The following is a 72,089-nucleotide window of genomic DNA, read 5'->3' as shown; positions in this document are numbered from 1 at the left end:
TATAATATGAAAAATTGTAATAATTAAAACTAAAAATGTAACTAAAATATTTTTTTTATAAATAAAGAATTTTAATAATTTAAAATTAATTGAAAAAATAAAATTATAACACCTTAAAATACATTTTTATCTGTAAAATAAAATTAAAAATTATATAAAAGTAAAAAGTATCACATAAATATATGTTCATTTATGTTAGTTTAAATTTTTCAGTTATCTCAACAAATAATTTTACCAAACAATTGTCGTTTAATAAGTTAACTTATAACAACTTTCAACTATTAGTTTTCAACTAATTTTTTAGTTTAATTTTTCAACTAGTTTTGCCAAATATTTGTCTAAATAAACTAACTTAAAAGCTTTCAATTATAACATTTATCTTTTCAGTTAGTTTTATAACATAATTTTATAATTTAATAAGCTAGTTTAATAATTTCTCAAATTTGAACTAGTTTGTTAGTTAATTTGTGGAATATAGTTTTAGACCAACAAAAGCTTCATTCAAAAAATCTTTCGTAAATTAATGCAGAAAGAACCATTTAATTTAATAGGTTTGAATACAATAGTACAATATCAAAGTTTAACTTTACACCACGATTTATATTTTTGGCAAGTCTAACACAAGAGTGTACCTACTGGGGAGAGACAGAAAACAAATTAAAAAAAAAAGTTCAAAGCTGGCATGGCTGACCAGACCACACCGACCCTCCATGCCTTGCACATATTAACAACCATAGAACTTTTTTATAAAGTCAATTTAATTAAAAGTCAACTATTTCCTTCACCACATACATATACATCATCCCTTCATATAATATTCATCGTTCTTATACATTCTCCACCCATCAAGAACTAACACAACCATTCTCTCAAGATTTCTTCCTCTTATACAATAGGAAATGCAGCAGTGACTTCATGCTTTCATCCAAAGAATTCGTTGTTATCGTCATCATCGAAACTTATATTTTGGGATGGCACAATGAGATCTCTCAAGGGTAAGCACATTGCTCGTGAGATCACGTTTGAGTTCCCAAACAAGGTAGTTTGCCATGCAGATTCTTTCTTCATGGACACACCATTCCTGCTTTAGCCTTAGAGGATGAACTCATGCTTTAACAGTGTTTATATTGCCTCAAAAGGAACAACACTAAGTGAGGCAGAGCAAGAACAGAGCAATCATGCTTTAACAGTGGCCATTGCCTCAGCAGTAGTTGCTGAAGCTGTTGTTACTGCTGCTCATGCTGCTGCTGAGGTTGTTCACCTCACTGGGCAACGCAAGGAAAACTCAGAAGAATCTCAACCTGTTCAAACTGCATTTCGAGGTTACCTGGTGGGTTTGTCCAACCCATTCTCTTTGATTTGTGTCACCTTAAGACCACTTTGCATAATCTTTACATTCACTGCTAAATTCCTCACTCGTGGATTTCTTACAGCATTCAGTGTTTTAAAAAATTCAACTCAAAGAGAGTAAAAGAAATAACAAAAATTGGCAAAAAAAAAATAGAGAGAGAGAGAGAGCAAGTACTAACAACAATAGAAATTAGTAAGTGGAAGAAAAAACCAAAGTCAACTTACTCTATTCTTTGTCATTTGTTTTCTCTTGATCAGTGACTGATATGTTAGGATATGGGACGTGGTTATGCCTTTTCTCTATGGAAGGATATGGTAGAAATGTATGATAGAAATGATGGGAGTAGGAAGAGGATGGGTTTTCAGATAATTGACACCTTAACTTGAATTGTGCTTATTAGCTTCTTTACTTACATTACATGGCTTGCTATAACTTATGCATTTATATAGGTTACATAGGTGATTTCTACACACTTCTATACTACTTAGTCCTAGAGTCTTCTAGACTCATCTATCATCTACCATCCATCTCTATAATGTTCTAGGTGCTTCTATGACTTTAGATAATAAGATATTTTTTTACATCCATCAAGAAGTTTCTACACACTACAACATCTCCATAGGTGTAGAACTCTCTAGATAATGGACCACCAATTATACATCTACACTTTTCTAGATTAATCTTCAACACTCCCCCTTAATCTAGAAAAGTCTTGAACTCCAAGCATGTATTTGAATTTGATGAACTTCTCTATTGCAATTGGCTTGGTGAAGATGTCTGCTAATTGTTCTTCAGTCTTGCAGAACTCCATTTTGATTTCTCCACATTCCACGAGCTCTCTGATGCAGTGGTATCCAATCTCAATGTGCTTTGTATAGCTGTGGAATACTAGATTCTTAGTCATTGCAATAGCTGACATATTATCACAATGAATAACTGTTGGAGTCTTGGAGTCTTGTTGTACTTCTTGCAGAATTTTTCTGAGCCATGTCGCTTCACACGCAGCGCTTGTTGCAGCCATGTATTCTGCTTCTACTGATGATAGAGCAATTGTCATTTGCTTCTTTGACGCCCATGATATTTCTTTGTTGCCTTGAAGAAACACATATCCACTTGTGCTTTTTCTATCATCTGTGCTTCCTGCCCAGTCGCTATCTGTATAACCTGTCAAGTTAAAGTCTCTATCTGCCTCGTACAAAATGGCAAAATCCTTTGTGCCTTTGACATATCTTAGGATTATCTTGGTTGCTGCAAAGTGTGCTTTGCTTGGGTTACTCATGAATCTAGACACGATGCTAACTGCATGTACGATGTTTGGCCTTGAGTTGGTTAAGTAGATTAGCGAATCGACTAGGCTTCTATAAACTGTTGCATCAACTTTGTTTTGCCCATCATCTTTTGAAAGCTTCTCGTTCATCGCCATAGGTGTGGCAAGTGGTTTGCAATCTTGCATATTGAACTTCTTCAATAAGTCATCCGCATATTTTTCTTGCGAGATAAATATTTGTCCAGGTCTTTGCTTGACTTGCATGTCGGGAAGATATCTCATGAGTCCAAGATCGGTCATTTCATACTCTTGCATCATAGCCTTTTTGAATTCTTCAATCATCTGTGAGTTGTTGCCGGTGTAGATTAAATCATCTATGTATAGGCACAAAATCAATGAATGATTACCTTGCATCTTCACATATAGTGACAGCTCACTTGGACTTTTGAGGAATCTATGCTCGACGAGGTATTTGTCTATTTTGCTGTTCCATGCTCGGGGAGCTTTTTTGAGACCATAAAGTGCCTTTTTCAAGTGATATACTTTGTCTTCTTATCCTTGAACTTTGTATCCTTGTGGTTGCTCCACGTAGACTTCTTCTTCAATCTCTCCATTCAAGAAAGCTGATTTTACATCTAGTTGGTAGACTTGTAGCTTCAACTGTGCAGTTAAGGCTAGTACAATTCTGATTGTTTCCATGTGCACAACGGGAGAAAATGTCTCCTTGAAATCAACTCCTGGCAGTTGTGAATAGCCTTTAGCGACAAGTCGTGCTTTGTGTTTCTGGATTGTTCCATCCTCATTATATTTAATTTTGTAAACCCATTTCAGGCCAATGATCTCCTTGTCTTCTGGTTTTTGCATGAGCTCCCATGTATGATTTTTCTCTATCATTTTGATTTCCTCGTCCATGGCTTTTCTCCAAACTTCTTCTGTTGATGCTTCCTCAAACTTTTGAGGTTCATAGGCAAAAAATCCAACATTTGTGTATTTTGGATTCGGTTTGTGTGGCCTTCCTGATCTTCGAAGTTGTTGTTGTGGGACTTCTTCTACTTCTTCTTGCTGGTGCTGTTGGTCATGTTGTGTTGGTGATGGTGGCAGTGTGCACGGGCTTGGATTGGTTACTTCTTGCGTCTCATTGACTTCAGTACTCCATTACCAGCTTGCTCCTTCGTTAAAGATGACATATCTTGAAATGATCAGCTGCTTTGAATCTAGTTTGAATAATCGGTAACCTTTAGATTGGTCACTATAGACGACAAAGATACACTTTTCTCCTTTTTCATCGAGCTTTTCTCGGTTCTCCTTTGGAATGTGCGAATAGGCAACACATCCAAAAACTTTAAAATGATCAACTGTTGGTTTTCTATTGAACCATGCTTCATATGGCGTCATATTTAAGACTGCTTTAGTTGGAGAACGGTTGAGGATGTATACTACTGTGCTAACAGCTTCCGCCCATAGATTCTTTGGCAAGTTCTTGTGTTGTAGCATTGATTGAGCCATTTCCACAATGGTTCTGTTTTTCCTTTCAGCGGCACCATTATGTTGTGGAGTGTGACGAACAGTCAGCTCCTTCTTGATGCCATGATCATTGCAAAAATTGATGAATATGTGCCCATTGAATTCTCCCCCGCGATCTGTTCTCAAGATTTTGAGGGAATACCCACTTTGCTTTTCCACTAGGGCCTTGAACTCCTTGAAGCAAGAGAATGCATCGGATTTTTTTTGGATGAAGTACACCCACATCATTCAAGTGTAGTCATCAACGAAGAGGAGAAAATATCTTCTTCCACCAAAGCAGGGGGTACTTGATGGTCCCCAGATATTAGCATGCACCAATTGAAGTAGAGCTTTAGCTCTCCAAGATGTTTTTGGAAATGGTAACCTATGCATCTTGCCATAAATGCAACCTTCACAAACTTTAAGGTTAGATGAAATAAAAGGAAGCCTAAGCACCATATTTTTTTGTTTTAATAATTTGAGGCCATTAAAGTTTAGATGACCATATCTCAAGTTCCACAGTATGGACTCATCCATATTCTCACATTTCAATTCATTGTTTTGCCCAAATGGCATAAATAGAGGAAATACTTTATTAGGAGCCATTTTGATAGAAATAATTTGGCCCTTTCTTTTATCAATGATATTACATTTATCATCATCAAAGATGACTTTATAATTTTTATGAATAAGTTGACCAACACTTAGAAGATTTTGAGTAAGACCTGGCACATAAAAAACATCATGGATATATTTTTGGCTACCATTTTGAGTTTTAACAGCAATGGTGCATTTTCCTTCAACTGTTTGAACATTTCCATCACAAGTGTAACTTTGGATTTTATTGTCTCATCTAGTTGCACAAAGCAACTTTTGTTTTTTGTCATGTGGTTTGAACAACCACTATCAACATACCATACATCCCTTGATTCTTGAGAAGATAAAGCAGAGTACAAAGTATGATCAAGGGATTCTTTATTTTCTAGAAAATTTGCTTCTTCTTTTTGTCGGTAAAAACAATCTTTTTCATAGTGTAGGTGCCTTTTGCACCTTTTGCATTTGTACCGACAATCATTTGTATCATGATTATTTTTCTTGCATAATTTGCAATAGGAGCTTGAAGCATTATTACTCCATTTCTTTCAGCTCCTTTTACCACGATTAGTAAATGCTCCTCCTCTTTTTTTGAGGAAATTTACTGTGGTTATTTTTCTTATCTCCATCATTTTTAGAGATATTAATTTTAGATTGGAATGCTTGCTTTAGTGGCTGCTCAAATCTTTTCATTCTAGCTTCATGAGCTTCTAAAGAGCCCATTAATTATACTAGAGTGAGTTTAGATAAATCTTTTGATTCTTCTATGGCAACCACAATATGATCATATTTTACGAGAAGACTTCTTAATATTTTTAGTATTATTTTGTTGTCTTCAATCGTGTCCCCGTAACTTTTAATTTGATTGAAGATATTAGAGACACGAAAGAAGAAAGATTATATAGATTCATCTTCCCGCATTATTAATGTATCAAAATCCTTCCACAAAGATTGAAGTTTAATAGAAATTACCTTGTCCGTGCCTTTAAATTCATTTTTCAGAGTCTCACACGCCTCCTTTGCATTTTTTGCTTGCATGATTCTTGGAAAGATATCTCTACTAACTCCTTGTTGGATGAATAACAGAGCCTTAGCATCATGTTGCTTGTTTTGCTTGTACTCATTTTTCTTTGATGCTGTCCACATAGCCAATTCTTCTTGGCTTTCTGGGACTGGATAGCCATTCTCTATAACATCCCACAAGTCTTGTGAGATGAATAGAGTTTGAATTTGGATGCTCCAATAATCATATGCTTCCCCATTAAATATGGGAACTAAGGTTTGGTTATAGTTGAAGGTTGGTGGGCTAGGTGATGTAGCAAAGGCCATAGGATCAACACTACTCTGATGCCACTGTTAGGATATGGGATGTGGTTATGCCTTTTCTCTGTGAAAGGATAAGGTAGAAATGTATGATAGGAATGATGGGAGTAGGAAGAGGATGAGTTTTCAGAAAATTGACACCTTAACTTGAATGATGCTTATTAGCTTCTTTACTTATATTACATGGTTTGCTACAACTTATGCCTTTATATAGGTTACATAGGTGATTTCTAACACACTTCTATACTACTTAGTCCTAGAGTCTTCTAGACTCATCTGTCATCTACCATCCATCTCTATAATATTCTAAGTGCATCCTATGACTTTAGATAATAAGATATTTTTCTACATCCATCAAGAAGTTTCTACACACTACAACATCTCCATAGGTATAGAACTCTCTAGATAATGGACCACCAATTATACATCTACACTTTTCTAGATTAATCTTCAACATGATATAAGACATTATAGGCAAGGAAGGCTTTGAGGCTCACCCAAAATGGAGTGTCAGCTAATATAATGCTAGATACAACGATGAGAGGATATATATGGAGCATACAGGATGAAGAATTTTCTGCACTAAGCTTGGAAACGATGAAAACAAGCCCGAAAAGAGGAGCTAGGGAGGAACTACTGATTTGTGCAAGAGATGCTAGGTTTGTATAATCCAAAAAGGGATTTCAACTTACAACTAAGTAAATTTAGGGTTTAAACAAACACAAACTCACAATGTCAACAAATTGATATTATCATAAACACCAGGCATGCATCAATGAAACCTATTTTATCGAGGACAACACGAACAACAAACTTGCGGCTGAAAACAATATTGATACTTACTGCACATCGGTCGGAGTGAAGACCAAGCTTGCGGTTGGCTGTCGAGACTTAGATAGACAATGACAAGGTTGCGGCTGCCACAATTCCAAGCTCACGACGGAGTGAAGGAGTGAGGTACGACCAAGCTTCTCCTCTGCATTCGGAGGTTTCCAGAATATGTCAAGAGAAGTTGAATGAACGTACCAGTAGCAACGAAAGTGAAAAATCACGAATTAAAATATGAAAATTTCAACGATGGTACTGGGTATAAACCGTAGTAATCTTGTAACATACAAAGGCGGTTTTTATAAAAGGCGGTTTTATAACATTCACATCAAAGGCGGTTTTATAAAAACCGTCGTAAATGCCTTCATAAAGTTGATTAAAATTTCAAAAATGCCACTGCGTGGTTTACTACATCGGTTTTCTAATAACCGATGTAGATTTAACGATGTAGATTGTTTATTTTGTAGTAGTGTCATTCAAGGTGAATCGTATTTTGTTCTCCCCATTGATTGCTTCACATGCAAAACCCTTTCTGTGTCATCCCTCATGTCCTTTGGATCACACCCTAACAAGTCCACAATCAAATTTGGGGAGTGCGCTTTTGAGTACTTGAAAGGTTCCAATAAAGGGTGTTGATGAAGGTCATGCCAAAGTTCATTGCATGGCTCATCAATAGAGGTAGAAGACCAAGTTTCCCCAACAACAATTATAGCTTCCTATGCAGCACTTCGGAGTTAAAAAAACACTATCAAATGCTTGTAAAGTCTAAGGACCAGGTTTGGTTACCTAAGCTTGAAACCATTTCGGAATACAAAGTTAAGTTTTCACCAAGGTAGATTTATAGGTTTAGAAAGGAAAGAAAAGGAGAAGGTAGAGATTGTGTCCACTAGATAGTTTTCACGTATTAAAGTAGAGGCCTATTCACTTGAAATTTGTGCACTCATACGGCACTCATGTATATATCAATTAATTACGGCCCCATAGTTTGTTTGTTTGTTTGTTTTTTTTTTTTTTATAAAAGGTTGGGTAAATTGGATTTTAGGATTTATTAGGATTAAGACAAACCTCTTAAGATTTAATAAATGTTTATAGATGTATTCATCAATTATCTATTAACAAGATTTTTACGGTAACGAAAATCAAACTCACATTCTTATGATATGAGTTTGATTCTTACTAATTGAATCAGCATGTAATTTATTGGCTCCAACCCGTGGTTCTAGCTGTTCATAATTTTGAGGAAGTGGTATAATGAAAGTTCTTTGGGAAGTAGTCAAAATCGATGTACTTCTCGAAAGACTAATTCCTCCGGGCCCCCGCCCCCAATTTAGAATCAGAACACTGGTTTTGTTGTTGATCCCGTACATGCACTAAATTATGTGTCATCCTAGGCAAGTGACTTGTTGCTTATATGCGAAAGATATACTATAGCAACAGAAGATTGATTATTATATAGGATATAGCTGAAAACAAATAAAAAGAATGTGTAGCCATAGAAAAATTAAGGTTAATTTTACATTTGATCTCCCATAGTTTACATGTGTTGCAACATAGTTACATAGTATTGTAAAATGTGTAAGAAACAAGAAGTTATTTCCAAGAACGCTTCAACCTAGAAAACAGAAGCTTCAAATTAACAACACCTGAAATACAATCCCCAATCGCTGAGAGCGTCAACACTGCCTGAAATATTAGCACTTCTAGTGATGCTTTTTTATTAATGGGTACGAAACTTGAACTTGTAATCATGCAAATGGCCCAAGAAATACAAGATCCATATCGATCTACAATTGTCAAAGGAGTCCCTATTTACTAAAAAAAATATATTTCCGACAGCTGAAATCCGTCGGTAATTAAAAAAAAAAGTATTCGTTTTCTTATTATCTTTTAAATAAATCATGATATTATTATTTTTCTTATTTTATACTTTTCATTTATTTCAATAACTAGTTTTAACAAATATTTCTAATTTAATAAAATAATTTTTCAGCTTAAGAGTATTAGCTAACTTTTAACTTTCAGTTAATTTTTCAATTTTTAATTAATATTTTTAGTTTTTAAATTTCTAATTAATTTTTTTAACTAATTTTGCCCAACATAAAATAAGTATTTAAATTAATTAACAAAGTAAGAACCACTCACTTGTCAAGAAATAATTAAACAAATTAATATTACTTCGTTCTTCTAAAAAGTTCTAACCCTCTAATATTTTTCTATTTTGCAAGTTCAAGTGACATTCCCATGGACACGCTACGAAGGCACGCAAGGAAAATTATGCTTCCAAAAACTTCTTGGTTCTCATTGATATTTTTCAGTTGCACTGAGTGGAATTTGATACACCCTAGAACTTCTTATCATGTGTCATGCACACACAAAAGAAAATCCCTTTTAAATATAACTTCAGTAATTGTTCTCCTTCCCTAATAATCTATTACTTGCATTTTATCTCTTATTGATTTAAACTAGGTAAAATTGTACAATGTTTCTATCAGAAATCGTGCCTTTTCGGCCTGAAAACAATTTTGAAACCACTGGCAGTATTCATAGTTTACCTCTAACCTAGGGAATGCAAAGGCCCTTTCAGAACTAATTAGAAAATTACCTTTTTTGTGTGTGTGCAAAACAATCAAATTTCAAATGTTGGAACTTCAGACTCAAAACCATGTGTAGCCTGGTATAATAGTCGAGGCCCTATACCTCTTTTCACCTTTAAATATGCAATACATCTCTCAACCTCAGATTTCACTTGTAAATATAACTTTGATTTCGGTCTGTCGTCTCCCAGTTCTTGTTTCCTCCCTGTCAAAAATATCTCATTAATTTTAAGAAGGAAAAATTATTTTTAACAACATTTTTCAAGGACATTTCGAGATGTAAATAACTAAATATGCATTTAGCATACCTTCTGTTTCCAATGGTTTTCCAAAATAATAGTAGAACCGGCCAGGAACTTTAGGCAAAATCAAAGGCATATGTACTAGTTGATTTGCCACCTCACCACCAGCATCACTCATGGATTTCAAATATTTAAGGGATATATAATAATGTATATGCATACTTATTAGAAGATGGAAAAGAATGACAACAAAGATGTATATTTCATGATTTGGTAAGAATAAAAGAAAAACCACACCAAACAAGATACCTTAACTACATAGCCTCATTTGTGAGGCTTTCTATTTCCGACCTAAAGTAAGGAATCTTCACCAAGTCATCATAATCAAAAACTACCTGAAAGACCAATGCGATGATGTGTTATGTTAAATCCATGTCCAAGGCATCCACAGATCAAGGGAAAATGAAATTCAAAGATGGACATTTTCATGCATGTTGGCACAAGAGATTTACGAAAAACAGAAAATCTTAAAATGCTCTCAAAAGAGACTGTCCAACACTCACAAAGTTCTCGAAAAAGAGAAACTTGAAATCTGATATTCATACATTCATACATAGGGTGTAGCTGTTTTGATACCAATATATCTTACAAAAGTCAAGACCGAAGTTACTTCTACCAGTCCACTTAATTGCTCTTCTACCAGTCCACATAATACTTGTACTTTAGTCTTAAAGACTTTACCACTGCAATAAGCATAGAATAAATACACAATCAGAATATATAATATAGGACATCAGAAAATTTCAGTAGCATTAACAATGCATTAAGTTAACAAGAGTGTTCTGTTACTTGTAGAGCTATAGCTACTAGCTAACCTAAGATCGATACAAAATATGGAAATGTCAGTTTCTAAATATTTAATTAGAACCATTGAATAATTAAAATAACGATAGCATTTGCTGCCACACGTACACATACACACATATAGAGAGATAGAGAGTTTACTTTTGACCTAATATCAATGTTAAAAAAAAAATTCCAATCATGTGCTATCACTTTATGTAAATAACTTGAGTTGACTATGCTAACAACTACCTACAAAGTCAAAATCCTTTAATGATGGGGTAACACTATGGATGACAGTGAAAAAAAATGCACTTCACTCACAGTGAGGCAAAAATTAAATCCTAAAGTTCATAGAGAGAAGTTTGTAAATAAAGGTAGTTTACGTGAATTATGCTTTCCATAAAAACAATTGGCCATTCTTTGCCTGATACAAGTATTTTCAGGCCGTAATAGATTTGTGAAGCAAAAGGATTGGTTCAGAAAGGACCAAAACTTACTTCACCAAGGTCATCTTCTCCAACTACACCAAAAGGTATAATTTTGGCTCCAAATCTTGCTACCATCCTTACAAACTCCGATTGTTCATGCCAAAATAATTTGTTTTCTTCACCCTGAAAATTATTAAAATGTTGAAATTTTTAACTACTTTGGTGTATTTCAAAGCACAAATACAAAGACAGACAGATAAAGTCGGCCTAAAAAATAACCAAGCCCAAAAAACATTTCATACTAAGTGGTGTTTCATTTAGCTTACTTTTGAATATTAATCACATCCATCCCCTTTGGAGCTTCCTGGGAGAGCTTTTGAAGAAAGAGATTATATCTCATCAAAAGTGTTTCCAAACAGGCAATGAATGTGAGAATGATACAATGTGCATTTGCTTTCATTTTTTATGCCTGATTTTTTAAAACCTGAAACATACCCCAACATCTTATATGTCTACACTCGGTGTTCCACCTCAGAACTCTGCATGCGTCATACGACATTAGTGATAACACATGTAAAATATTGTTGTATCATGTCAAATATTTGCCCAAAATGCTAACCACCAACCACCTCAGCTAACTAAATCCAAGTCCTCCTTTATTCATTATGGAATAAACTACGCGAGGGGCATTTCTCTCTCTAATTTCTCTAATCCCAACAATGGGAATGAGGAAACATGAGTTTCGAAGGTGGTGTCCAAATTTCAGGACAATCCAATGATTAATGAGTTTGAGATCATAATTTTATTAGGACAGATGTAGATGTATGCGAGAAAAAAAAAGGATTTTGTGAGAGGAAGAAGGAAGAACGAATGAGCGTATAGATGTATCGTAATTAGAAAAATTGACCTAGTATGTTTCTATTTATAGTTAGGGTATTCTGAATATATTATTTACTCTTTTTTCTTTATTTTATTATTTTATAAAAAGAACTTTATTTTACTCTTTCATAAAATAAATAACCAATTAAAATATTCTTTATTTTTTAAAATATCATTTTATTCTATCTATTTTCTAATATTATGAAACTCTTATTTTAATTAAAAAAAATTCTTTCATTTATTTAATTTTTAAAAACTCAATTAATTTTTAAATAAAACTCATTGTAAACTCTTTTTAAACATTCTATCTATTTTCTAATATTATGAAACTCTTTTTATTTATTTTAGGAAAAATAGAATGTTACATGGGTTTGGACTCCATGATTCGAGTAACACTTACAAGGTGGTGATAGTGACTCCAGATGCTAAATTACAGAATTTTGAGGTGAGAGTTCACAACATGGTGATACTTGTTGGAGAAATGTTTTGCCATGCCCTACTTTTCACACATTGGGACCCACTGATGGACAGTTTGCGAGTGGCTATATCAAGTGGTTAGCTCTCCGTTCGAGTTATCATTATCAGTTGGAAACTGTTACCATTGACCAATAGTAATTTTTTCATATGATCTAAGGAAGTAGACCTACAAATATTTGTTGATGCCTTCTGTTCTTTTTGAACTTCCTTTTGAAGTGCCTTATCTTCGGGTTTTGAAGGGTTGTTTGAGTCTTGCTCGTGATTACAAGAGAACGCATTTTGTTGTTTGGCTAATGAAGGAGTTTGGAGTTGAAAAATCTTGGACCCAGTTGCTAAATGTAAGTTATGAGCATATTAAAATCGAAGATCCTTATATGCAGCAATGAGACTTCCAATCTAGCTATCTTATTCAGACTCCACTTTGAAAAGCCGAAGATCCTTTGCTAGATCCGAGCCAAATCTCATTTCCAAAACTTAAGCAACTCTAGCATGAGGAACTTTGTTGATCTTCCATGTTTCAGTTGCCAATATAGAGCCAGATCTTTGTCCGAATATGGCTAAAATGCCCATTTCATGGTCATTGATTTCTGCCACATTTTACTTGAAAAACTCTCCGTCAGAGGTCAGAGTTACCTGTTTCACCTTCTGCATTTAGGACCCTGTGGTGACTGTGGAGCCGAAGCATGCATGAAAAATTGACCTCCTTGTGGTTAGTTAGTTGGACCTGCCTTTTGGCCTCCAGCTCGGGTCTAAGGTCTTGCAATCAAAACACATCATCTTAGGCCGACGAAGTTCCATTCACTAGGAAGGCAAGAACATGCTTTGTTGACGCGCTCAAACTGCATGGCTTATTTTTGCACCTTCATTTTAGGCATAGGATAATGTAGTTCACTTTTCTCTGAGCAAGGCTCTTCCAAACTAGTAACGTGTCATTGAGAATTGAAAACTTTCCATACAAATTGATAACTCTTGGAGGTATTCTTTAACTTAACACTATCTTTCGTACTCTCATTGTTTCAGAAATCAGTCCTGCTAGGTTCTGCTTCTTTCAAGCCTTTGGGTGACTTTGGAAAATATTTTCTCTAAATATATTTTAATGCACAATGTAATTTGGATGGTTGTTCCGTTGCAAATTCTTAGTAAATATTTGTTTTATAATTTAAAATTTATAAAAACATGTTACTCATTAATTCTGCTTTTATAAAATAAATTATTTGTTTTAAAATTTGTTACGTAAAATTAAATTTCCTATCTTTTCTAAAACTTTTGCTTTAGTGGACCAATGCAGTTTGTTACATGTTTGTTTTGATCTACACGGTGGGTTCCAACGATCACGTAGTTTTACTTTGAGATTTCTTGTTCTTGCATAATGGCATCTATGCCTATATATATATATATATCTCTTCCTCTCTATAAAATAGACACAAGCAGACTCTAAATTTTTCCTTTTCCTTTCTTATGAAAAAAATTATTTTTGAGAGTAAGAGCATTGGTGTTCAGAAGGTTCATAGATCCTTTCGCTGCACACGATCGGAACCAACGACTTGTCGTATCTTGGAGAGGAGTGCAATGAGATTTTCCTATCAGTGCAATGGGGGTGTTTTCTCTCTCAGGATAGCGTTTGCGCACATCAACCCAGGCTAATAAAAAATTTCTTCCTTTAATTATTTTCCTTTGTGCTTATTGTATAATATATTGCATTATTGATTTATGTTTTGTCAACTGAAGTTATTTTGCTACTGTTGTTCTGTTATTTAGTTTAAGGCTTTACATTTTCTTCTCATTTATTTTATTTTATTTTATTTTATTTTTCTAACACAAATTATCATATAATAGGTGATAATCTTGTAGAAATAAATGTCTGGTGAACTGAAACATCTTAGTAGCTAGAGGAAAATAAAACAAAAGCGATTCCCTTAGTAGTGGTGAGCGAAATGGGAGCAGCCTAAATCGTGAAAACGAGATTGTGGGAGAGTTATACAAGTGTCGTGCTACTAGGCGAAGCAGCAGAGAATGTTGCATCCTAGATGGAAAGAGTCCAATAGTCGAAAGCATCACTAGCTTACGCTCTGACTCGAGTAGCATGGTGCATGTGGAATCCCGTGTGAATCAGCAAGGACCACCTTGCAAGGCTAAATACTCCTAGGTAACCGATAGTGAAGTAGTACCGTGAGGGAAGGGTGAAAGGAACCCCCATCGTTGTAACCCCCATTTTGAGTCAATGTCTGCCCAGGTTTTTCTTGGAAGTTTGGTAAAGCCTATATCTTGTAAGGCTTGGAGTGTTTCTATGGGGAAGGCATAATCAGCCTTTGTTTGTTTTGAAGTTGAAGGTTTTGGTGGTTCCTGAGTGAATGACTCAGGTTTGATTGAGATTATTTGGGTCGATGACTCTTCTATCTTGGGTTTTTGGGTGGATGACCCAGCCTGGGTTGGTGACCCAGATGTTGAGGAAGAACTCTTTTTGACAGTTGGCTTAAGTAGAGCCAGCTTAAAACCTTTTCCAGTGCTCCGTCCTCTTCTTTGGGAGGTGTCTGATGCCTTAGGTGGCATGGGAATTTTTCTGAAAGAATTCACGAGTGAGATGATCAGGTAGAGAGTTTGATGCGCCCTTGATATATTCTATGTCAAAATAAAAAACACTTAAAATTGCTTGCCATCTTGCAAAAATTTGTTTGGAGGCAAGATTTTTGACATCCTTTTGTAAAATGTCCTTGGCTGATTTACAATCAACCCGGATTAAAAACTTTTGATTCAATAAATTGGATTGAAATTTGGATATGCACAAAACAATTGCTAAAACTTCTTTTTTAACAGTTGAATATTTTAATTGTGCAGAATTGTAATGCTTTGATGTATATGCAATGACATGTTCTTGGGTATGGACTCTTTGTTTGAGAATACCACCATACCAATGTCGGATGCATCTGTTTCAATGATTTTGAATGCCTGTGGAATTGGGAGATACAAACATTTTGTGGATTGGACTTTAAGTTTAATGTCTTTGACAACTTGAGTATGAATGTCAGACCAAGAAGGTGGATTTTTCTTCAACCTATCATGTAATGGTTTGACAATATTGTTTAAATATGGTACAAATTCTCTTACATAATTCAGACAACCAAGGAATCTTTGTAACTGGGTTTTGTCTAAAATTTGGTTGGGGAATTTGCTGCCAAATTCTATTGATCTGTTTATTGGTATGATTGTACCCTGGTGTATGTTGTGACCAAGGAATCGAATTTTTGTTTGAAAAAGATTGATTTTTGATTTGGAGAATGCAAGGCCATTTTGTTTGACTATATGGATAAAGGTCCGCAGATGCTTAAATTGTTGGTCAATGTTTTGAGAGAAAATTAAAACATCATCTATGTAGACAATGACAAATTTTGAATAAGGATTAAAAATATCATTCATGAGTTTTTGGAATTCTGAAGGAGCGTTCTTTAGACCAAATGACATAGCATTCCATTCATATTGCCCGAAAGGTACTATGAATGCAGTTTTGTGCCTATCAAATTCTTGTATTTGGATTTGCCAGAATCCTGATTTCATATCAAAATCGGAAAATATTTTTACATAATTTAATCTGTTGAGTAAATCTTTCTTTTTTGGAATAGGATACCTAATCCATTGTAAGACTTGATTTAGTGGTTTATAATTTATCACCAAACGAGGTGTACCCCGTTCAAGTTCCGCTTATTTGTTGACATAGAAAGCAGCGCAAGACCATGGGCTTTTGCTCTTCCAAATTAAACCTTTATCAAGAAAATCCTTAATTTCTTTCTGACAATATTGAAGTAGTTCTTCATTCATTTGAACTGGTCTAGCTTTTGTGAGAATTTATTTTTCCCTAAATTCTTTCTCATAAGGGAGGTCAACTATGTGTTTTTTCCGGTTCCAAAATGCATAGGGTAAGTCGGAACAAATGGTTGATTGAATATGTTATAACAGAGATTGGATTTTTTTCTTTTAATTGGGGTTTTTCCAATTGTATTTGAATGTTATTAAAAGAAACTTCTTCTTTTAAGAAATTGATTTGACTAATCTTCTTTTCTATGAAATTTATATTTCTTGAAATAGGTTTACTAGAAAAATTAAATGTAATTTTTCTTCCTAGATGTGTAGTGGTTATTCATTCCCCTGATATCTGAAGGGGGAATAGGGCTCTAATGAAAGGTGTACCTAGGATAACTTTATTCTTTAGGTTTTTTACTAGAAGGAAGTTTGTGTTAATCCTAAGACCCTAATTTTCTATAATTGCACTTGATAACTTGTAGTTAATTTTTAATTTTGAGCCATTTGATGTACTCAATTTTTCTGATGTTTTCTCAAAGAATTTTGTTGGAACTAATCCTTCCAAAATACAGTTTGAATTAGCTCTGGTGTCAAATAGGGCCATTGTATCTAAGACAAAATCATTTATAATCATTCTAATATTGATATAAAATTTTTGGATTTTAATCTTGTTGATTAATCCCATAAACATTTCATCTTGATTTTGTTTTTCTACCTCCTTTTCTTCATTCTCTAAATCATTGTTTTCCTCAAGATGAGATAGGATAATTTGATGAATTTCTTGCTGTTGTCGAAGTTCTTTAACTTCTTGTTTTAGATTTTAATCTCTGTTTGAAGATCTTGAATTGTGGTTGGTTTTGCTGAAGTATTTTCTAATCTTTTGAGGATATTACTAACATCAAACTTATTATTTGTAATGAAATCTTTTGGCCTGGGTTTGGTTTCCAAGGATTTTCTTACTTTATCCAGGAAAACCTTCTTTTCTTGAGGGTCTGGTATGGAATTGATTGCCTCGAACAAAAGGTCTTGTTCTCTTGTTAGAGTATTGATTTCTTGTGTATCTTCATCATCCGTAGATGATGGTTGGTCATCCTGTTGAATTAGATTGAGATTTTCTTCAGAGGATACATCTCCTGTGTCTTCCTCTGAGGTTTCAATAAGTAGATTATTAATCTACTCTTCGATGGTTGGATCTAGGTTAAGGTTTCTTAATTTCTTCTTTATCCTGCAGTATTTGCTAATATGCCTTGTTTTCCACAGTTGTAACATGCTATTTTGGGTTTTATTTTTAGTCTTGGAATATCAACATCTTTGGTAGTTAAGAGTTTGTGCGAGTTCCTCCTTGGAAATCTCTTCTTGTTGAAGGTTTTATTTCCATGAGGTTCTTTGCTAGGATTCTGTTTCTTCTTTTGCTTTGGACAAGCAGGTAATCCAAAAATTTTCACAGAAAGATCCTAAATCTCTCTTAGTTTGAGCCTTCTCTTTGGCTAATTGTCTTTGGATTTTGCCATCTTGGCAAATTTTTAAGGCTACTTTCTGGACATACGAAATTAATTGGCTATAACTCAAACTCTCATATGGAATGTCTCCATTGACGGATTGGCTTCGGATTTTATCTCTAACTTTGTCTCCTAATGATCTTGGAAGACCAGCTAGAAATTTTTCTTTCCTGAAAGGTTGTTGACTATCTTCTCTGGTGTAAACTCTAGTTAGGAAGGTATCTCTATACCATCTAAAGTCTGCTAAAGTTCTACACTTAAGATTTGATAATAGTTCTACTGACCTATCTTTCCAGAGTGATGGGTCATCAATAAAATGCTGGGCTATTGTAAAAATAAGGGTATTAACAGCGTCATGAATCTCCTTCTTATCATTAGTGAGATAATTATCCCACCATCCCTTTAATTGGCCAGAAAATCCTGCAACTAGGATATCTATGATTGTTTCCTCCGAACACTCATGGGATGTCTGGTATGCCGTGGCTACCATGGTCATGTGTTGGAGTGTATTCATAATATTGCATTTTGTTTGGGCATCTATATTCCATTCATAGAAATTATTTGCACTAAAGCTTTTAAAATTACTTTCGCCTCTTCCTTCTAATAGGAGGTCAGTGGCGATTGGTCGTTGATAATTAAGTTTAGAGGGTGTTTTCCAATGTTTGGAATTTATTGGATTAATGTCTTTTCCAGATATTGAGCCTTCTTCAGATGTTTGTTCTGAGTTTTGGTCACTATCTTCATTAATAACATTAATTAATTTGGAGGTATTTCTTGTTCTCATTTTGGATGATTCCTCCGAAGGTTGAGGTGTTTTAGGGGTGAACTTAAGTAAACTATCAATTTTATTTAATAATTCACTATTGTTGTCACCTACCCCTTCTGTAAGGGATTTGTGTTTTCTTAGTTTCCTAATCTTTTGTTTTTCTTTTTCACTAACCTTAAATGGTTTGAATAAGGGTTTTTCTATCAGGATATTTGATGGAGATTCTTCATGAGTTCTCTGTTTAGAAGATGCCTTTGCTTTAATGGACTCCCCTAATACCTGAAGATATTTGTTTCTGTAATTAGCCTGTTCCATTAGGCTTTTGATGTCTTTGGAGGTGACTTCTTCATTGATATCTTTTGTTTTAAAAGGTGTGGTCATGACAGGTTTATCATTACTGTCTTTGACCTTTGGCAGTTGGTATTGTGTTATTGGGGTAAATCCGATTGGATTAACTCACCATCTTTGATCTGCCAATTGGTAATGACATTGGTTGTTGGATCACCTATGATGTCTTGTATCCAAGGGTAATCTAGGTTTTCTCTGATGGTATACGCATGAAACCAATCAAAGAAAAGGATGTTAACTTTGATTCTTTTGACAAATTCATAAAATTTGTCTTGGATTTGTTTTCTTTTTGAACCCTTAAAGTGTTGAAAAAATCATCTCCTTTAAGGTTCATTCTCTGGAGAATAAAAGTCTTTTCTAAGGGTATCCTTATCAATGCTAAATCTGTCGGATAACATCATAAGGTTCATGCATAGAGGAATATGTTGGAGATTGGATCGAATTTTGGTCGTCCTCTTGTTCTTGTTGGTATGTAGTTTTAGGTATACTAGAAGTTGTAGCTAATCCTTGAAGGTTTATATTAGGAAATTGGTTTTGTGACTCAGATCTAGCTAACCCTATTGGAATTGATTGGGTTCTTACCAAAAAAGACCTTATTGCCGATTCGTATTCGGATCTTGAGGCTTCTATCGTAGATGAGAAAGAATTTCTCCTATTGAAGGTTATTTCTACCTTATCGGAGTTATCTTGCTTGATTTGTTCTATGATCGGAGCGGGTCTGGGGACTGACGGTGTGACCTTGTCCATGACCCATTTTTCAGGAAGAGTTACCTCGTCCCATTTTATGGTTCTTGGGAGAGAAACATTGGCCTTCGTCATATCAATGATAAACAAAGTTGTCTCTCCTTTTTGTGGTTTTAGAAGGACCCTTGACGCACAAGTATTCATGACCTTGTACTAGATCCTATATATTAATGCTTCTGAGATTGATCCTTCTTTTATGTCAAGTCCATGAAAGTGGATGTTTAAGAACAGAGAGTCAAGAATGTTCCTATCCATCAGACTCACCATTTTGTTTGGGTAACAATTGAAATAAAATGGCCCTTGTCCTAGACTAGTTTCTATTGTTCCTATTAAGGAATCTTCAAATTTGTTGTGCCTAATATCTCTAAGACACATTAAGACTGCGACATCTATGCCCATGTCTATTAACGGTTTGATGGTTACATGGACACATCCTATGTGTAGGTATTTGTATTTTCTGCTATGTTCATAAATTAAGTTTTTTGAGAGTAAATGGAATTCTTCCCCTATGTCTTGTCCTAGAGGAATATTATTTTCTACAGTCTTAATTACATAATCAAAACTATGTTTATCTTTGATTGTCTCAGGAACATATAGTGTGTCCTGAGGGATTTCTGGAATACTCCAGTCATCCATATTTTGATTTATTTCTTCGAATTGGACTTTCTCATCGAATAGATTATGTTTTGGGGTGACCTCGTGGGTTTGATTGTCTTGCTCATTGAGAAAATTTAAGTTTCTTGGACTTATTGTTTGACGATGATGAGGATGAGTTGGAACGAAAAGAACTGTGGGAAAATGAACGTAGTAGACGTGACATGATAATATCATCCTCTAGTATCTTTGCCTTCATTTGGTTCCATAAAAATATTTCCATAGGGTTATATGTTACTAAGCTTCTTGGATCTGGAAAATAAAATTAACTCTTTTTTTAAAAAAAAGATCAATACGATTTGAACATTACTCTTATAACCACCAGTATATTATGTTTGAATATTTTATTTGAATAATACACCTAAGCTTTATTGCCCATACTCATCCACGGGTCTTACTGTTACAGTACCATTCAACTAAAATATTAGACTGTTAATGTACTTCCAAGAATACTGTTCAAACACATACCATGTAAATTAAAAGTATTGTACAAAAACATTTATTGTACACTCCAGATCCATGAAATTAGTTAACATATATCCTCACAGACAATATTCATATTTCCCCATCGGCGAGTAGTATGTACATTTTTTAAAAAAGAAAACTATCTATTTACTACACCAAATAATTTTGCTTACATATAAAGCTAATTTTCATGTATTTTACTAATTTTAGTAATATATATTGATGAAAAGGGGAGAGGGACGAAATTAACTAAGAAACTCACTAGTCACCACTTCCTTTTTTTTCCCACATTCTTCAAGAATGGCCTGAACGAGTTGAGGAAGACCAAACAATGATATCAAGAAAGGATCAAGAACGGCCATTGGGCTTCACCTTCACGTGGTAATTCTATTATTTCCTTTCTATTGATCTTTTCTTATTGAGTTAATTATCTTCTTTAAAATCCTTGATATGCGCTGTATTATTGCGTGCGTAGCTAGTTAATTTTTTATTTTTTTTTCCATTCCATTGATCTAAACTACATTTTCTTGGTTGATATAAATGTGAGACTGTTTAATTTGTTTTCATGCTTGATGCTGCATGATGCACCGTCACAACACAACACAAATTATTCTATACAATTCATTACTATAGTTAGGATTGTTTGATTAGAGCAAATTTCTTGGAATTGATTTTTATCATTATTATTATTATTATTATTATTATTATTATTATGTGTTTCTAGTTAATATATTTTAGTTCAAGAATTATAATTAAAGATAAACATTATTTTAGTAATAAACAATATATTGGTTAGAATTATTAAATTGAGAATCTGCAATAGATTTGAAATAGGAAAGGCTTCTAAATACTTTATACTGATGTTATTTTAGATATATAATTTAGTTTCCAATATTTGGTAAATTCAGAGTATCTTCTTAGCTAACCTTAACTTGTTTATTTTTATTTTTCTTTAATTGGTACTAAAACTAGTTACTTTTGTAAAAAAATTTAAGGGTTTTCTAGATTATCAGTTATAAGAAACCAACAGGATCTTGAAACCTATGATTCTTACAAATAATAAATAAATCAATGATGCGTATCTTTCTCCATAATAAGACTTCTCTTTGATGTACTTTGATTTCTTGACAGAGGAGAGAAATAAGATTTCACTCCCTTGACTAATCTTTCTGTCTCTCTACGTTTGTGATGACCAGAGATTAGAGAACACTTTTACCTCTAAAAACTTCTCCTATTTAACTCAATTACAATTTAGTCATTAATTATTAATTATTTATTTATTAGTCCCTACATAAGTCACATGCCTCTCACATGAGACACTAATTCTAACATTCTCCCACTTTGCTCATGTGACATTACTAAACATTATGAACTAAATAAATAAATAGATTAAACTAACATAATGTGCATTAAAAATGACTAAATTGTTCTATACATTGGGCATCATTATTTCATGATTAAGAATACGAACCAATTTGAGTCATGGCAGTTGTACATCACTTAATCGACATACTCCCTTCTATGTACTACAAATTAGTCTTCTCCTTAATATGACCATTAGTTAGGAGTACATAATTGGTCCAACATAATGTCTTTATTCAAGACAAACTTGTTAACATTACTCTAACAGAAACATGCATGTAAACATAGAGAACATGTAATCATAAACATATCATAAATGAGCTCCGAGTGTCAGTAAAAATACATAAGGTAAATTACACTTAATGATCATCAATAACAATAATGCTCATATTTTCAACGTGTTCCATAAATGTCTTGGGTGGTAATCCCTTTGTCAAAGGGTCAACTATCATAAGGTTTGTGCTAATATGTTCTATTGATATTCTTTGTTTCTGAACTTCTTCTTTCACAGCAAAGTACTTCAACTCCATATGCTTAGCACTCTTAGAGTACTTGTCGTTCTTAGAGAAAAATATTGTTGCGGAGTTATCACAATACATTTTCAGCGGCCTAGCAATATTGTCGACAATTCTAATTCCTGAAATAAAGTTTCACAACCAATTAGCCTGAATTGTAGCCTCAAAACATGCTACAAATTCAGCTTCCATGGTAAATGCAACAACAACTAATTGTTTTTCACTCTTCCACGATACTGCTCCTCCGTCTAAGAGAAATACAAAGCCAAGAGTGGATTTTCTTGTATCCACACATCCAGCAAAGTCTGAGTCTGAATAGTCAATCACCTCAAGGTGATCAAACCTCCTATATGTAAGCATGTGATCTTTTGTTCCCTGTAAGTATCTCAGAACTTTCTTTGCAGCTTTCCAATGTTCCATTCCTGGATTACTTTGATATCTTTCTAACATTCCAGTTTCAAAGCTTATGTCTGGTCGAGTACATATCTAAGCATACATCATACTCCCAACAAATGATGCATATGGAATTGCTTTCATTTATTTTCGTTCCAGATCATTTCTAGGACATTGTGCAAGACTAAATTTGTCTCCTTTTTGAATTGGAATGGGTGATGCTGAGCACTTTTCCATCCTAAATCTCTCTAGTACTTTATTGATATATGTTTTTTGAGACAAGCCTAACAATCCTTGTGATCTATTTCGGAATATTTATATCCCTATCACATAGCTTGTCTCACCCATATCCTTCATTTCAAAGTTACTAGAAAAAAACTTCTTAGTTTCATGAAGAAGACCAATATCATTAGTTGCAAGCAATATATCATCAACATACATAATTAGAAATATAATTTTAGTCTCACTGACCTTCAGATATATACACCAATCAACAGTATTTTCCTTAAATCCAAAGGAAATAATGGTATCATTAAACTTCAAATACCATTGGCGGGAAGCTTGCTTAAGACCGTATATTAATTTCTTTAATTTGCGCACCATGTGTTCCTTTCCTTCAACTGAGAACCTCATTGGTTGGTTCATATAAACATTTTCCTCTAAATCTCCATTAAGAAAGACAATTTTTGCATCCATATGATGTAGCTCCAAGTCATAATGAGCTATTAATGCCATGATAATCATGAAAGAATCCTTTCGTGAGACCGGTGAAAACGTCTCTTTATAATCAATGTCATCTTTCTGAGTAAATCCCTTAGCAACAAGTCTAGCCTGGTAACGTTCAAGGTTGCCATAAGAGTCACGTTTAGTCTTGAAGACCCACTTACAACCAACTCTCTTACAATCCTTTGGTAATTCTACAAGGTCCCAAACACCACTATGTTCCATGGAATTTATCTCTTTTTCATGGCATTTAACCCCTTCTCAGAATTATCACAGCTTACAGCTTGTCAAAATGAAACTGGATCACTATCATTAATGCTTAAGTCTACTTTTGTTTCATGTAGGTATACCACATAGTCATTCGAAATAGCTGGTCTCCTTTCTCTTTGAGACCTCCTTAATGCTACTTCTTGTGTTCTTCCCAAATAGGTTCATTATGTATCATGGGCTCATTATTGTGTTGTGCTTCTTCATTATTGTTTGTAACAATAACTAAAGGAATAATCACCTTACTGCTAAAGGCATAAGCTAAAGGGAATTGCACTCTAACTTCTTTAATTTCCACTTCTTGTGGAACTATATTCCCACTGATTTCACCATTTTCAGTGAACCTTGCATTTCCAGTTTCGACAATTCTCATACTATGATTAGGACAATAAAACATATACCCCTTTAACTTTTTTCGATAACCAATGAAATATCCACTGATTGTTCTTGCATCCAATTTTCTTTCTTGCGGATTATAAATCCTTATTTCTGCCTTACAACCCTAAACATGCAGGTGCCTTATACTAGGTGTCCTATTTGTCCACAGTTTAAAAGGTGTCTTTGGAACTGCTTTACTAGGAACCCTATTCAACAAATACATGGCAATTTTCAAGGCATACATCCACAAAGATATCGGTAAAGTTGAATTGATTAACATACTCCTAACCATATCCATTAAAGTTCTGTTACGCCTTTCTGATACACCATTTTGTTGTGGTGTACCAGGCATTGTGTATTGCGCACAAATGCCACATTTCTTAAGAAGCTTAGCAAATGGACCTGGGTGTTTCCCAGTTTCATCGTATCTTCTATAATACTCACCACCTCTATCAGATCTAATAATTTTTGCCTTTCTGTCTAATTGTCTTTCTATTTCATTCAAGTGAATTTCTAAGGCATCCATTACCTGAGATTTCTCATGCAGTAAGTAGACATAACCATAACGTGAATAATCATCAATAAAGGTGATAAAGTATCTTTCCTTTTCGAAAGAATTAACATCAAAAGGTTCACAAATATCAGTATGCACAATTTCAAGAAGTTAAATGCTTCTTGTAGCTCCTTTCTTTGTATGTTTTATTTGTTTTCCCCTAATACAATCCACACAAATATTTAGATCCATAAAATCTAGATTAGGTAGAATTTCATTCTTTATTAATCTTTTCATCCTTTCTCTAGAAATGTGACCTAAACATTTATGCCACAAGAAAGAAAATCGTTCATTCACTAAACTATGTTTAGTGCCATCATTATGATGCAGAGTTAAAATAGTTTCAGCATACAAGCCATATAATTTCAATTTATATAAACCATCACAAAGAACACCAATACCAATGAGATGATTATGCTTAAATAAACTAAAACATCCATTACCAAAATTAAAAAAGTATCCAGTAACATCAAGTTTAGATAATGAAACTAAATTCCTAGATAAACTAGGTACATAAAGAGTTTCCAATAAATCTAAATGATGTCCAGTGTCGAGTTTTAAACGTAAGTACCAACTACTTCAACTGGAGCTTTCACTTTATTCCCCATTAAGACGAACTTCTCATTTGGGCTTATAATTTATATTGTAAGGAATCCCTGCATGGTGTTAGAAACATGAGTTGTACATCCAGAATCAATCCACCATGTATTATGGGGAAATTCAGTTAAGTTTGATTCAAAATATACAAGAGCATTAAGCACACCTTTGTTTTCGAACCAAGACTTACGCTTTGGGCAATCCTTTTGGAAGTGTCCAAATTTTCCACAGAAATGACAATTATTGCTCTTTGATACCTTCTTCTAGATTTGCATAGAATTGTCATTGATCTTTAATGGCCCTTTGCCTCTATCATGCTTCTTCACCAATCTTTTTCCAACTCCTTGATTCCCTTGGTGGCTTACATAATGGACTAAGTGACTTTCTTGATTCTTAAACCTCGTTTCTTCCTGAACTAACGTACTGTGTAATTCATGCACATTCCATTTATCTTTCATGGTATTATAGCTCATTTGAAACAGGCCATACTCAGACGATAATGAGTTTAGAATAAACTGAACAATGAAGTTCTCATTCACAGCCATTCCCAAGGTCTTAAGTCTTGCTGCAATGTTTGTCATTTCAATGACATGTTCATGCATAGTATGTGAACCATCAAACTTCATGGTGGTCAATGTACTCATTAATGTCCCAACAAGAGACTTATCAGCTGTTTGAGAATGCTCTCCCACTAATCCCATACACTCTTTAGCATTATCGGTCTTAGGGAGAGCTGTCTTAATATTGTTTGTAACAGTCATTCTCATAAACATTAGGCTGAATCTCTTAGATATTTCTTAAGCTTTATAATGGGCTTTCTCTTTATTGCTACTAGCATCAGTAATAGTAGTAAGCTTCTTTTCCAATATAGCAAGATCTCATTCACAGCCATACTCAGACGATAATGAGTTTAGAATAAACTGAACAATGAAGTTCTCATTCACTGCCATTCCCAAGGTCTTAAGTCTTGCTGCAATGTCTTTCATTTCAATGACATGTTCATGCATAGTATGTGAACCATCAAACTTCATGGTGGTCAATGTACTCATTAATGTCCCAACAAGAGACTTATCAACTGTTTAAGAATGCTCTCCCACTAATCTCATAAACTCTTTAGCATTATCAGTCTTAGGGAGAGTTGTCTTAATATTGTCTGTAACAGTCATTCTCATAAACATTAGGTTGAATCTCTTAGATCTTTCTTAAGCTTTATAACGGGCTTTCTCTTTATTGCTACTAGCATCAGTAATAGTAGTAAGCTTCTCTTCCAATATAACAAGATCAAGATCCAAAACACTGAGATGAAATTGGACTTGCTCATTCCAGTCAGAGATGTTAAGCCCATTAAAAATTGGCACAGATGATACATGGGAGTTTAATGAGTTGGGAATAGGTACTATATAATAAAACTTCACATGAGCATTTTGGGACATAAAACACAAGTCATACATATAATTTATTCATGTAACAATCAATGTATATTGATGTTCTCCTTTATATAAATAAAACTAATGATACACACAAATAACCTACAATTATATTCATTAATTATAAGAATAACTAATCAACCTTTGGGCGATCCATAAATGCCTTATAACAATGAATTTTAATTACCCATAAACCAATAATCATATAATTTAGCATCCATTATTCTATGAGTAATTAAAATAATCATTAATATGGAATTAAATAATCTTATAAATTTAACCACTTTGGTGACTAACAAATTCATCATACATTTAATTCCAACCAAATATATGACCTGCACTTACTTATTGTCATTAACAATTCATAACCATTTTATTAATTTCATTTCAGGCCAAATAAATATCATGCATTCACATTTTAACCAATAAAATAATAGAAATTCAATCACATTGAAGCAAATGTATAGCATATACATATTTAATGTTACTGATAATTTTAAAACATTCACGTTAATTTAATTTTAAGTTATAAATTTTCAATCCTTTAATCACGTTTAATAATCATTTTCGGAAAAAAAAAAATCAACAAGTGGGATTGTAAATAGAAAAATGGGTTGCAAATAGCAATTTCAGAGTTGGAATTAAAAGCTAGTCGTTAAGTTAATGGCCTTTTCCACATTCATGAATATATCTTAAAGGAAAAACCAACACTAGCCAGTATCACCAAATCAAGTTAATGGCCTTTTCCACAATCATGAATAGCACAAAAAGATAAAGGTGAAATCTTTCTCCAAAGCGCCCACTACATACAAATATCACAGGTCTTTCTTCATTGAACAAATCAAAATAATATAATTTTACGCATTCATACTTGTGATTTGAAAGCCAATTTAATTGATACCCTTTTCAATTTAAGATTTCATACTTGCATCGGAAAAAAAACCCTAAATTTCATAATTAGGGTTCATGCATAATTGGGAGAAAATAAATTATTATTGGGGAATCAGAAGTTTCATAACACATGCTCTGATACCACATGTAAAAAATTTTAAGGGTTTCCTAAATTATCAATTATAGGAAACCAACAGGATCTTGAAACACATGATAATGTTAAAATTAGTGTATCATGTGAGGCTTGTGACTTATGTAGGGACTAATAAATAAATAATTAAGGACAAAATTGTAATTGGATTAAATAGGAAAAGTTTTTAAAGGTAACTGCTATTTGATGAGAGTAATGGTTATAAAAGGGAGTTAATACCCACTAACGTGAAGCAAGGTCCCCTTCTCGATAGAAAAGTGTTCTCTCTAATCTTTGACCATCACAAATGTAGAGAGATAGAAAGAATAGTCAAGGGAGTGAAATCTTGTTTCTCTCCTTTTTAAAGAAATCAATGTACATCGAAGAAAAGTCTCACTATGGAAAAATGTACGCATCATTGGTTTATTTATTATTTGTGAGAATTACAGGTTTCAAGATCCTGTTGGTTTCCTGTAATTGATAATCTAGGAAACCCTTAAATTTTTTTACAACTTTTAGTTGTTGTTGCATGTTGGAATTATCACAATCATGGTTGGAAAACTAATTTTCATGGAGAGACATTGAATTTGATAAATTAGTAATGATGATTAAATTTAAATATGCACATTTACAGGGGATCATGTAACATCTCAATGGGTTTATTAAAAATATCAACAAAAATAAGTGTGACAAATACTTCTTTTAACATCTCACTTTTTTTTTCAACACAAACTTGTGTTTTAAAAAGCAAAATGTTAAATGAAAATGAGTTTTCCAATCTTCTTCATGTTAAGATTCACCACGACGTACCACATTTTATGTTTACACCATGTTAAGCAAATGTATTAAAGCATTATTTTTAGATAGTATTTTTCTGTGTTTACTTTTTAGGCTAAGTATTACAATAGCTAGTGAGAATAGGATTGAGGAATAAGAAAATAGATATTGAATAATGAAAAGATGAAAAAAAATTTATAAAAAGGAAGTCACATCTTTCTCTATATCTTGAAAAATAAAAAATGAAATATAGAAAAAATCCTACAAACAAAAAGGCTTCATTCATTCTTATTTGCAAAGAAACAAATAATACAAAAAAAAAAAGAGACTATAATTGAATTTATTTTGTTTACAAAAGAAAATCTTAAAATAGAGAGGTATGGGTCCCCTTTATATAATAGGATTAGAAGGGGGGGGGGGGGGGGAAAGGATAAAAGTGACTCTTTATAAGAACAGATATACAGAATCGATTTTCTCACTTGATCAGTTCACGCTTATCAGACACATGGTGAATTTATTTCAATTTATATACACTAGAGAGACGCCCGTGCGGATGCACGGGCTCGTACTAATATTTGAAATTTCATACATATAAATTATTACATGTATACACTTATATAATTTTGTTTATTTGGATAATAATAATGTTTAAGTATTGGTAGAAAAAAAATACATTAAATAAAATATGAATTTGAAACATGGGTCAAGGTCTGTACCGTAGACTTGTTAATGATATTACAAATGAAGCCGATCGAATTAGTTTGAGTGGGCATGGAGACTCAGAATGAGAAATACTAATTTTTTTTATAAACATTAACTTTTTTTATCAATAGTGTTAAAATTCATAATGAAATGATGGAAAATTTAGTTTATTTATATAATAATAATGTTTAAGTATTGACAGAAAAAATAAATTAAATAAAATATGAATTTGAAACATGTGCCAAGGTTTGTACCATAGACTTGTTAATGCTATTGCAAATGAAGTCATTCCAATTAGTTTGAGTGACCATGGAGAATCAAAAGGAGACATACTCATTTTTTGTATAAACATTAACTTTTTTTTATCAATAGTGTTAAAATTCATTATGAAATGACTGAAAATTTAGTTTATTTGGATAATAATAATGTTTAAGTATTGGCAGAAAAAATACATTAAATAAAATATGAATTTGAAACATGTGTCAAGGTCTGTACCGTAGACTTGTTAATAGTCCAAGAAACATTCATTGAAAGGAAACTGAAACAAATTAAACGCAAAAGATAAAAAAATAATAAATGTTGATTGACATTGATAAAATTGATTTATTTTGATGATGATTAGCATTAAATTATATTTATTAATTATTTATTTATATTTTGTTTGAAACAATAATCTTATGTTAACATTAATCTTATTTTTTTAACTAACATAATTAAAATATTTAACTCTTCAATAAAAATTTGAAATATCTCCTCTTAGTTTGAGTCATCATTCCTATTAATTTGAATGACCATAGAGAATCAGAAGGAGATATTTGATAAATATAAATTATTACTACATGTACACACTTATATAATTTTGTTTATTTGGATAATAATAATGTTTAAGTATTGACAAAAAAAATACATTAAATAAAATATGAATTTGAAACTAATATTGAGTTACATGTAGGTAATAAAACATAACTTTAAGGTAATGTGTAAATATTATATATTGTTTGATATTGTTTGGAATAAAAGAAAGGATGTATAGTAATAATATGTATCTCATTAAGTTATGAAACATCAAGGGGCAGGAAAAAGAAATGATAAAAATATAAGTCAACAAAATAAATTCAGAATTAATTAAAGCAAACCATAAACTCTTCAGTTAAAATTAAAATGGAATTGAAAAATTGTTCAATACCCAAAGGTATTGAACTTACAACATTAATAAAAGTATGAGAAAAAGGTACATGAAAGAACCTTTGGAATGCACATAACTAAAATTAGACATTAGTAGTGTTAGCCTGTACCTTCAAATTGTTGGGTGTATTTCTTTTTTTATTTTTATTGAAGAACCTTTGGAATGCACATAATTAAAATAAGATATTAGTAGTGTTAGCTCATACCTTAAAATTGTTGACTGTATTTTTTTGTCTTTTTTTTTATTGAAGAATCTTCGGGATGGACATGACTAAAAATAGATATTAGTAGTGTTAGTTTGTGCCTTGAAATTGTTGGCGGTATTTTTTCCCTCTTTTTGATTAGAGGACCTTTGGGATACACATGACTAAAATCAGGTATTAGTAGTGTTAGCCCGTGCCTTTAAATTGTTGACTGCATTTTTTCTTCTTCTTCTTTTTAATTGAATCTCCTCCACCATAAATTAAAGAAAGTAATACACACACAAAAATTACAGAGCATAAATCTTTCGTCCAAATTTAATCTGCAATTAAAATTCATAGAACATAACAGATGGTAACCGAAATAAGACCACACAAAGAAAAGAATGGAGATCTCATCTGAAAATACGTTTGGTTGAACAGTATGGGTTATTATAAGTCGTCTTATATTGTTTTTAATTACTAAAGATAAAACAAAATAAAAAAGGAATAAGTCAATGTGTAAATTATGTTTATTTCGATATCCTAATAAAATTGTTAAGTAGTTCGGAATGAAATAAAAAATAACCAAAATAAAAATAAAATATGGTTATTAATTAAATGTTAATAAATTGAAAATGACTTTGGCAAAAATAAATACAAAATTGAAGCTAATTTGAATAAAATGTTAAAATTGATAGTGTAATATTTAAAATTGATTATTTAGTTCAAACTAATTAGGAATAAGTCAATGTTTAAATTATCATTATTTTGATATCCTAATAGAATATGCTTATTAAAATGGATCAAACTTTTATAAAGTGACAATGATTACGACAAAAATAAATACAAAAGTGAACCTGATTTTAATAATTGATTAAAATTGATATGGTAATATTTAAAATTTATTGTTAAGAACCTATTAATTAGGAATAACTTAATTGCTAAATTATTATGTTTATTAATTAGAAAATCATGAATATTTTAATATACTAACTATATTTAAAACTGATTGTTAAGGACATTAATGGAAAGGTTTAAATTATGATTATTTACTTATCTAAACAGAATATGTTTAGTAATTTGAAAATCATGATTATTTTCATATACTAACAAAAGATTTAAAATTGATTGTTCAGTACCTATTAATGGAAAAGTATTTTAAATTTTCCTAACTTTTTGTTTAATTTTTAAATCCATAAAACATACTTTTAAATATAATTGATTGTTAAGTTCCTATTAATTAGGAATAATTGAACGCCAAAATTACTTTTTAAGATTGATAGTGTAATATTTAAGATTGATTGTTAAGTAAAATGATATTATCATTAAATTTTTATAAATTGACGATGATTAAGACAAAAATAAATACAAAAGGGAACCTGATTTTAATAATATTTGAGATTTTATAAATATAAATTATTACTACATGTACACACTTATATAATTTTGTTTATTTGGATAATAATAATGTTTAAGTATTGACAGAAAAAAATACATTAAATAAAATATGAATTTGAAACTAACCTCATCCAACTATAGATTGTTAGTAACTTGTTGTTCTAGTGAATGAGAGGTTGCACGGTGAACAAAAATGAATGAATGAATTGATTGCATATATAAATAATTGTAGACTTCTTAATAGTATTTCAAATCAAGACGTTCTAATTAGTTTGAATGATCATGGAGAATCAAAAGGAAACATACTTATTCATGACATTAAATGTTGATTGACATTGATGAATTTGATTTATTTTGATGATGATTGACATTAAATTATATTTATTAATTATTTATTGATTTTTCGTTTGAAACATTAATCTTATTTTTTATAACTAACATAATTAAAATATCTAACTCTTCAATAAAAAATTTGAAATATTTACTCTTTGATTCATGTATGAAACTTATTTTTGATAAAAAAAAATTAACTACACTTAAAGATTTTTTTTTATTTTTTTAAAATATATAAATTATTTTACGCTATTAGTGTGAGTTATTCTACATGTAAAGATTTTTAATATTATAACTTATAAAAGAAATTACATGTAATTTTTCTATTAAATATTTTGACGATGTCATATGCTATTGAACTGTTAAAGTGATTGTGACACCATCAATTCACTTGTTACTCCATATTAAAGACTAAAGTTATTAGCAAAAGGAAAAATATAAGAACCAAAGATGCTAAAAAAATTGTTTATGATATAAAAATGAAATTTGCAAAGCATAATTTTATAAAAAATTTAAGCGTAAACAAATAGTAAGTAAATATTAAAAGCAATATAGTGTCTATTAATTATACTCAAATTAAATCATATTAAAATTTTATAAACTCAAACTTATTGAAAAAATATTCAATATAATAGTTAGTAAATAAAAGTTAGCACATAAAAGTTATTCAAAGCATAAATGTATCGATTATAATTATACACAATTACACACGTAGTATATTTTATAGAAAAACTTAATATGATATATTTAAATTGATAAAATATAATTCCAACTCATAAAAAATGATGAAATTTAATTTATATAATAATTAATAAAGGCTAAATTATGTACCAAAAGGGCCTTATCTCGTCATCTCCTTATCCCAAACCGAAGTATCCAATCTCCTTTTTATGCTTTAATTATTATTATTACTTTCACTAGGAAACCATCGACATGAATAAAACATTATGGAAAAAATTTGGCAATCAGTTGCCGGAAAATAGCCTAAAATATGCTTAAGTAATTTCGAAGATAAGATTCGTTAATTAAATAAATACAAATCTTTTGAGGATGATTGGCAAGGATTCCAAGCTAAACCATCTCAATGGCAATAGGAGAAATGGATGAAAATATTTCATTCAAAACATAGCCATTGGAAGAAAACACCCAAAAGTAGAAATGGCTAAAAATATTTCACTCAAAACATGGAAAGTTGTAGAAAACACTTAAAACAATAACTAATTCTAAAAAATTATACTGATAAGAGGTACACTGTTTTACCAAGCTAGACCTTACTCATGTGTGGGTTTTTTTTTCATTTTAATTATTTGTTTTATTTGAATATATTAAATTTTAAGTTTAATTTTAATCTTTTATATTTTTAAATTATTTATTAATTAATTAATTATTATTCATTTGAAATATTAATCTTATGTTAACATATAAATTTTTAAATAATTAATTTATTATAATGATGACTAAAAGCATCATGATAGAAAAGCATATTGAAAAGGCAAAGAAAAGTACATTGAAAAGTCAAGTCTTGGCAACAGAAAAATACATTAAGAAGGCAAGTGTCTTGGGACCAAAAAAGTGCATTGGAAAGACAAACGTCTTGGGAATAGAATACAAATAATTAATTTTTCTTAATTATAATGATGACTAAAAGCATCATGATAGAAAAACATATTGGAAAGGCAAAGAAAAGTGCATTGGAAAGCCAAGTCTTGAGAACAGAAAAATGCATTGGAAAGGCAAGTGTCTTGGGACCAAAAAAGTGCATTGGAAAGACAAACGTCTTGGGAATAAAATACAAATAATTAATTTTTCTTAGAAACATTAATTCATTGGAAACGAAAGCAAAATAAACAAAATTCAAAAAACGTAGCCATAATAAGAACGTAGAAGGCATAAAATAGTGCGAAATTGAAGGAAACACAATGCAAAAACATTAAAAGTAATTTTTATTTTATTTTTAACCGGTATAAGTACAAATGCCAAGAATATAAGGATTTTGTACAATACGTTGCCATAATAAGAACGAGAACATTAGAGAAGACTGAAGATCACTCGTGAACATCAAAGTTAATCATAATAATAAACGTCATTTTTTTCAAGTAATACAAAAATGAACATGATAAAGAAAGGAACTCAAACATGCAACAAAAAAAAAGATAAAAATAGGTAGCGAATGCAACACAAAGATCCATATTCTTCAATATTGTGCTATTAAGGCAGAACATCGGCAATCGAACTATGTTCATCTGAGTAAAGAAAAAACGAAGCTTTCCACTGCAAAGAAAAAGAAAAATCGTAGCTTTAAGAGAAAGAATGACCATGTAGTGAGGAACACAAAAAAGACTAAGGAACACAAAAAAAATTCAATCTTTTATACTGAAAGAACCCATAAATCATAAGGAGAAATGAAATACATCACAAACTTTTCCTTCAAATGCCAAACACTATTTGCTCTCGGTGACAACTTTATGTCAGAGAAGACTCAAGAACACCAAAAAATTTAACCTTTTGTCCTGCGAAAAGTCATTATAACACAAAACAAAGATAGAAAACACTAAAAAATTGAAGCTTTTGTGTTGCAAAGGAAGAACAATAGTCAGCCGCAATCAAATAAACCAAATGAAAAAAGAAAACGTAGAAAGATAGGAGAGAAAAGAACCCATAAATCATTTTTAGGCCAAATCAAGCAAAGAACTGCCAAACCTAGCAAAAAAGCTTCAGCCTTTGGGTACGTCGGAGAAGGCTCAAGAACACCAAAAAATTTAACCTTTTGTCCTGCGAAAAGTCATTATAACACAAACCAAAGACAGAAGACGCAAAAAAATTGAAGCTTTTGTGTTGCAAAGGAAGAACAATAGTCAGCCACAATCAAATAAATCAAATGAAAAAAGAAAACGTAGAAAGATAGGAGAGAAAATAACCCATAAATCATTTTTCGGTCAAATCAAGCAAAGAACTGCCAAACCCAGCAAAAATCTTCAGCCTTTGGGTACGTCAGAGAAGGCTCAGGAACACCAAAAAATTTAACCTTTTGTCCTGCGAAAAGTCATTATAACACAAAACAAAAACAGAAAATACAAAAAAATTGAAGCTTTTGTGTTGCAAAGGAAGAACAATAGTCAGTCATGGTCAAAAAAATCAAATGAAAAAAGAAAACGTAGAAAGATAGGAGAGAAAAGAACCCATAAATCATTTTTCGGATAAAAATGATAGCTTTAGAAGAAACAACGAACATGCAGTGAAAAAAAAAAGCACATGGAGAGGGAAAACAAAGCACATTCATGGAGTTTGGAAATAAAAATTGAAGCTTTTTGAGATAAAAATGGTAGCTTTAGAAGAAACAACGAACATGCAGTGAAAAAAATCGAAAAAAAGCACATGGAGAGGGAAGACGAAGCGGAGATAAAAATTGAAGCTTTTTGAGATAAAAATGGTAGCTTTAGAAGAAATAACAAGCATGTAGTGAAAAAAATCGACAAAAAAACACATGAAAAGGGAAAATGAAGCATGAGAAAGGGTGGGGAGAGTGAAATAGAGAGAACTGAGGTAGGAAAAAAAAGAGAAAATGAGAGAGAATGAGAATGGAAACGGTGGAGAGAGAAACTGTAGCAAGAAGTGATATTTTTGGGCGGGAATTGAAGCAACCACAACATGACACATGGTCCTGACAGTCAATGTCAAGACCTTGTTTGTATAATAATAGATGATTTCCTCTAAACATCAAAAAAGAATTAGGACATAGGCTCCTCTAAGAAGAAAAACGAGCTAAGAAAAAAGACTTGAGAACTGAAATTGGCAAGGAATGCGCGAACGCAGGCCCTTCTAACACAAATTATGACATAGGCTCTGTCACATGAACAGACCTTAAGACAGCACCCGTTCAAAGTGCAATGAAAGTCACTATCTTAGGCCATGAACCTTCTTGATCACCCATTGACCCTGTCCAGGTAAGTAGTTTTTCCTTCAAACAGACTTCTCTTTTATAGCATTTTCTCCTCACTGCTTCACCTATGTTCAGCAATGTGGGACTTCACACACTCACATTTTTCTCTGCTGCAAGTGCTATGACCTAACCATTCACCTTTATAAATGACTCTCTTCATATGCGTTCACTGCTCCACAAGAGCATAAAGATCCTTTGTTTTCTGCACAGAATAATCAAATATTGTGAAAATACAACCCTCTAACAAAATTACACCAGGAAATTGTTGTTGAGAAACGTGTATGTAGTTATCATACTGTGTATTGTTCCCAGTATACAGATTCCCTCAAACCAACAGACATCCCTGTCTCACTATCATACCTAGGTAAGTCTGTTAACATTCAACCTTAATATTTAGAAATGCTTACAAAAGAATATCACAAAAATTCCTGTGACATGTTTTCTCAGGAGAAACACACCTAGAAGAACAAAAAATATATCGCAACTATGAATTTCAACAAAGATTAGTCTGGTCAGCATGCATATTATAAACTTACTCGAAAGATGAAGTGGAGTCAGGTTAACAAAAGGACAGTACAAAGCATTTAGAAATCAAATCTTGGCTAACAAGGTAAAATGAACGGTATTACTATGTTAACAAATAGTTGTAGATTCTCTTGCTCATAAAAGTATGAAAGACCAAAAAAATTGATCAATAAAGACATCTGAAGATTCACTTCAACCATAATAGACAAACACACGTCACAACCTACACATATGCTCATAAAATTGTCAAGCAAAAGGCAAACATACTTAAGAGCACATTAATATTCGAAAGTGTGTAAAACTGGGTTTTGAATTTGATAGCTGAAATGGCCTATTTGCGCATATTTCAATTGTTATTCATTAGTTATTCGCAAATCAGTAAAAGCCTCTTTCAACATTGCCATTCTTGTGTTCATACCTTTGAATGTATGCTTGCTTTCTAAGGTTTATACTAAAGAATCCTTAACATTTGCACTTGAATAATTGATCCCAAATAGAGGAAGATAAACTCAACCAGTCATAATTGTATTTTCTTTTGGTAGAGAAAATAATTAATAAATGAATATTCAGTTGGTTGAACAAAATACATGAATTGTCATAAATTCATTAATATTAATTTTAATTCTCACGGATTAAAAAAACATATATATCGTTGCAGTCCCATAATTAAGAAAGTAATATGATAGGGCGCTCACCACGAACTAAATATTTGCAATATCAAAGGATATTCTATTGTTTTTTTTTTATATATAAAATAGTTCTTACAAAAGGAGCAGGGGTCAGAGTAAGTGCTTAAACTATTCTTTTGTAAAATTGAGGCAAGTTTTTGTTTCGTTACCTTGACCGTTAAATTCTTGTCTTTCTAATGTACAGTTTTGAATTTCTTCAACTAATAAAAATATAAATGAAAAGTAATAAAATAGTTAAAAAATTTCGATTAATGGTAACTCTGTATTATATACTTAAAATTTGATCTTTAATTTTAGTACTAGTATGACAGCACCAGAAACATTTTACTTCCCCCCAAAAAAGTTGAAATTTCTGCAAATAATGAAAATATACAAGGACGAGTAATAAAATACTTGTTAAAGAAAAAAATAAAGTACTTATGAGTAATAATATACAATGATGCTAACATATAATTTTCTGTTCTGTACATCCATTCTGAACCAAAGTATCCCCCCTCTTTTGGTACAATGATGTGTGCTGAAGGGAAATAAAAACAAGACAGGAATATACTACATATATAAGCACACAATTTTCAGGTTGACAATGTCTATTTACTTTTTTCTTTTGGTACAATGAAAGTAAAAGGGGTTGACCAATTACCTCCTAAAACCTATAGAAACCCCTCATCAATAATCCCTTCCAAGTGGCATAACAAATGTCCTTTGCGTCCATCGAAATCCGCTTTAATTTCAAGACAAATTAATTGAAAATGCATTGCAGGCAGAACAATGGTTCCCTTACTCCTCAATGCACCACCTATCAGGAGGAGCTCTATAAAATGCCGGTATGGATGTGGGGAAAAACATTTGCCTTACTCCTTCACCCTTGATGATGGGAAATATTATGCCAAATGCACACTGAAAAATATTAATTGGTTAAGAATTACAGAACTGAGACTGTCACTGTCATCATATAGACACATACTACTAAAACAATGATCATGGACGCTGCAAAAGAAACCTCAACTTCTGTGAATATAACAAAAAAAAGTTGAAACAAGAATGATACAATTTTTTGTGAGCTACGTTGCATAAAGGTAAAATTATTGCATAACGGTTTCCTATTCATGCTTTTAGAAGATAAGGAAAACATACTACAATAAAATTTGTCAATAGAGAACAATATTACAGCAAAGCACCAAAAGCCAAATTCCATGACTAGAAATTAAATGAATGGGAGATGGGAGGGGAGGAACTCACCAAAACTATTTTAGCTCCAATCCAAGTACGTTCAAATGAAGGAAATGGTAAGAGCAAACGGCCAACCCCATATAATGCAACAGCAAAAAAATGGAGAATTAAATTCAGCGGGCTAGGGTTTAGACCAGAGAGTAGAGCGATGGGTCCACTTGAAAAAAAATGTCCAAGGCTCAAGTAGTCAAAACATGCTTGGCGCAGTTCCTTTCTAGCTTCATTGGGTGAAGTCGAAAAGACCTTATATAGGGCACCTGCCAAAGTATTTATGGTGGATGCCATAGGCTGCAAACAGCATGTCAAGTCATGAGTTGAAGTTAGAAATGGAATATAAAACCATACATGTGTCTTTTGTCTTCACCTTTCAGCTCAAGCCTTATGAATAAAAAATGATCCCCCTTTTCTTTTTAATTTGTCTTATATCCATATTTATGGAGATAGAATTCATGTCATAATTTAAAAAATGAACATATATAATTCTTTTTCGTGATCGAAAATGATGAGGGAGTTATTGATAATTTGAAAAGAGTATTTTATGTAAGAATTAAGTTATTACGTAACAAATTTAAATTTCAATTTTTTAAAGGACGAGATCAATTTAGAAGTACTTTATGTAGTTTTTATTTATCTAAAGAAATGTTAAAATGTATTTTATTTTTTCTTTAGTAAATGTATTTATTTTAAAATTTGTTTATTTAGAACAGACAAAATTCAATAGGTCTAATTCAGAACCATCCTATAAAATCGAATATTATCTATCTTAGAGATATATCAAGCGATAAACAATTGGTTCATATTGTGGCTGTTATAATTATGCGTATCTCTTGATAGATTTTCTGTTTTTATCTTTCTTAATTTCCTGCTTAGCTTGTTGTAGAAGACAGCACTATATGTCATGTCTTGTCAAGCTGTCTCTCTCCTTTTTTTTGGTGTATATATATATGTGTTATTTGAATGTAATAAAGCAAGCTAGTAAGTGAATTGTTCTTCCTCACAAAAGTCACAGCTTCAAGTTGGCATCAGAGCGGGTCGTATCCGCCGCCGTCTGCCGCCATTCCGGCCACCGTTTCAACCGGCAACTACAGGGTTTTGTGCGCCTCGAAGAGCGCAACCCAGCCCAACTAACCGCCTGGCCAGAAGCTCCTCCACGAGCCACCTCCGTGCTCGCCAAACACCGGCGCGTGACCACCACGTGCCACCTTTCTGTGGCCAGAATCGCGCGCATCCGCTACCGGCCGTCTCGTCGGACTCTCCTGAGTCCATATCAGCCATCAGTTTTTGGTTTCGGCACTTCGTTGTGTGATCTTGTGCCTTCGTCTTCTCTCTCCTTTAGTTTTTCTTTGATCTGTGAGTGAAAATGACCTCGTCTGGCCCAGTGCTTTCATTTTTCAGAACTCTCACCATCACAACAGCAAAGCTCAACTGGAAAAATTACTTATCTTGGTCTGCTTTAGTGGAACTTTGGTTTCTTGGGCAAGGGCACATGACCATCTTGAAAAAGGTGTTACGGCAGTTCCAAATGATAAAAGACCTGAGTGGGAAAAGCTAGATTATCAGCTCTGTGCTATCTTATGGCAGTCAGTCGAGGCAAATGTTTTGGAGATTCTCAGATCGTTCAAAACATGTTGTTCATTTTGGAAGAAGGCCCGAGAAATCTTTGTCAATGATATTCAAAGTTTGTTTGATGCAACCATGAAGGTCACAACCCTCAAGCAAATCAGCCACGATATGATTGCACACATAGGTAAAGCTCGGACTGCAGTGAAAGAGTTAAAGAGGTTCCTTGTGGCTGATTCGCTGGAGGAAGTGAATAGAAAGCTGGATAAGTTCTATATGGTTCTTATCTTGAGGAGTCTACATTCAGACTTTCATCATGTGCGTGATCAAGTCCTAACTGGAGATCAAGCTCCATCGATGGATTCTCTCATCACTAGGTTGCTTCGTGTGCCTTATGCACTGAAAGAAGAAAATTCGGCTGATGTAATGAAAACGTCAGCCATGGTTGCACCTCATGGGAGAGGGGGAGGACGTAACAATAGAGCAGATCGCAGTGGAAGAGGTGGACGTCCTCAATGCACATATTGCAAGAGAATGGACCACACTCAAGAGAATTGCTACTCCTTGCATGGCTTCCCTGACAAAGTAACTCAGGTAGCTCAGACAGAAAAATCAGAGTCTAAGTTCTCTGATAAAGAGAATCAAGAGTATTTGAAGCTGAAATCCGAGAAATCCAACAGCCAGGCTTCATCTTCCTCTGTACCATGTTATTCAACAGCATGTATTTCTCAATCTATTGACGGTCTCAGTCCTTGGATACTTGATTCAGGTGCCTCTAATCATATTTTTGGTAACAAGTCTTCTTTTACATCCATTTCTTTTCCAAAAATTCCTCATCTTGTTACTGTAGCTAATGGTTCCAAAGTTGCAGCTCAAGGGAGTGGTCAAGTATCTTTATCTTCCTCATTGAAGTTGGATTTTGTTGTGTTTATTCCTCAGTGTCCCTATAATTTAATTTCATTGAGTCAGTTAACCCGTTCATTAAATTGCTCAGTAACCTTTACCGCTAATTCTTTTGTTATCCAGGAACATGACACGGGTCGACTGATTGGAGAAGGACGTGAATCACGAGGACTTTACTACTTAAAGTCCAACTTTTCTGTTTCCTGTTCGGCAACTTCAAACCCCAAACTTTTGCATGATCGTCTAGGTCACCCAAGTCTACCAAAACTGAAAATGATGGTCCCTAGTCTAAAGAATCTTCGAGTCTTAGAATGTGAATCTTGTCAACTAAGAAAACATGTTAGGTCATCATTTCCACAAACTATTCAAAGATGTAATTCAGCTTTCTCTACCATTCATTCTGATATTCGGGGACCAAGTCGTGTTACATCTTTTGGTTTTCGATATTTTGTAACCTTTATTGATGAATTTTCTAGATGTACTTGGGTCTATTTAATAAAAGACAGATCTGAATTTTTGTCTATTTTCATGTCCTTCCTCAATGAGATTGAAAACCAATTTAGAAAAACAATTAAGATTTTCAGAAGTGATAATGCCAAAGAGTATTTCTCTCATGAATTCTCTTCTTTTTTATCTTCAAAAGGCATTCTACGTCAATCTACATGTCCCCATACACCACAACAAAATGGTATAGCAGAAAGGAAAAATTGTCATCTCCTTGACACCGCACGATCACTAATGTTAACCTCTCATATTCCTACACACCATTGGGGGGATGCAGTGCTTATTGCTTGTTTCTTAATTAACAGAATGCCTTCCTCTTCCCTTGAGAATCAAATTCCTCACTCAATCATTTTCCCTCGTGATCACTTATTCCATGTTCCACCTAAAGTATTTGCCTGTACTTGTTTTGTCCATGATCTCTCCCCTGGTTTAGACAAACTTTCTGCCCGAGCAATCAAGTGTGTCTTTTTAGGCTATTCTCATCTTCAAAAGGGTTACAAATGCTACTCTCCATCTACTAGGCGATACTATATGTCTGCAGATGTAACCTTCTTTGAAGACACATCCTTCTTTCCATCATCTACGGGCCATTCTTCTTCCATCTAGAATGTATTTCCGATTCCCTCTCCATGTCCTCAAGGTACCTCAAACCAAGATGTCAATGAAGTTCCATCTTCTCCACCACATCCAACTGAAGTTGCTCCTCCACCACTTCTTACATATTAACGCATGACACAGCCAGTTGGTTCTACAGTACCTGAAGCTTCTCCTCATGATTCTCATCCTTCTTCAATCAATCCTCAAGCCATGGATCCAGCTACTTCTCATCTCATCCCTCTAATTCAGACTGACTCATTGCCATTCGAAAAGGTACTAGATCCTCTCGCAATCCTCATCCTATCTATAACTTTCTGAGTTATCATCGTTTGTCTCCTTCATATTCTTCCTTTGTTTTCTCCCTATCTTCGCATTCTGTCCCATCTAATATTCATGAGGCACTTAGTCATCCTGGATGGCGACAGGCTATGATTGATGAAATGCAAGTTCTTGAACATAGTGGTACTTGAAAACTTGTTCCTTTTCCTCCTGGCAAGAAGGATGTGGGTTGCAGATGGGTCTATGCAGTTAAAATTGGGCCTAATGGTGAGATTGATCGACTTAAGGCTCGATTAGTGACTAAAGGTTATACTCAGATATATGGTCTCGATTATTATGACACTTTCTCTCCAGTCGCTAAGATCACTACTGTCCGTCTGTTTCTTGCTATGGTTGCCATGCGCCATTGGCCTCTCCATCAGCTTGATATTAAAAATGCATTCCTTCATGGTGACCTTGAGGAGGAAATTTATATGGAGCAACCTCCTGGGTTTGTTGCTCAGGGGGAGTATGGTCTTCTGTGTAAGCTACGTCGATCTCTCTATGGGTTGAAGCAATCTCCCCGGGCCTGGTTTGGTAAATTCAGTCATATTGTTCAACTTTTTGGGTTGAAATGAAGTGAAGCTGATCATTCTGTTTTTTATTGTCAATCATCCCCTGGAAAATGTGTTTATTTGATAGTATATGTTGATGATATAGTGATTACAGGGAATGATGCTACTAAGATTGTCCAGCTAAAGGAGCACTTATTCAATCATTTCCAAACCAAAGACCTAGGATATTTGAAGTATTTCCTTGGTATTGAGGTGGCTCAATCAGGAGATGGTGTTGTGATCTCACAAAGGAAGTATGCTCTTGACATTTTGGAGGAGACAGACATGCAGAATTGTAGACCTGTTGATAGCCCTATGGATCCGAATCTGAAGCTCATGGCAGATCAAAGTGAAATTTATCCTGACCCCGAGAGATATAGGAGACTTGTGGGAAAACTCATTTATCTCACCATTACAAGACCTGATATTTCCTTTGCTGTTGGAGTGGTGAGCCAATTTATGCAAAATCCCCATGCTGATCATTGGAATGTTGTTATACGTATTCTTAGATACATAAAGAGAGCTCCGAGACAAAGATTGCTTTATGAAGACAAAGGTAACACACAAATATCTGGGTATTGTGATGTAGACTGGGCTGGCTGTCCCATGGATAGGAGATCCACATCAGGATACTGTGTCTTCATTGGAGGAAATATTATCTCTTGGAAAAGCAAGAAGCAAACTGTTGTTGCTCAATCTAGTGCAGAGGCTGAATACAGATCTATGGCTATGGTTACATGCAAACTTATGTGGGTTAAACAAATTCTTAAAGAGTTAAAATTCTGCAAAGTGGTGCAAATGAAGTTATACTGTGATAATCAGGCTGCTCTTCACATTGCTTCAAACCCAGTCTTCCATGAGAGAACCAAGCACATAGAGATTGACTGTCACTTTATTCAGGAAAAGCTACTGTCCAAAGAGATTGCCACTGAGTTCATTAATTCTAATGATCAGTCAGCTGATATTTTGACTAAGTCCTTAAGGGGGCCTAGGATTCAGTTTATATGTTCCAAGCTTGGTGCATACAATTTATATGCTCCACCTTGAGCGGGAGTGTTCTAATTATGTGTATCTCTTGATAGATTTTCTGTTTTTATCTTTCTTAATTTCCTGCTTAGCTTGTTGTAGAAGACAACAGTATGTCTTGTCTTGTCAAGCTGTCTCTCTCCCTTTTTTTTTGTGTATATATATATGTGTTATTTGAATGTAATAAAGCAAGCTAGTGAGTGAATTGTTCTTCCTCACAAAAGTCACAGCTTCAAGTGTGGCATCAAAGCCTCAACGACTAAGTAGTAAAGTTCAACCCTTGCCACTAGCCACCCAATTGCTCTAAGAAAAAGTTGAATTTCAGCACAAGGTAGGTGGCCTGCAAATTATCCATGTTTCAAGGTCCAAAGGCTCTAGTGTGAAGGGATGTGTTCAGGATATATTCACGTGTCTTAACCTAACAGTTTAAGCTTTTGGATTGTTGGTTTGTGATATTTACTATCATATTGGTTTCCACAAACATGTACTGGATCCCTATGCCACATATTCTTAAACAGATATTATTAGGCACCTAAGAAACATTCTATATGTACTAATTTAAAAGACAGGATATAAGTTCCAGTGTGCCTTAAATAGTATATAAGCCAACAAGAAAATACTGCTCACCTTGCGTAAGATGTAAAAGGATTCAAGATGTCTGCATAATGAGGTTGCATCATTCAGGTCACAAATTGGCTTTAGAAGATTCCGCAGCACAACAATATCAGACAGTGCCACTGTCATTCCTCCACCAGTCAAAGGATGACGCATGTTGAAAGCATCACCCATTAACAGAGCTCCAGGAGTAGGATATGGATCTGCTGCCATGCTACTGTTAGGCATGGTTCTGATATTTCCTCGATCAATTGCAGATATGAAAGCATCACGAAGCTCGGGTGGAATCTGGACAATGAAAAGTTACACCAGATACATAGGAAGATGAAGGCAGAAATCAATTATTTTCCCTCTTAATTGAATACATGTGGACAGAAAAGTAATGACAAATCACAGATGGACCATCCACAACTCAAGCAGGAATGCAGGATCATAACAGATACCTGGGAAGCCACCATAGCCCTAAGGTAGTTGGCCATTCCACCTTTACCAACAGGAGAAACTTTTTGACCAGGTATATCAACTAAGCACCGAACTTCAGTGCTGCTGATGCGATAAAATAAGATAGGGGAAGGATCAGCCAAAATAACATGCCCGTAATTTTCAAGTGGGAGTTGACAATTCTCCAGAACTAAACCCACGAAACAGGAGGGTACTTCTACCTGGCAAGTGTTCAATAATATATCAGGCAAGTCAAGCAAACTGGTACACAACTGACAAAATTCTATAGATTTTGCAGTTTCGGCAAACTGTCTTTGAATTGATATCATTAAAAAAGAAAAATGATATTTTTGCAACTCAACTTATTTAGAACAGTTCAACCTTGGGGTAGCAGAGAGACCGACGTAGATTTGAGAAACAGCCATCACAAACAATTGTGAAGGGAGCATATGCTTTAAGTTTTTGGCCATCTTTAGTTTTGTACTGAACCCCTATAATAGTTCCATTATCCTGTTCAAGAAGAGATGTTACAGTGCCCTGCTCCATTCGTACACTGAACAGTAAACAAAGCAGATGATACTATCAGACAAAAAGAATACACTGCACAAACAATAATTTCAATGACAAATTAGCTAGCTTTTGGCTTTTTTTGTAGCCAAAGTAACTTTAACAAGTAAATTAACAATCACAATAGATTAAGAAGGACTACTGGTGCAGAGTAGCAGCTTTTTCTCTCATCCTCTGTATAAACCGTCCGTTATGGAAGCTCCTACCAGCCACATCAGCATGAAAGTTCTCCAAAGGATAAGGCAGCTTAGTTTTTTTCCCGTCCTTGAAAAGAACATATCCTAACACCCTTTGTGCATCAATTTGCTCCAGACAGTCTGACAAAGAAGAATATATACAGCACATTTTAAACAACAACTTATAAAAGAAAATAGTATCTCACAGCAAGCTTAACTTCCTCCAACATTAAGCATAAGCTAATTTTAGTGGCACAATACATACAAAATTTAAGAGAAATAAATTATGGTCTTGAAAACATTATAATTTATCATATATCATAAAAACAATATTGGTAATAATAATTGGTTCTATATACTTTTTCCCTGCTTCAAGTGACATGAACTGCAAAGGGTTTGGGAGTTAAGCTATAAGTCCCGCTCAGAGAATGTTGAGCAGTAAATGCCAACATGAGCCAAACTTAGTATGGTGAGGATGAATATGCCAATGTGGGTGAGTAGAAGAATACAAGGAAAAGATTAGAATTAAATGTATCCAAGAGAAAATTGAAGTAGCTCTTAGTGAGAAAATGACAGAGATGCTTAAGATGGTTTAGTCATGTCTAAAGGCCAAGAGAGTGAGATTAGTGGATCCAATGGAGAATCTGAAGTAGAAAAAGACCAAACAATAGAAAGCATTAATATTTAGCCTTACTCTAAATGTTTTTACCATTTGGCTTCGTGTAAAGTCTAATGACATCGATCCATGTAGAAGAAACCACCGAATAGGACAAGAGGGCTGCTGTTTTTTTTTTTTTTGCTGTTTGGGTGTTACTGAATACATAACTCTTTTTTAAGAGAGAGGACTCTATTCATCATATAGGTTACAAGATTTACAAACACAGAGATGGTGATAAAATCAAACTAAATAATATAAATAAATAAAAAACAAAACCAGGCAGCTTTAACAGCTTGTAAAAATATGAATAAAATGAATATATAACAGGAGCAAATGAGGAAAGGCATATAAGTTTCATTTCACTTTGTGATAGTGGCAATTGGGTTTTCATGCATGCATAAAATATATGATTAGAAAAAGACTACATCCAACCTCATTCTTGAAATAATCTTGTTTGCTATCTAATTTGATACGTACCTTGTAACCCTAATTCAATTAGCTTTAGATATCCTCCTGGCTGGAGAAGTTCACCAACGATTCTGTCTGGCTCTCTCAAGTCTCTCTCAATAACATGGACACATCGTCCATCCTTCAAAATTTTCAATACATAAATACTAATTTTAGTAAACTAGGAGAATCTTACTTTATTTTCCTTCTTATGTTTTTCCTATAAATGTTTTACCTATTCAAAACTTAATATACTTAATACTAAAAAAAAAAGATTTACGTACACATAACATAATAGAATCATCGTTCTCTCCATGTGAGAAGTTTCTGACCAGTTTTTCTTCACAAATCCTGACTGATATTGCTTTTTCATTATATCTTTTTCATTTCCTTTTGCTCACTAGACATGGTCAATGAAACACCAACCCTAGATGATCTGCAGCTAGATGATGATGATATTGGAGTCGAAATACCAGATGGTGTAACAACAAACGAAGGTTTTGATCCAGCACTATGTTTGGTGGGACAATTCTTGACAGACAGACAGACTGGTGAGAGCACACATCATGAAAGAACGAAAGTCATTGATTTGGAGACCACTTCAAGGAGTTTCAATCAATGAAATCAACTCAGACACGTTTCTATTTCAATTTCTCTCCACCAAGTTGACATACAGAAAGTGCTAAAGGGTGGACCTTGGAGCTTTAATAAGCAAATGCTCATTCTCAGAACTGTTCCCTTGTTCAACATCCCGTTCTGGATTCAAATACACAGATTGCCTGTATTGGAGACAAAGAGCAAAGGTGAACAATATTGCCTCTCTTACTCGTGAAGATGGTATGGTTGTGAAAGACCATAATGAAATTAGTAATGTGGCAAAGTTTTATTTTGATAACTTGTATTCTGGTTCTAATGTTGAGTTGGATGAAGTAATAAATCATGTTCCCCTCTACTTGTCATCTGATGATAATTTTTCCTTGCTTGCTCCTTTTTCTATTGATGAATTCAAAAATGTCCTTTTTCAGATGGATTCCAATAAATCTCCTAGTCCAGATGGCTTGAACCCAACCTTCTACAAAAAATTTTGGAATCTAAGTGGCCTTCATATTTTTACAGCTGTTACATCTTGGCTAGAAAGTGGATCCTTCCCTCCTCAAATTAACCGAACCTCTATTGTCCTTATCCCCAAAATTTAAAACCCTACAACCACGAAGAGTTTAGAACCATTTCTCTTTGTAATGTCCTTTACCAATTATTTCAAAAACCCTAGCCAATCGTCTCAAACCTTTACTGCATAAATGTATCTCTAAGGAACAATCTGCTTTTGTACAGGATCATTCTATCTTGGACAATGTTCTTATTGCTTCTCAAATCATCCACCACATAAATGTAAAACTAGAGGCAAATCTGGTGAGGTGACTCTAAAAATTGGCATCAGTAAGGCTTTTGACAAGGTTCAATGAAATACTTGTTCAGTTTGATAGAAAAAATGGGTTTTGATGCAAAATGGATTGGTTGGATAAAGATTTGTCAGGAAACTATTCAATATTCAGTCAGGATTAATGGGGATTCTGTTGGCCAAAAATTTCTTTAGGGAGAGGACTTAGACAGGGTGACCCACTGTCACCCTATCTTTTTACTCTTTGCACAGAGGAACATGGTATTAAGGTGTGTATAAGGGTCCTTACCCTTTCACACCTTTTTGATAATGATTGCTTTCTATTTTGCAGGACAAATGATGGAGAAATAACTACTCTGATCAATATCCTTGACATATGGAAGGGCTTCTGGACAACGGAAAAATTTCTAGAAATCTGAGGTACTTTTCATTTCCAACACTAGAAATGATATAAGACAATCTATTATGTCATCTCTGAGTGTATCTAATCTCACTGGAACTGGAAAATATCTTTGTCTCTCTTCTACTATAGGTAGAAAAAAGAAAGTTGTTTTTGGGTTTTTTTAAGGACAAGCTCTGGAAACGCATCAATCACTGGTCCAACAAACATTTGTCAAAAGCAAGAAAGGAGGTTCTTCTCAAATCATGTGATCAAGCAATCCCATCATACCGCATGAGTGTTTACTTGCTTCCTACATCTTTAAAGGAACAAATCCAAAAAATGATGAACTCATTCTGGTGGGGATCTAAAGTTGGCTCAAGGAAAGGAATCAATTGGTTGAATTGGGAAAAACTAACAATGAAAAAGGAATTTGGAGGGATGGGATTCAGACATCTTAATGGATTCAATCTTGCCATGCTAGGGAAGCAAGCTGGAAATTTTCCACAAATTCTGATGCTAAAGTGACTCAGTATTCAAAGCTAAATACTTTTCCAATAGAGGATTCTTGGATGCCCCCCTATGACACAATCCAAGCTATACATGACGTAACATCCACGCTTCACAAGCTTTGGTAAGGGAAGGCATGAGATGGAGGCTTGGCAACGAAAGTTCTATAAACATTTGGACACAGCCTTGGATTCGAAACAAAGATAAGTATTATGTTTCATCAAAAATTCCTTTTGGTCTTGAACATTTGACTGTTAGTTCACTTATTGATTTCGAAAGTAACCGTTGGAAGAGTGATATTGTTGGTCAAATTTTTAATGATGGTGATTCACGAGATATTACGAGAATGCCAATTCTTAACCCTCAAGAACTTGATATCCTTATTTGGAAAGCAAGCACCTCTGGATCATATACAGTTCGGTCTGCATATCACATTTTAATGGAGACAATGATCAAAAATCAAGTTTAGAAGGTGCCAGGACAATAGAACACTATATGGGACCTTCAAAGTCCTCCAAAGATCAAACATTTCCTATGGAGAACACTTGGCGAATGTCTGCCAACAAGAATGCGACTTAGGACCAAGGTTGTCACTTGCTCAAGTTTGGGTGCTTATTTTGAAAATAACTTTGAGAATGAATGGCATGTTTTTTTTGGTTGTGACCAAGTGAAAAGTGTATGGACAGAAGTGGGAATTTGGCACACCATTAGCTCTCATATACAAAGCTTTGAATCTGCACAGGAGATGATCTTCAACATGCTGCATACTCTACCAACACATCAGAAAAGCATCTTTGCAACCACGCTTTGGTGCATATGGAAGAGGAGAAATGACAAGATATGGGAAGCCAAAAATCCAACACCAAAGGTCTCTAGTCTCTACAAATCTCGCATTGCATGAATGGAGATCCGTTCGCCATTATCCATCAAAGCAGGTGGCTAGCTTAGACTCACGAAATGCAGTTTTGACATGTAAGAAGCCACAACATGGAACTCTCAAACTCTATTGATGCAACAATCTTCACAGAGAGAGGATTGTCTGGTGCAGGCTTAGTAATTCGCAGGGAGAATGGAATTTTTATCGCAGCAAAAACCATGAAGGCACAAGGAATAATGGAGCCAAAAGAAACTGAGGCTTGGGTATTGCTACAGGCAATTAAATGGCTGCCAAACATACCGTTTCATAACTCTTGAGGTTGATTGCAAATCAGTTAAGGATTGCCTTAACTCCAATGATAAAGGCTTTTCAGAATTTTATCACGTCATGAACACTTGTAAACCAAGATGTCCACTCTCTTGCTAGAACATCTAGGGTTTATGTTAACAACCAACTCTCTGAGCAATTCCCAATTGTAATTTGATAATTTCTTTTTTTCCTTTTAAAATTATTTTTTTTTATTTTTAGTCTTAATAAATTATGTGTATTTATTTTTTTTGTTCTCATTACATCTTAGATAACAATTTTTTATATTATTTAAAGTATTTTAAGAATTAAAAACACATGAAACATAATTTAAAAAAACTAAAAACAAAAGAATAATTTTGCAAGGAAAAAAATAATAAATTACAATAATTAAAAATGAAAAAATATAAATTACAAAAACTAAAAATGAAAAAAATGATAAATTACAAAAACTAAAAAATATTTAAACCAACTAAAAATAATTTACAAATTCATGAACTTAATAATAAAACTTTTCAAGTACAAAGAACTATTTGAAAATCGATACTTGATAATTCAATGATATGAGAATTAATAATTTAACCCAAAATGTTTCGTCAAAAAAAAAATTAAACCCAAAAGGCACAACACGTGAGGTGGCGGGAGGATCCAAAATCAGAGGGACGCACCTTGGCGAGGGTGTAGGCGAGAGCGGAACCGGCGACGCCGGCGCCAACGACGATCACGTCAGCGACGCCGGAGAAACCAGGAGGCGGATCTGCCGCGGCATTGCGACGGAGAGAGGTTGTCGTTCGTAGAAGTGGCGGCGATGCGTTGGGAAGGTGGTTAGGGAAGAGGAGAGGAGTGCGATGATGATGAGGTTTGTTGAAACTGAATTTGAAGAACGCGCAGTGGCACGTGGCTTCGGCAATTGTTGTTGTGGTTTTGTGATGGCTGAGGGAGAGTGAAGAAACTGGAAGCATTGTGGAGGAACAAGACCATAACTTATGCCTTGAACTGAAATGAACGTATTATTATTACCGCACTCCTTAATCCACTAATAATATCTAGAATTTTTTAACAAGGCATGATTAATCATCCTCCTATAAATTTGACTTTTCTGCCCCCCTTCGACTGACCAATACCATCCAAAGTAGTATTAATTTTGTTATTCAGAATTTCAGATCACTGAATTTCTCCTTTTCAGCTTTTTAAAATTTTCTTTAGCTATTCATATTGTTTATAGTTTTTTTAGTGGACATTATGTAGTAGGCTTTTTTTTTAACTTAAGAATCCATGATTTCTAGGAATTTCAAGGAATAATGAATCTTATGTTTGTGACTTTTTGTAAATCATTAAAATTTGTTTGGTTATCTAAAATTATTTTTAGAAATATTTACATACATTTATGGAAAACCTTTGATTTCTATGTTTTCTTTTAATAAAACTTTCTCAAGAATATTAGTTTTTTTTATTCTCGAAAATACTCTTTTAATGAAATAACTTCATTAGATATTGCATTCATTTTTATCTTAGATAATTTCTCTTCAATTATTTGTACGGTGATAAAGTTTTTCTAAAACCATGTACAAAAAAAAAAAAAAACTCTTTTTTAAAAACAATGAAATGGCATTGAAAAACACATCCTATTATATTATGATATTGCGTTGGTGACTCCAAATATTGCGATGTTTTGTTTTGCATATGAATATTATTAATAAATTGTCCAAAATAATAATAAAAATGAAAATATTGAGTCATATAGTAAACAAACAAGAGATACTACTAGATATTATTATTATGAAGAAGTTAATATAGTAAACGAAATATAAATTATCTATTGAAAATTAAAACAATAATCTGTTTTTAACAATATTTTAATGTAATATTTCATTTTAATAGTTTGCATATAATTAAAATATTTTACATACCTTAAAAAATTAAAAATATTGTCTTTAAATTTTAAATATTATAAAATAATCAATATTTACAATATAGTTTTAAAGAAACATAATACTTCTTACATGTTTAGTTTTTGTTCTTATTCCTATTTTGTAATTGAGTTTGTCTTTATCAATTAATGAAATAAATGTCAGCTACTACCAAATATTGATATTGATATATGTAGCTTCCTAACACATCTATATCCTATATTATAAAAGATGAGTATAGGAAAAAGTCTATTGTGTCCATCTATATCCTATATTATAAAAGATGAGTATAGAAAAAAGTCTATTGTGCCCCTGCTTAGAAAATTGGCATGTGTTCCTTTTCCTGGTTTTTTGATCATTTTGTCCTTGCCTCTCATTTGTTGATCCCCTCTTCATTTGTTGATGCGTAGGTTGAGGGAGTTGGTGTTGGAGGAAGAAAAAAGTCATGCCTCAGCTACGTGGTTGCCTCATTTGTTGACGCGTATTTTTCCTCTGCCTTCATCTCTTTCCTATGCGTGTTGCATTTTCTGTTTTCCACAGAGAGATCGAGATTTTTATTGATAGAACAAAAATGAAACCCTTTCATTAACCCAATAGTGTCACTATTGTCTCTCTTGTTGGACGAATAATGGTTTTGAGGAGGAAGAAGATGGAGCACGGCTTCACCTTCTTCTGCTGCTATATATGATAGGTTACAATGATGCTCACTTTTTCGATTTTAGGGTTTTCACACTGAATAGTTTGATTTTACTCTTAAATACATATTTCTTTTCCCTAATTTTCATTTTAACCCTTCGGTACGCATACGGTACTGGATCCTTTGTAGTCGTTATCAATTACTAAGATGGGATTCTAATGGCCGCTGACATGGGAGGTCTGATATTTAATCTAGTTTTTGTCTTCGTGTTAAATTGCTCTTAATCTGATTATTCTTGAAATTGATTTCCCATAGTCTTTTGTTTTCTTTGAAGTACAAAAAAATATATGGAGAAATTCAATTTGATTCCTTACTGGCGCTGGTTTTAATTGTTGATTTCTGATTCACAAATGTGCCATATCTCTGCAAATTTCGTCATAGATTAATGGTGCTTTTAAGTATTGAGATCATTTTGTGTATCATGCCAATGGGGGATATATTGATAGGTTCGTATGTATCGTGCTTCATCCTTTCTTTTTCTTTTCTCCTTCCAATTTTTGAGTCTTTATAGGACAAACAAGTCTAATGTGTTTTGGGTTGGTCCTAAGAGAATTTGCCAACAGCATTTAAACTATTTATTGGATTCTTCTGATATGCAAACACACAGATGGGATTGCTTTTGGATTCTTCTTCTTTGTCGCCAAGAAATTTCAGTTAGAAGGGTACTTCTTTTCATGGTATGTCCATTTGACTTAAGTGTGCTTCTTCTAAATTATTTATTATATGTGGGAAATAACTGTTTCAATTTCATTTTCAATTTGGACATTATCTATATGTCTGGATCGAATTTTCTAACAACCAGAATTTTCCATGAAGGTAACTAGAGTATGGTCTTTACCATTAACCATTTCATAACTCTCAACCAATGATCATATGAAAAAAAAAATCAACATACTATGCTAACTGTTTCACCTTTTCTCAAAAGATGAAGCAGAAGTGAAGTTTGTAGCGAAATTTTTTTAGTACTGAGCAGTTTTGAAATCAAATTGATTTGCAGCTCTATGGTTTCGCCTACTCTGGGCCCTTTGGACATTTTCTCCACAAATTGATGGATAAAATATTTAAGGGGGAGAAAGGCAATGACACTGTTGCTAAGAAGGTACTGTAAGTTTGTGATGTTGTTGTTTGTTGGTCAGTGTTGTTAAATGGCGGCCATGGCGGTCGTGGCGAGGTGGCGGAAATGGCAGAATTTTGTTTGGTTTTTGTCCGCGGTAGGAGTTGGGCCGACCCGACCCAACCCTACCCGGTTATTCATTCAACTAAAAGCGACCCTCCCACGCAGCTGTGATTCAGAATAGCCTCCAACTAAAATCGAACCTCCCATGCGTCCCTCCCGCACCCAGCCACCGCCGCGACACCCGCAGTCTGCACGCGCACGCAGCCGCGAGCCTGCGACACCCCTTACACGAAGACGAAGGTCGACATCGCGACGAGCCCCGGCAACGCACGAACGGCGGCGACGAGCTCCGACGACGCACCGGCATGAAGAAGACGAAGGTGACGAAGAAGACAAAGGTCTCGCGGGTCAGCCTGATCTTTTTTTTTTAATTTTGTTTTTGGCTTTTTGCTGTTTGACACCCCATTTTTTTGTCTACAGCTTTTTTTCCTTTTGCTATTTGACACCCCTTTTTACTGTTAACAATCCCATTTTTTTTCTATTTGATACCACAATTTTTTTTTTCTGTTCAGTCCTCTTTTAAATGGCTGAACCATCATCCGATGCTGTTATTGCAAGTGCAACGAGGAAAAATAAGGCAGACCCAGGCTGGAAATATTGCCATTCACTAGTGGAAGGAGATACAAACACCATTGTTTGTAATTTCTGTGGAAAAATCACTAAGGGAGGAATAACCCAAGCCAAACAACACCTGATTGGGAAGTCGGGCAACGTTGCAGCTTGCAAGAAAACTCCCCCTAATGTAGTCGAAGAGTTGAAGGAATATATGGCTACAAAAAAAGTGGGACCACTTACAGTACTTCTGGCAGTGGTAATATGGAAAATATAAGAGATTTTGAATTTGGTGAACCGATTGGATGTGATGGAAGTGAAGAAGATGATTTTGCAGACTCTTGTAATGTTACTGCAAGTGCAAAGACAAAGTGTGAGACTAAAAAAGGACCAATGGACAAATTTTGTAAGAATCTAGAAAATGCAATCAATCGGAGAAAAATGGAGATGTTGAGGAAAATGAACATAAGAGAGTCAATGGATAAGAATGAAGTATTGAAGGTGCATCAAAATATTGCTCGCTTTTGGTACCAAGCAGGTTTGTCATTCAACCTCATTAAATTGAAAAGCTTTGAGAACATGGTTGCAGCCATTGGTCAATATGGGCCACATTTGCCCATTCCTAGCTATCATGACATCAGAGTTCCACTCTTGAAGAAGGAAGTTGAATATACTGAAAATTTGATGAAAGGCCATAGGGAGCAATGGGTCAAGTATGGTTGTACTATTATGTCCAATGCATGGACTGATCGAAAACAAAGATGCATCATTAATTTTTTGATTAACTCTCAAGCTGGTACCATGTTTTTGAAGTTTGTTGATGGCTCTGATTTTGTAAAGACAGGTGAAAAGCTTTTTGAGTTGCTTGATGCCATTGTGGAGGAAGTTGGAGAAGAGAATGTTGTTCAAGTTGTAACCGATAATGGGAGCAACTATGTTTTAGAGGGTAAGTTGTTGGAGGAGAAAAGGAAACATATTTATTGGACTCCTTGTGCAGCTCATTGTATTGATTTGATGCTTGAAGATATTGGGAAGCTTCCCTTGATAAAGGAAGACAATTAGAAGGGCAATTAATCTAGTTGGGTTTATCTATGCCTATTCTAGTACCTTACGTTTGTTGAGAAATTTTACAAACAAGAGGGAATTGGTGAGACATGCTATTACTAGATTTGCCACTTCTTATCTAACCTTGGAAAGGCTTCACAAAGAGAAAGCCAATATTAGAAAGATGTTTACTTCTGATGAATGGACCTTGAACAAGCTATCTAAGGAGCCTAAGGGGAAAAAAGCTGCAAAGGTAGTGCTCATGCCTTCTTTTTGGAATAGTGTGGTTTACACTCTTAAAGTCATGGCTCCACTTGTGAAAGTGCTTCGTCTTGTGGATGGTGAAAGGAAACCAACCATGGGCTATATTTATGAAGCAATGGACAAGGCAAAAGAAACAATTATCAAGTCTTTCAACAACAATGAAAGCAAGTACAAAGATGTGTTTGCAATCATTGATAAAAGATGGAATTGTCAGCTTCATAGGTCATTGCATGCAGCTGCCCACTTCTTAAATCCAGAGTTCTTTTATGACAACACTGACTTGGAGTTTGATTTTGAGGTCACCAATGGTTTGTTTGAGTGCATTAAGAAGTTGATTCCATAATTTGATGTGCAACAGAAAATTCTAACCGAGTTGCATCTTTACAAGATTGGTGCTTACCACTTTGGTTCCGACTTTGCAATGGCTCAAAGGAAAACCCATTCTCCTAGTAAGAAACTTTTATCATACTATTTTTTTATGTATTAGTGTTATAATGCAGAATTCTAAGTTATGCTCTTGGTTGGTAATTGGTATTGCAGCATATTGGTGGCGAATGTTTGGGTCACAAACTCCAAATTTGCAGAAGCTAGCTATTAAGATTTTGAGTTTGACTTGCAGTGCTTCAGGATGTGAAAGAAATTGGAGTGTGTTTGAGCAAGTAATTGTGACAAAACTCTAACTATACTTTTTAATTTTATTTAATTTTGATGATCAAGTTTTATTTGGAGTATATTTAAGATTGAAATCAACATTTATTTGTTATGTTGTAGATTCATTCCAAAAAAAGAAATAGGCTTGAGCACAAGAGGTTGCATGATTTGGTGTTTGTCAAATACAACCAACAATTGAAGCCAAGATATAATGCAAGAGATGAAATTGATCCAATTTCTCTTAATGATATTGATGTATGCAATGAATGGCTCGTGGGAGAGATGGATCAAGATGATGATAATGATGCTGGAAATGATTTGGTATTTGAAGATGATGATGCTCTAAATTGGGCAACTGTGTATCAGGCTTCGGGGGTTGGAGAGTGTAGGATGTATACTAGGCGGAAAAAGCAAAAAACAAGTGTTGATGTTGCCCAAACTTCTAAAAAATAGGCAATGGTTGTTGGATCTTCATCAAGGAAGCAAAAAGCAGTCCAAGAAAATGATGAGGATCTAGATGTTGAGGAGAATATTGATGTTGAATCTGAAGAAGAAGAAATCATGGTCAATTTTGAGGTGTCTGATGGGGAAGAGGGAGAGGGAGATGCTTCATTACCATATGATAACAACGAAGATGATTATGTTGGGATTGGAGAAGATGATTAGAGCCTCAACCTTCACTTTGCACTTTGCATTATGTTTTTATCATTTTCTTATTTTGAACTCTTTAATGAGTTTATTTGGTGTTGGTACTTGATTATTGTATGAACTCATGAAACTTTTTTAGTTTATTTGAATGCAATCCTTTGTTTTTTTCAATTTCAATGAGTTTATATATATGTTTTTTTTTGTCCGCCATAACATCCGCCATTTTCCGCTACGCCATCCGCCATATTTTTATGGCGGATTTTTGACTTTCCGCCATGAACCGCCATCCGCCATTAACAACATTGTTGTTGGTTTGGCCTCAAGCTCTTTCACTTATAGGGACAGTATTTTGTATTGTGTTGCGTTCTGTAATTTCCTTGGCTCTGGTATAAGTTTCTAACTAATGCTCTCATGAATGAAATATACTGTTATTAGGTGATCCTTGAACAGATAACCAATTCCCCATGGAACAAATTTTTGTTCATGATGTACTATGGCTTGGTTATAGAAGGTATGCTCATTCATAAAATATGTTTGAATTTGTATGTTACGTTACGCCTCAATTTACACATAATAATTTTGAAATATTTTCATTAAAGCTTAATGTCATCTTTTGTTGTTAAAGTCTCTTCTGCTCTGCACCCCACATCCCTACTCAAAGCAGGAACCATTCATTTTTTTTCTCTTCCTTAATTACCTGCTTTTATGTGTTTATCATGATTATTATGCCAATGCAAAACATTGGTCACATATTGCTTATTACTTCTTAAATTTGATTATGATACTGTTGTATTACTAAAGTTAGTATATATGTCTTCCTAGGCTCAAAGTATTTGTATGTCAATGTGGTGTGTTGCTCTGGAATGTGGTACTTGGAAAATGAATTTCCTCAATGCATTCCTATTATATCACAATTTCATCAAAGACTTTGAGACCAAAATCAACCTTCTCAAGCTTGCGCATTTTGCTGTTATAATTTATCGACAATATTCTAAGAAAGAAGCTGCTGTAGGTTATCTTGGAGGGGTTATTCGGAAACTTCAAGCCATATAATAACTCTTAAAAATTTACTCCTTATATCACCTCTTATTTTTTTAATCTAATTGTTATAAAAAGTAATTCCTTGACAGCTAGGATTATCAAACAAATATACCTTTCCTTTCATAATTTTGCATACATATATAATAAAAATCTCATTTTTATTGGTGGGCTATCTTTGATCTGAGCATTTTACACTTATTGCTGGCTTTAGTTTCTCTACGTGGTCCTCGATAGATTTTTAGTAGTGCCTTTATGAGTAGATTATAGCCCCAAGCAGCATATGAGGTGGATATCTTTTGGTATATAGTTGAGGTTAATTTCATTGCCACTGCCTACAAATCGACCAAATAGCATTGACCCTGCATTGAGAAGGTTTGGTTGATTTGATAGGGAAATTGATATTGGTGTTCCTGATGAAGTTGAAAGACTTGAAGTCCTTCGCGTACATACCAAAAACATGAAGCTTTTAGATGATGTAAATTCAGCATGCTTAACTTCCATTTCTGTTGGTGGATTTTTGTGATTTTTTCTTTATCATTTTTTGGTATGTCTAACTTACTGTACTGGTTCTCCTATTGTAGGTTGATCTAGAGAGAATTGCAAAAGATACTCATGGATATGTTGGTGCTGACCTTGCTGCCCTTTGCACTGAAGCTGCTCTTCAATGCATCAGGGAGAAGATGGATGTCATTGATTTGGAAGATGAAAGTATTGATGCTAAAGTACTGAATTCTATGGCAGTTTCAAATGAGCATTTCTATATTGTTCTAGGAACAAGCAATTCATCTGCTTTACGAGAAATTGTTAGCAGTTTTTTTATTCTTTTTATTTCTTTTAAATTTAAATTATTATTTAGCTAGTGAGGCTTTCTGTCTTTGTTGTTCTTTCCCCTAATTAGCAATCTTTGTTGATAGGTTGTTGAGGTGCCTAATGTTAGCTGGGAGGATATTGGAGGCCTTGAGAATGTCAAGCGTGAGCTGCAAGAGGTCTTCTATTCTTGGTTAAACGTTTTTACTTAGTTTTATATCAATTTAATCTGAGGATTTTGCATTTCTGGATGTAGACTGTTCAATATCCTATGGAGCACCCAGAAAAATTTGAGAAGTTTGGTATGTCACCGTCAAAAGGGGTTCTCTTCTATGGTCCTCCAGGATGTGGAAAAACTTTGTTGGCCAAAGCAATTGCTAATGAATGTCAAGCTAACTTCATCCATGTGAAGGGCCCAGAATTGCTCACTATGTGGTTTGGTGAAAGTGAAGCCAATGTTCGAGAAATTTTTTACAAGACCAGACAATCAACTCCATGTGTCCTCTTCTTTGATGAGCTTGATTCCATTGCTACTCAATTGGGTTGAAAGGAATTGTATGATTTTGTTGCCAAATTTGTAGATGATTTAAGGAGATAATGTTACACGATGTTTTTCCTATGTCTAAGTTGGTTTTTCCTAGAAATGTTCTAAAGTATCATCAACGCATGTTGCGCGCACCTGGGAGGCTGAGACAAACTCATCAAAAAATGACCTATGCCTACGGACAAAAATCATCACTAGATGTTGAAAATGCGTAGGAAAATGTAATAAAAACTTTGTCCTACGGACATTATGGTCCTCAACTTTGAGGTGCGTACAGTGACGGATTATCGTCAGTCAGTATAGGTTTTACCTATTAATTTATATCTACAACCTCTAACTGTAAGTAAAAATATTAACTTGTACCTACAAAAATATTAACTTGTACCTACAACCTCCAACTGTAGGTAAAAGTCATTAACTTATGCCTACCATGCATTAAAAGACTATAGATATAAACCATTTACTTGTACGCATGCCTACAGACAAAAATGAAACATATAAACCAATGAACAAAAAAAGTAGAAAGAAAATAGTGGATTGCATACTTTCTGGAAGGTGCAACTCTTCTTTGTTCATTCAACTTTGCCTTGGCAGATTTTTTATCAGGAGCTAATTATCTTTCAAAACTTACATTAAGTTGATTAATTTCATATGTCAAATCAAAATAGATTAAAAACAGCTTAATTGAAGGCTTTCCAAAGAAATACCGAATTCAAACCAAAAAGAAAAGTTCAATCATGTCCCAGCCTGCTCCTATGTTAAATAGAGAAGACATGCTATTAAGACAATGACCCTAATTTGAACTAGAATCAAGTAAATTAAGACTGAGAAGCCCCTCGTGATATGAACATAACATAAGTCGATTTCTGGTACACTAAACAAATTATAGTGATACAACATAATTGGTAAAGGTGTATCAAATACTGTTGGTCTTCTTGTTGTAATTTAATTCCAAGAACTTAGAAACTATATTGTTGTAGATAAAAATAATAATAACACAAGTTTACCACACCAGCAACCATGTCAAGTGCATACACAGAATCTGTCGAAATGTTCCGAGTTTTATTAAAAAAAGAGCACTGCCCATAAACAAGTCGAGGAGTCTACCAACCTTTTCTCTTCTTACACTGAGAATCTACCATCTTTCCTTGAACTACCATAGCAGCCTCACGAGCCTGTTCAAATATGGCAGAACAAAAAGTTCATTGTAAGATAAATAGATATTATCCAAATTATCATATATAAATCTTATTAACATGTATGCATTGCAATAAATACAACAAGTAAGCCCATTGGAGATAACCATTCTTAGCACTGCTCTCACCTAAACATGCATAGCACCAGAAGTATAATTCAATTGAAGGCAGAAACACAGGAGAAAAAAATGCCCATTGACCAAGAACATTAAAAGGAAAATCCAACATAAGAGAACATAAAGATCCTGTAGTGAAAAGTCAAATGAGGAAAAAAGGAAAGTTTCAATGAAACAAGGAGAACATTTGTACTGATCCAAATCCCAACTAATAAAGGCCCTAGAGCATGGGAGTTTTTGACACAAGGGGAACTACCCGTTTATCACTTCAAAGGATGTGCCATTAAGTGTTCAATAAAAAGAAGCATGGACACTGAAGCAAAATTAATTTTAACTTATGGGACAAGTTAAAATTAATTTTGTGAATGTAGTGCAAATAAAGCCTTATTTTTAATGGAAAAAAAATCAGAAAAGGATAATAAATTTTTTATATAAAATATGTTTAGGTCCTCGTAATAAGTTTTATAAATTAATATTTTTTATCCACTATATGAATTTTGTATTTTACTTAAGTTATATCCACCATTTGTAGCATTTTTTTTATTTATTTATACGTTGTTTGGCTCTTCTTATGTAGTATTTATTCTCCAATTTTATTTATCCAATAATTTTAATTATATATATATCTGTTTCTACAGCAACTATTACTCACAATGAAAATATGTATTTTTTTAGTTTTTAGGAATTTAAAATCTAAAAAATTGAAATATTTCATCGGATGAAAATTTTATATACTTTCAAAATTTAATTCCTAGAAATATGAAACCAATATAATCACTTGTTGCTTATTAAAAATAATATATATAATGATTTGAAATTAAAAATTGAGGTGTGAATAAGAAAGAAAACTGTTGAAAGCAATAGCCCTTCTCTAATTGGATTAGTGGTCTAAGCCAAAAGATGGAGGAGTACCTAGAGAGTATCAAATATTGTATAAATATTATTCTTTAAGACCTAAGCTTATTGTATAAATATTGGTGGAAGCAGGCACACAGCACAAGCCTGAAAGTTGAAGGCGAAGAAACGTCTAGGCCGAATGGTGTAATAATATATGGATTTACTATTTCCTGAAAGGAAGGGGAAATCTGGAAGTAACATTCCAGAAATGGTTATTTTGCTCAAGTATGAAGGTAAACTATTAACTTATACCTTTTATTTTTTTATGTGAACCTATGTTAGCATCCTCCTATATATATATATATTAATTATAATTATAATTTGTACATGTATTTTAATTATTTATATTTATTTCACCTTAATGGTTAATTAATGCTTTGTGAATTTAAATGGAAGAATTTTTTATTGCAAGGCCTAAGGAAAGAAAAGGACCGAATAAAGCTAGAGGCTGACAATGTATCACGTGCATTATATCAATTATTTGGCTAGGCTTGTCTTTTCAAGAATCCTCCTTTGCTAAATTAATTAAATACAAAAGCCAAACAGTTCAGAATGATGTTTCTTACTTGGTGTGTACAAACACAGGAGTAGCCATGTATGTATTCCTCATGTTCAAGAAGCTTATCTTTCTCAAACCCAAAACTAGAGCTCTGTTATTAAGAAGTCATCAAGGATGGGTCTGAGATACCATGCTTCAACAAGTCAACCTACATGATAGTTGAAATGCATTTATAGAAAAGAGGTTGACAAACAAATATGAAAATCTTGATAAGCAAAGTTTTGGAACTTACCTCAAGGACTTTCATATTTAAACACTTTTGGATTAACAACAATGATCCTCCGTGTCTAGCATTGCATAGAGGAGATCCAATTTTTTTTGTACGGCTGCAAACATGAACATGAATACTATGGGCTACTCATTCGTTCCAATATATGTTAAACCCAATCAACTTTGCTGGTAATGATATAACAGAGTATTTTTTTGGTTCCTCATTGTAGGTGCTTCCACAATACTCAACCTTAATTAAGGATATCGTTAGTTTTATAGAATTATTTTTCTGTTTTGTTTATTTAATTTATTAATTAAGAATATTGCTTCAGCATTATTATATCTGCCTCCTTTTCCATAAGCTTCCATAAGTGCAGTCCGAGAGACCATATTTGGTGCATAACCATTCTTATTCATCAAGCCTAAGACCTTCTCGGCACCATTGAAGTCTCCTAGCTTCCCATGAAGAAATCCATCTTACCAAAATCCCACCAGTTCTGAGTCCGAAGCCATTCAAGAATCTAAAGAATCACACAATAAAATAGCAGCAAGCAGTTTGAATCAATCATTCACAATCAAAACCAAGCAGATAACAGTTAGAATCTTACCTCAACAACAAGGATCCACTTTTCAATGTTCACTCTTAAAAAATGATTATCATCGTTCGAGGAAGAAAGACAAGCACAGAAGAACATACCTCGTCTTCAAGGACCGAAGTTGGAGACTCCGTTGTAGAATCCTCGATCTTCACTTTGTTCTTCGCCTCCATTTCAAACCCTAAATGCAGAGCACAATCACCGAACAAAAACTTAAAAAAATAAATAAATAATTTGTCTCGACGTGGATATAGCAACGTAAAATGAACTTTTTTTTAGCAGTGTTTGTAAGTAGAAATTTTTTAAACTTCATCTACACCAATGGAATGTAGGTAAGTTTTATAGGATTTTATCAACACCAAATATTCGTAGGAGAAAAAAAAAGTGTGAGGATAGAACACTATAGTCAATACTAATCAGAATTAGCAGTGAGTTACATGTCTGAATAGTGATCAACTTAACAATAAGCTAAAGTTCAAAGGCTAATTACATCATAGCCTACTCCCTCTATCCATCCCATAGTATTTATCACCATCCTTGAAGCTCGAGATTCCTATGCATGTGATGTATTTTGTTGCAGTTGCTCTTGCATGCAATTCGTACATTCAAGGCCAATGTTGTCTTGGTTTTGGGTCAGGTATATGCTTTGTATATATACTATATTTAACATGTGCATCATTGCTTCATTCCATATTAGTTATGCATTGAAAGCCGGTTCCAATGATCCCCACTATCATTTTTTTTTCATATCATACTTTCCTTATGCATAGTTGTTAATTCATGCCTTCTGTAGAAGCTCAGTGTCTTGGGCTTTGCTTTGAATTCCTTGTAGGAAAAACTGTGCAGTATGCTCAAAGATGTGCAAGTGTTGTTAGGTGCACCCAGCATTCTAACAAAATGGCAAAATTGCCCCTGCTTGTTTTTTCTCTTACGGATCAAGGTGATCCGTACGTTGATCCGTAAGAGGAAAAACAATAATTTATTAATTATACATTTAAAGATATTTATTTTATAATATAATTTATACAGATATTTATTTTATTAATTATATTATATTTATAAATATTGATTTATTATAAATAATTAATTTTTTATTTTCATTTCTACTATTCCCCTTTTGTTTTTTGTGCTTCAGACTTGTGTTCTTTGTCTTAGTTTTTAGTTGTTGAGATATAAACATTGGCAGGTATTTGGAATTGTTTATTCTTTGCTGCCAGTGCTTCTCACTGTTATCGTTGGTATTGTCGTTGTTACATTAATTAATTTGTTATATATAGAAATCTATTTTTTTAGTTGAGATCCTGTAATGAAAACGATTATGCAATACATGAATTCAAACAGTACATTAACTTCAACATAGTTGAACGAAATTAAATTTGCATCAAATACTACAACTAACTCATGCTAATTTTGCAACAAGGACAACTCGTCTTTCATTTGCGTACAGTTACTGAAACAACTAAAATTCTATGGCCAATCTTTTCAGTAGTTAGACTCAATGAGCACCTTCATCACGTCCTCGTTGGTTTTGAGTTCAATTATTTCAAATTTTATAACTTTTCTGAATACTCATGGTGACTTGGTTTCCGAAAAAACAATCGCCTTACCATTTGTGTTTCATCAACACCATAAGGGGGAATCCCACGAGGCACAACTTGCTTGATCAAATCCTTCAGTTCATCCATGGTACATCCGGTGGGAATGTCAAAGTTTTTGGGATTTTTTCCTGTGAACGAGTAACCAACAAACTCATTTTGGCGTGACATGTTCCACCTCCCATTGTAATATAGCAGGGCATCATAAGTAGGTGTCATAGTAGTTTCAAGTAAGTTTAAAATACCATCTGAGGTTCTAGCAATGCTACATAATAACTCAATCGGACCAACAAACGAAAATTCATGATTACACATTAACATTGTGTTAACATCAACATCATCTTTCAGTTGCATACATTGAAACCGAAATTGATTACCTGCATACGTGAAAGGCTGCCGGTAGTAAATTTCATCCAAAAATTGATTGTTGGTTAGCTTAAGGGTATTGTGTATTCTAGTTTTTAACGTTTGAAAATCACACCCGTTAGGTACTCAAATGGGAACTGGAGTGGAAGCTTGGAAGGAAACACCGCTGTCGTTGTGAACAATAGATCCATTTGGAAAAATAAAACCTAACGTGGAGTTCAAAACTATCTGACTGCTTGTCTCTCCCAAGAATGCCATAGTTTTTTGTAAGACTTGGGTTGATACTGAAACTTGTGCTTTCTTACAAGGTTAGGTTGTGCCATATATATAGATGAGTTTTAATATCAGTGCTGCATTTTTTAAAGATTGAAAATACGCATGCACATGCTTTTTGTATGTGTTGTCAACTACACGAATGACATGACATGCTTTAGCTTGCATCAGATCTGCATGTGTAGTCATGTTGTGTAGGTTCCTTTCACGTGCTTTATGTTAATGCAGACAACAATTTATCATACACGATTTTCCACAATGTGTAGTCAACTCAGACAACAATATATCATACATGCTTTTTTAGAATTAAGTAATAATTTTGTTGTGGACGTAACAAATAAATTACATGTTCAATCATCATTTATGTCAACATAGTCTCTCTTGAACATCACGAAGCTCTTGTAATGTTGCATTCTGCTAGTATATGGATTTGGCCACGACTTTGCCTGCGGATGACAATTGCTAGACCATAACAATGATACAGGTGGTAAGGGACAACGTTCTTTTAAATAAACCTGTTGTGTATGCAAAAAAAAATGTTAACTCAATCCTACAAAACTCAGTGCATAATCATATAAAAAAACACTTCATATCTGCAATGTACCTCAACAAAATGATTGTCATACACATGACCGATACAAATTATACGATGCAATGAAGAATTTGCCAGCGGTTGACTTCTAAGGGGAAAGAATGTCATGCTTTGTTGTTTAGACAAGGATACAATGATTACGTTATACCTTGATGCAATTACATGTCCCATGTCCGTTATATCCATCCACTTATCCGTTGTCACCTGAATAAAACAAATATACATGTCAAACTTAATTTCAAACTAAAGTCTTAAAAATCAAATACATAAATTACATACCTTGGTTAACCCATCAACAAGTAGTGACATCCTTAATTCCTCAAATCTCTCCGTGCCACCAAAGAGCTTGATATAGTCTTCTAAGAAATTGGCAAGTTCTTTAAGAAGATGGTTTCGGACCACCGACCAAGAGTCTTGACCCATACCTAATAAACCGGCAACCGACCGATATCCACAGTTACCATCAGCTTTGACATCAACAATCTTATCAATGAAGTCGTGCATAAATGGCTGAAACTGGTCCAACATGGGCATCATCGTTCTTCGATTTGGTTGCTCAGAGGATGATGCAATACGCCTCACCGACGAATTGCTATTTTGTTGTGATTCAAAGGCATCTACATACTCCCAGTAAGATGGATCGCGCTTTGTTGACCTTGGGTTCCTGCTCGTAGTTTTCTTCGGTGCCCCCTTTGTGTTAACCTTTGCTGGAGGAGGACACATCGAATTCTGATCAGGGTGTGCAATTTCCCAAAGTTTACTTCTTAGAGTAAACTTGCCACAAACATCAAGTTCTTCAAATTTTTGGTATATTGTTTCCATTACGTCCTTGATGCCCACCTAGGGCTCAGATAACCCTTGGTCTGAAAAACTGAGTCTCCTCCAGAACATATGGATTAAATCTAGTGGGATGCAACCACCAACATATTTGGATAGCTCACAAGCACAAGGAAGACCAAGTGTGGTTCTCACCACGCAACCACAACTTGAGGGATTCTTGCCAGCATAGTCAACACGCTCTAATTCAGCAGCAATCTGATTTAAAGCATACCTTGAAACCATTCCAAGCAGCCTCCTGTATAAGGTTTTTTGGAACACATGTCCAATGACATGTGTACTTGTTTCAAATGATGCTTTAATCTGTGTGTGCTGCAACGTAATCATGTTGTTCATGACATCCCACATACTGCATAAGTCTCCAATGCTATTTTGTAACAGTCTTCTTAAAGACGAGTGAGCAGATTCAACCCTACATTCAAATACACAAATAAAAATAACATATACAATAATACAATTCCATAAATTTTTCAACGTTAATAGAAATAGTTGAACAGTTTCATACCTGTTTGTTGTTGTGTTTCCTAAGTGCATCACCTTATTAGTCCAGGTGGAAACAAATTTTTCCTTGTGTGGTATTATCCATGTTTCCTTGACATAGTCAACAAACATTGGCCAAGGTGCGCAAGCTATTTCGAACTTCTTCAGGCATTCATCAAACTGTTGTTCTGAAGGACAATTAGTCAGAGATCCCCATCAATCCATGACATAATCCCAAGCATTTTTTGCGCAATTAGTGATGGGGGGTTTGGCCTTCACATTCTTGTTTATGTGAAAGATGCACAACAAATTTGTGCATTCAGGGAATACATCTTTCACTGCATTCATCAATGCTTGGTCTCTGTCAGTGACAATAACTTCAGGGAGGGCATCATGCTTTAAAAAAAGGCCTCGGAAGCGTTGTAAAGCCCATACCAAATTATTAACGCGTTCACCCTCCACATATGCAAAACCGGCAGAGAATGTCATCCCAGTCGGTGTCACCCCAACAAAATCGAGCAATGAGAGTCTATACCGGTTTGTTTTGTAGGTGCTGTCTATCAAAAACACCAAATTACATGCGTTGACTAACTTCACTGAATCAGGGTGACACCAAAAGATATCACGAACCACGTCTTCATCCTTTATTCTGTGCCAATAAATATATTGATCACGTTCAAGAAGCTTCATCAGATGTTGCATTTCAAGATCGCTTCCTCTTATGGAAGAATGGAATGCATTTCTAGCATTGTATATCTGTTTAATGGTCGTACAACTATTGGCATTGTGTTCCTTCAGAGTTAGCAGAATGTTTCTTGGCTTAACCATGGACTTCGTCATATAAGCAATAAGTGTTTTTTCAGCTTTAGTCAATTGCCCCGCATATGGATGTCCAACTAATGACTTGGCCAATTCATGATTATGCACTCCACAAATCAACTTCACCATCCAGCCTTCTCCTCCAACCACTGGCATGCAACGAAGCTTGAAGGGACACCCACATTTCCTAGTCCCAGTGTCTCTTCTGATAAATTCTTTTTTCCTACACTTATACTCGTCACTCCTTTCACAACCAATTAACACAAACGTAGTCCTTCCTCTACTACCTGTGTTTGTGTCCGACCTTAAAATCACCGCCACAAATCCGTTTTCATGAGCCACGGATCGAGCCCACCGCAAAACATCATCTCGGCACTCAAACACCTACAAAATCCATATAATTTAACTTTTCTACCAGTATTCATTTTATTAAATATGTGACAAACATTAACATTATAACTTGAGAAGTCTTGAACGCATCCGAACAATCAACATGTGGTTCATTCGCACCACATGATTCTGCATTTTCATAATCCATATCCGCTCGTTCAGACATTATTTCATACATCCACTCATCTTTGTCCATCTAAACAAATCAAACAAAAAATGGCCATACAAAAAAATTAGTAATTTAAAAGAAAAAAGGAAAATAAATGCAAAAACAGCAAATACAAAAAATAATAAGCTTACGGATCAACTTGATCCGGAACTCATCCGTACGTCCGCGACAGACAAACCACCATCTGCGTACCTCGTTTGCCACCACCGACCACCGCAAAGCTCGACGCCGGTACCTTCACCTTCACCGCTGCGCTCAATGCTGCTACCCCCATGAACCAGAGGCAATGCCGCACGAAAAAAGAGAAAACGAGAAGCACAACTTTCTGAAAATGGAGGTAAGAAGCTTTTCCGGAAAAAAAGTTACATTTTTTAGGAAGAAAGGAGGTAGGGGCAATTTTGACATTTAAAAACTTTGTTGGATGCACCTGCAAAAATGCTGGGTGCACCTAGCAACACTCAAGATGTGCTGAAGAGTGAGCCCAAAGTAGATGTTGTTAAACTTCATAGGTAGGTATATGTTTTTTGAAATTTTAATTTATTAACATTAAGCATTTGTAAGTAGAAATTATTTTAAATTTTACTTACACCAAATAATAATAAGTATTAAATTTTAATTTTACCTATGATAAACAATGGTAAGTATAAGTATTTTTTAACTTTTACCTACAATAATTTATTATTTATGTATGTAGGCAAAAATTTCCATAAACATATATCATTTTTATCATTTTTCTTGTAGTGTCTTTTTTTTCATTTTCCTGCAACCTCTCTTCCTCACCCTAATGACACTAAAGAAAAAAAAGTGCGACAAACTTTGTAAAATATAAGTGAAAAATGATAACAAACTCATACACTCATAATAAACATAATATAATAGAGGAGGGAGAGAGTGTGCACAACATCCTATTAGCAACATCCTCTTCTAAAAATTAATGTTAACAAACTTAATTTATTTATAAATATGTTATTACGTTTTTTTTTATATCAATTTTTACAAAATTGATGCTAAAATGATAATATTAAAAAAATATTTTCTAATACTGATGATGGAGTAGTTGCTATGGATTTGCACTGGATTTGCAATTATATTGATTAAGGAAGACTTTAAATTTTATAAGATCCCTCAAATTAAGAATAATATAATTAACTCTTGTTAGCTTCTTAGTATCTCTTTGATTTTTCATGTGTCGAGTAATTGACCACAAATAACGTAGATCATCTAATCATTTCTTGTCTTAAGGAAGCAAACTAACATGTGTTCACACAGAAACAAATTCAAATAATTAACCGATTTGTTTATTGTTTACATAATTTGGTTTAAGTTTTTTGGTAGGACAACTGATTTAATTAACAAAGCATAACGTACAATTTTTAATACCATTTCTGATTCGATACACGAAGTTAAATGCCCCACAATTTTTTTTAATGTCGAAACTTAAGAGTCAAGTTCAAGTATTAGTTTATAAATATTTTTCTTCCTTAATATATTTAGATGTTTTTTAAGAATAAAATCCTGATAAATAACATAATTTTTAAATATTTTTTTATTAGAAATGTCAAAAAAATCTTATATTATTTAAAAGTCCAAGAAAATGATAGTTTATAAATGTTTTCCTATCTTAATACAATTGTTGTGCCTTTGTGATGGATAACATTATTTTTAATACAACATTGCAATATGTTATGAACCAACTCTATACGAAATCATACGAAACCTACGTGTTTATCCATGATTGGATCAATGCTAAACTTTAAAAAAAAAACGATATTTGACAGAATACACACAGTGAGTAATTACATAAAACAGATTTTGTGTCACACCAATTCGTACTTTGCAGTATTTTCCTTTTTATTATCTTTTCTTATTCGCCAAAATCCCATATCGCTTAGAAATTTATAAATCCAAAATCTAACCTCCTTTTTACTGAAGTTTATGCAAAATTTATTCAGTGCGTAGTCCAAAGATATTGAATGGATTATTATAACGGAATACATAGTTTTAATACTCTTTTTAATGTACATAAATAAATAGTGATATTTTAACATGGATCGAGTGACACTGATATATTATCTGACGTTGAACATTCAAAATATCACAGTCATTTTACTCTTTTTTTCTGGGCCTATTGCAGTTCTATAGATCCAATTGAAAATGTTTGTTCTATAGAGAGAAAAATCAACACAGTCATGTTTTGAAAGTTACCTAAATTAGTTGACGATAATTAGGAAGTAAAAACAGCAGGAAAATAAAGTTATGAAGCACGTCAAAATCCTGCCCTATGATCCACGACAGTAACAACAAAATTATTGCTAGCTAATTACATGGGTGAAAATAAAAATGAAGGACAACCAAGTTATATAATGCATGTTTGATGTCTTGGTCTTATTTTCAATAAGAACGACTATTTTTCTCTTATGCGTATATAGAATAACTTAGGAACAAGAAATTAGTATTGAATTAGCCGATCCTAGATTAAAAAAAAAAACTAACAAAATTTGTCAGAAATTGACACGGTATTTAAAAATTAAGAAGTTTTTTTAAACAAAATTGGATCAATAAATTAAAGTTGGCTAAGTCGACTGAATTTCAATAACTGAAATTGTAATTGTGACAATGATGACATAATATTTTATATGTTACATCATTACTTACCAGATAAATATTACTGGTGGGTAACTAGGTATGAAAAAAAATATTATAGGTACCAACACAAAAAAAAAAGTTTAGATAATAATATAATAAAAATGTATCTTATAAATATGAAAAACATAAGTCTTTTTTAGTTTATATTTTAGTTTAACTTAAGGATAAATTGATCTATAAGTCTCCATATTGATATGAATGAAATTTTCAATCAAGTTCTTGATTTCTTTTTTCTTTTAATGGTTCCCTAAATTTTTATTTATTTTTTAATTGAGTCTTGCTGTTTAATTATCTTTATGAAAAAATAATTGCATGCACCTAGGCCCTCACCGTGAATTGGTACTCTTAAGTGCCTTATAAGCAAAATCGAATCAAT

The 72,089-nt window shown here is 33.7% G+C and overlaps 4 protein-coding genes, 1 long non-coding RNA gene, 1 other non-coding gene and 1 pseudogene across 6 annotated transcripts; 4 read left to right on the top strand and 3 right to left on the bottom strand.

Annotated features, from left to right (window-relative positions):
* LOC100812150 (uncharacterized) overlaps positions 1-7,760 on the top strand; it is an 11,271-nt pseudogene extending 3,511 nt beyond the window's left edge.
* A 4,453-nt stretch (positions 7,761-12,213) lies between these two features.
* On the top strand, positions 12,214-12,718 carry LOC102661375 (uncharacterized). The gene is made up of 2 exons (XM_006603195.1): positions 12,214-12,409; positions 12,549-12,718. The coding sequence occupies exons 1-2, from the start codon at positions 12,214-12,216 to the stop codon at positions 12,716-12,718; spliced, it is 366 nt and encodes a 121-aa protein (XP_006603258.1).
* A 21,872-nt stretch (positions 12,719-34,590) lies between these two features.
* Positions 34,591-36,489, bottom strand: LOC106796819 (uncharacterized). The gene is made up of 2 exons (XR_001386036.3): positions 34,828-36,489; positions 34,591-34,687 (listed from the first exon to the last, which is right to left on the bottom strand). It is a non-coding gene; the product is annotated as an uncharacterized lncRNA (long non-coding RNA).
* On the bottom strand, positions 36,209-36,368 carry LOC113000240 (U1 spliceosomal RNA). Its single transcript, XR_003265531.1, has one exon. It is a non-coding gene; the product is annotated as a U1 spliceosomal RNA (small nuclear RNA).
* A 1,501-nt stretch (positions 36,490-37,990) lies between the features above and the next one.
* LOC100810547 (squalene epoxidase 3) lies at positions 37,991-51,741 on the bottom strand. Its single transcript, XM_003553123.5, has 8 exons — positions 51,306-51,741; positions 47,197-47,308; positions 46,028-46,202; positions 45,700-45,871; positions 45,321-45,539; positions 44,890-45,165; positions 38,810-39,088; positions 37,991-38,467 (listed from the first exon to the last, which is right to left on the bottom strand). Exons 1-8 carry the CDS (start codon positions 51,597-51,599, stop codon positions 38,348-38,350), a joined length of 1,647 nt encoding a protein of 548 aa, XP_003553171.1. The 5' UTR covers positions 51,600-51,741; the 3' UTR covers positions 37,991-38,347.
* A 4,946-nt stretch (positions 51,742-56,687) lies between these two features.
* LOC100810014 (uncharacterized) lies at positions 56,688-57,751 on the top strand. Its single transcript, XM_006602229.4, has 3 exons — positions 56,688-56,730; positions 56,822-56,940; positions 57,053-57,751. The coding sequence occupies exons 1-3, from the start codon at positions 56,703-56,705 to the stop codon at positions 57,383-57,385; spliced, it is 480 nt and encodes a 159-aa protein (XP_006602292.1). The 5' UTR covers positions 56,688-56,702; the 3' UTR covers positions 57,386-57,751.
* Positions 57,752-58,044: 293 nt separating this feature from the next.
* LOC102661243 (cell division cycle protein 48 homolog) lies at positions 58,045-59,975 on the top strand. Its single transcript, XM_014770263.3, has 5 exons — positions 58,045-58,091; positions 59,012-59,096; positions 59,203-59,424; positions 59,536-59,607; positions 59,685-59,975. The coding sequence occupies exons 1-5, from the start codon at positions 58,045-58,047 to the stop codon at positions 59,973-59,975; spliced, it is 717 nt and encodes a 238-aa protein (XP_014625749.2).
* Positions 59,976-72,089: the final 12,114 nt, after the last annotated feature.

Source organism: Glycine max, chromosome 18 (assembly GCF_000004515.6).
Source record: "Glycine max cultivar Williams 82 chromosome 18, Glycine_max_v4.0, whole genome shotgun sequence".
Lineage (NCBI taxonomy): Eukaryota > Viridiplantae > Streptophyta > Magnoliopsida > Fabales > Fabaceae > Glycine > Glycine max.
This window is presented reverse-complemented; position numbering and strand designations above follow the sequence as displayed.

Bases quoted from the DNA above. Each gene is read 5' to 3' on its own strand.
- LOC102661375 (XM_006603195.1), top strand. From the start codon at position 12,214: ATGTTACATGGGTTTGGACTCCATGATTCGAGTAACACTTACAAGGTG. The intron at 12,410-12,548 runs GTTAGCTCTCCG...TTCCTTTTGAAG, and splicing joins GCGAGTGGCTATATCAAGTG to TGCCTTATCTTCGGGTTTTG.
- LOC100810547 (XM_003553123.5), bottom strand. From the start codon at position 51,599: ATGCTTCCAGTTTCTTCACTCTCCCTCAGCCATCACAAAACCACAACA. The intron at 47,309-51,305 runs GTGCGTCCCTCT...AAAATTTTGAAG, and splicing joins TCGCCTACACCCTCGCCAAG to GATGGACGATGTGTCCATGT. The intron at 38,468-38,809 runs GTGAGTTCCTCC...AATATTTTTCAG, and splicing joins TTGGAGCTAAAATAGTTTTG to TGTGCATTTGGCATAATATT.
- LOC100810014 (XM_006602229.4), top strand. From the start codon at position 56,703: ATGGCTCAAAGGAAAACCCATTCTCCTA. The intron at 56,731-56,821 runs GTAAGAAACTTT...TTGGTATTGCAG, and splicing joins AAGGAAAACCCATTCTCCTA to CATATTGGTGGCGAATGTTT. The intron at 56,941-57,052 runs GTAATTGTGACA...GTTATGTTGTAG, and splicing joins ATTGGAGTGTGTTTGAGCAA to ATTCATTCCAAAAAAAGAAA.
- LOC102661243 (XM_014770263.3), top strand. From the start codon at position 58,045: ATGGAACAAATTTTTGTTCATGATGTACTATGGCTTGGTTATAGAAG. The intron at 59,425-59,535 runs GTTAGCAGTTTT...CTTTGTTGATAG, and splicing joins CATCTGCTTTACGAGAAATT to GTTGTTGAGGTGCCTAATGT. The intron at 59,608-59,684 runs GTCTTCTATTCT...TTCTGGATGTAG, and splicing joins TCAAGCGTGAGCTGCAAGAG to ACTGTTCAATATCCTATGGA.